The sequence below is a fragment of the Miscanthus floridulus genome, chromosome 7, assembly GCF_019320115.1.
Source record: "Miscanthus floridulus cultivar M001 chromosome 7, ASM1932011v1, whole genome shotgun sequence".
Lineage (NCBI taxonomy): Eukaryota > Viridiplantae > Streptophyta > Magnoliopsida > Poales > Poaceae > Miscanthus > Miscanthus floridulus.
This window is the reverse complement of record NC_089586.1, coordinates 7,225,463-7,297,551: the sequence shown is the minus strand read 5'-3', so window position 1 is coordinate 7,297,551 and position 72,089 is coordinate 7,225,463. Positions and strand designations below refer to the sequence as shown.

Genomic DNA, 72,089 nt, shown 5'->3' with positions numbered 1-72,089 from the left:
ATAGGCTACAAAGATTATATGCACATGAGGGCACAGCAAAACTCATGTGTTCACACAAACAAACTCCTCTAGCAAGGTCTAGTAAAATGTTGCATCCATATCATGGAGAGGCATGGAAGCAATTTGATGCCGATCACCCAGACTTTGAAGAAGATGCTAGGAATGTTAGACTTGGTTTTGCAACTGATGGATTTACACCATGTAAATTGAATGCAACCTCTTACTCTTGTTGGCTTGTATTTTGGGTTCCCTGTAATCTTCCACCTGGTGTTTGTATAAAGCCTGAGTATATATTCCTTGCTATGGTCATACCTGGACCAGAACACCCTGGAAAAAACCTAAGTATTTTGCTTCAACCTTTGGTAGATGAATTGTTACAGCTATGGGCTGGGGTAGAGACATGGGATGCTTCAGTGAAGCGAAAATTTACAATGAGAGCAGCATACTTATGGTCTATACATGATTTTCCTGCATATGGCATGTTTGCTAGATGGAGCAACCAGGGGATTTTTGCATGTCTACAATGCATGTGTGATTCTAATGCATCTCGGTTACGTAAAGGCCTTAAGGCTACCTGGTTTGACTGCCATAGGCGGTTTCTTCCTATAGATCATCCCTTTCGGAAGCAAGTAAATGCCTTTCGCAAAGGCAAGGTAGTGCGAGAAGGCCCCCCTAGGCAATTGACTGGAGAGGAGGTTAAGGCTCAGCTGTACAGACTGGTTGATAACAAAGAAAAATATGGTAAAGAACACAACTGGACATATATAAGTGGCTTTTGGCAGCTTCCTTACTTCACTAAATTACTGCTTCGTCACAACATAGATGTGATGCATAATGAAAAAATGTGGCTGAAGCTATTTGGAACACATGTTTTGATATTTCAGATAAGACTAAAGATAATGTGAAAGCTAGACAAGACCCAGAACTGCTTTGCAACCGCCCTTCTGATTTGTACCTAAAGAATGGCAAGTGGCAGAGACCAAAGGCACCATATTGCATAGATAAGGATGACAAACCAAAAATTCTAAATTGGTTCCAAGGGCTTAAGTTTCTAGATGGGTATGATGCTAATATTAGGCGTGGGGTTAATCTACTACAAAAGAAGATTTTTGGTTTGAAAAGTCATGACTTTCATATCTTTATTGAGCGCCTACTTCCTGTTGCATTCCGGGGGTTTCTACCTGATGATATTTGGACATGTTTGGCTGAGTTGAGTTATTTTTATAGACAGTTGTGTGCTAAACAAATCAGCAGAGAATCTATATTAGCATTGCAAGAGAACATAGCAGTCCTTATCTGCAAACTAGAAAAGATATTCCCCCCAGGCTTCTTCAATCCAATGCAACATCTAGTAATTCATCTTTCTAATGAGGCATTATTAGTAGGCCCTGTCCAGTATCGATGGATGTATCCATTTGAGAGGTGAACCCAAAACTCTATTGTTCATCTATTTAATAAGTACTTGCTGGATTTACTAAATGGAATTTAACATGTAGGTATATTCTGGGCATTAAAAAGAAAGTTCGAAATAAGGCTCAAGTTGAGGGATCCATTGTTGAGGCATACCTTGTAGAAGAGGCTACAAACTTCCTTTCGCTTTATTTTAGATCTAAAGTACATTCTATACGAAATAAAACAAGCAGATGTGATGATGGTGGCTCAACTTCTGTTAGAGGTTGTGGCATTGAATTGTTTGAGCAAACTGGTAGATGCTTCATCTCACAAGGCTTTCGTGACTTCACAACACAACAATGCATGGCAGCAGCCCTCTACATATTAACTAACATCCCAGAGATGATTTCTTCACGTATGCCTTCTTTTTATCTGGTTCAAAGTTATTTTCTGATTCGTAGTTGCACTATAACAATGTCAAATATGCCCTTGTAGAGAATTTGACAATGAACACTGGAAGGGTCGCTCATAGCCAACATACCAACAAATCAATAACTTAAGATTAGATGGTTGGAAAGGCACACGTGGCAGCAATAGAGGCCCCAATTTCTTTGATTGGTTCAAAAACATAGTAATGCCTCAAGCCCTCAACTCAATTGGAGCAAGTTTTCTTCCTTCTTTGTTTTAAATCACAAGCACTAATAAATATAATGCAACTCTTTGCAGTGCACAATCAGATCAAGTGTTCACAATGTGTTGCGTCAAATTGCATATGGGTTTCGCAAAAGAGTGTCCACCTATGGTTGCTATGATGTGAATGGATATAGATTTCGGTCGGAGAAATATGAGAATAACATGACAGGATTAGTTACAACCAATAGTGGTGTTTGTGTGACGTGTACTGATGGCAATGGCAATGTTCTTGAGTACTTTGGTGTTATTGAGGATATTTTTACAATTTCTTGGGAGGGCAGGGAACAACTTGAGCTAGTTTTATTTTATTGTCGCTAGTTTGATCCAACCTCTTGGGGTGCTAGGCGAACTGAAAATCTTGGTTTGGTGGAAGTGAAGTATAGCTTAAGGCTTCAAAACTTTGAACCAGTTGTGTCGGCAAGTCAAGTTACACAGGTGTATTATCTGTCATATGCTTGTGATAAACCTAATTTGAGGGATTGGTGGGTAGTGTACCATGTAGCACCACGAGATCGTTTGCCTCCAATTGACTTCAACAATGATTCCATTGAAACTGAAGAACCATCACATGACATCTCATTTTTTTCAAGAGGATGGACTGGGTGACTTTGAAATAGTTGCCTCATCAGCAGATGAAATAACTGATCCAAAAGAATTGGAAGAGCTGGAGAAGAAAACTGATGCTCCATACCAGGAAGAGATATTAGAAATTGATGAAGAAGGCGACGAAGATGATGCTGAATCCGATGATGAAGACTGTTATGAGGATGAGGATTTCTAAAAAATGCTTCTTGTTTTCTCTTCTGAAAATTATTGTCTTGTTTTTTCTTCTGAAAATTATTGTACTAATGTTTAAGTCTTAGTTCTATCCTAATCTGGACTCACTGCTATGTATCTTTTGTGTGCTGCTATGTATCCTAATCAGGACTCAGTGCTATGTATCTTTTGTGTGCTGCTATGCATCCTAATCTAGACTCAGTTTTATGTATGCAGCCTTTTTTTCTACTGCTGTACTATTATATATTTAACATATATATGCAGTCTTTTTTTTTCTACTGCTGTATTGTTATATTCAACTTTTGTATGCAGTCATTTTCTCTACTGCTTGTACTATTGCATTTAAAAGTCTGCTACTAACATTATGTTGCAACATGTTATGTGGCAGGAGATGCAGTCCTTCAATCATCGGACGGATAGGCGACCAAGATCAAGTGATGTCTCACGTGACATCAAGAGTCAGCCCCCTGCAGGAAAGAGGATAAGGGGCTGCAATAAACCGCATAAGCCTTGCAGTGGTCAGATAGCCATAATACCTGAGGGTGACAAGTATGTGCATGCTGATTTTTTTCTCTTCATGGACACTGCTAGTATTAGAACTTGCTAATCCTTTTATGGTGTACTTCATTTTCTTATTGAGTAGTCAATTCCACTATGCAAATTACTCAATTGATGATAAAATGAAGAAAGGCCCCATCCTTGGAGTGCTCTTAAAGCAAGAATATCCTCCGATCATTGAAGGGAAAACTAGAGATGGTCGTCCATTCAAATATCTGCAAGCAAGTGGGAACACTACTCGCACATTCTAAGGGATGATGCACAGACCCCAGCTGATCGTGTGAAACAAGAGTTCTGGGTGAGCATATAAGATATGTCATTGTATTTCTTTCAAATGTAGGCATGTATGAGCAGTTGTCAAGTTTTAGTTGTCAACTGTAGGCTTTGCACTAATCTAAGTAGGTGTATATACTTAATACAATACTTCAGCCCAAATTTCCTGCTTTAATATTAGAAGCATTAGCTGTTACTGTCAGCCTGTTCATTTGTTCTTGCAAAGGACCAGAGCAAAGTACATGTACTAGTAGGCAATTAAAAGTACTTATTAGACTTTTGTACTAGGAACATGTATAATCTGTTGCTCTTCATGTTCGTTCAGTAGGGTCCTGTCCTCTCTTCTTTCATTCAAGTTAGTTGTGTGTATATATATGCATGCTTGCTCAAAGTTTGTTCACAGAATATGTTAAATACATCAACAATTCACAGGATCCAGTTTGCTCATCTTTTAGCTGCTGCACTTTAATAAATGCAAGAATATGATGTACCTGAAGTACCTATTATTGTTTCTTTTCCAGAGCATATATTCAGTTCCTGAAGAACTTGAAGATGAAGCAGACCATGTATTTAAGAAATATGCACGCACCCAATGCAAGAATATGATGTACCAAGCTCGTCCAGATGCTGTCAAGCACTACTATCGCGAAATCATAAAGAGCCCAAAGACTGATGCATTTGCCTGTGCCATACTACTTACTTTTGAACAGTACATGCAATGCAAGCCTGAATGGTTCACTGAAGAAGCCTGGGAGTCCCTTTGTAAGTATTATGCTCTGCTGAATACTTGAAGAAAAGGACGCTTGGGCAAGAATCTCGGAAAAAAAATCCTGATGGCGCTCAAAACATGGGTGGTTCTAGGCCACTAGTTGAGACTCAACAATATCTGGTAATCTCCTTTATCACCATCCATTTCTGAATAACTTTAAAATTTTCGTACGCATTAACATTGGTCGCTTCTTTTATGCCTTGAAGGAAGCTAAGCATGGACCTAGGAAGGGCACTATAATAAATGCTTTTTCTTGCATGAAAGCTAGCCTTAAGAATTGTGATGCCAATGGGAATGCTGGCCCAATTCCAGAACGGGCAAAGAAACTTGTTGTATGTAGAAGAACTTTCTATCTAGTTTCATGCTTTTCCATTTGTAGTTTCTGACTAATAATTTCTGTTATTTCTAGGATAACTACAATGAAGCATTGCAAGAAAAGTATCCAGAGAACTGGCAAGAGCAACTTTTTGATGGTCAAATTGCATATAATATTGGTGGTGGCTTGCCGCATGGTCGTCTTGCAATAGGAAATGGTGCTGTCAACAAGGCTACAATAATTGATGCTGCCAAGGCAAGTGGAACAAGGCCAGCAACCTCAAGGGCTTTTCAAAATCTGTTGGCAAGATATGAGGAATCACTTGCCAACGCTGGTCGCTTAACTAAACTAAACAATGCCTTGGTTCAACAGAATGCTGCATTGACTCGAGATGTGAAGCGTAATAGTTGTGTACTTGAGGTACAATTCTGTTTTGGTGTACTATTTGTCTACAATTCAAGGTTCATAAACATTGATTATGTATCTTCACCTGCAGCTCATTATTAACAAAGTACAAATAGAGATACCACCAGACCTGCTTCAGGAAGAAGAAAATGACATGGTAAGATTAACATTATCTTCACCTGCAGCTGCTTGTGTACCAGCTGCCATCATACTTGTTCTCCTGGCGCATTTATATTTGTACTTGTTCTCCTGCAGCTGTTTGTGTACCAGCTGCTTTAGAAATAAGAAATTTATTATTTCTGTTCTATAATCAACACATGTTCTAGGATTTGTTTATGTTCTTGGTCTCAGCTGCCATCATACTTGTTCTCCTGGAGCATTTATATTTATATTTGGAGCATCTGAATAGCTCTTCTGCTACTGTGCTGGACAGGTCATTAACTGTGTATGCCTTGCTTGCTTGAGATTTAAGCTGCAGCTGCTGTAGCCTTTTTAGTTCAATCTACAGTACATTATAGGAGGTAAACCGCACTGCAGCTGAGGGCATGTGTGTGTTGCTGCTAGTAAGTCCTAGTTTTTTTGTGCTAAGGACCAATGGAGAAGCATAAGCTATGCTGCTTTGCATCGTTTCAGATTCGCCAAAGGAGTATCATATATCCTGTCCATTGATTGAAACTGTGCAGCTGCCGCCTCCTATTTTATTTATTCAAAGTGATTCAGTGGTTGTAAATAGATGCATGCTTGCCTCCTGTTAGGATTGGTGTCAGCAGTAGGCTGTTTTATTTATTTATGCTTGCCTCCTGGAATGATCCTATTTATTTGTTTTGGTTGTAGGGAGGGACTATAGATGGATCATCTCGTGCTTCAGCCAACATAGACAGGGACAACAGCGATGGCCATTGAGTTGTGCGATGGCAGGAAGTATTTTGTGAAGCCGTAGCCTTTTGTTTATCTACTATGGCTGATGGCAACAACCAGCAAGTTCGAAGGCCATGCATGTGTCATGCTGGGTATTTTGTGCAAGGGAGGTATTTTGGTTGTGCATGAACTGCTGCATATTTAGGTTGTGAAGCAACATATATGCGGATTCCATCGCTCTTCAAGGCATGCGTGCTAGTTGTGGAGTAGCAGCTACATGTTGCCTATTCACTGCACGCGTGCTTGTGCAGAAGTGGATGCATACTGACATCAAAGAGCAGCTTGCTACTTGTAGACTTCCTGGGTCAAGGAATGTCGATATTTTGGCTATCTTGTGCAGAAGTGGCTGCATATTGCCATGAGATAGCAGCTAGCTACCTGAAGTTGTGTTGGGAGGTAGATAGCACCTAGTTGTGAGTTAACTCTTTTAACTTGTGCTGCCTGTTAGGTACCTAACTAGAAGGCTGACTAGGAGGCACTAATTATTATATAGCTTTGTATTCATGAACAACTTGAATGATGTTCTAAGATTATTGAATATAATATTTATTACTTCAGTGTGGATGAATGGTTACATCAGTTGCTGTAATATTGTTTTTAATGTCTAATTACTTGCTGTGAACAGTGGTCTTATAATGGCTAAATAATCAGTGATTTTGGACAGCCAATTGACTAGAAATATTTTCCCGGACGGAGGTGAACCGTCAGGAATTATTTCAGGCCTGACGTTTGGGCAACCGATGGGAAAGTTATTTCATGCCTGACGGTTTGGCAACCGACGGGAAAGGTGAACCTATCCCTGACGGTTCAGGAACTGACAATGAAAGTTTCAAATTTCGCTGACAGTTCAGCAGCCGAAGGGAAAAGTTGAAAACTATCCCTGACGGTTCACGGCCGTCAGGAATAACTTCCCTGACAGGAGGCTTAGCAACCGACGCTGTTGATCTTTGCTGACGGCCGCAGCCGTCTGGAAACAGTCTGTGACGATTTTCCATCAAGGAAACTTAGACTTTCTATGTCGTTTCTTTCTTGACGGCTTATCCCTGAGCGTTATCGTCAGGGATGACCTTTCCTGACGGTTTTTCGGCACTTTTCCTGACGGAACTTGCCCTCAGGAAAAAACTTGCCTGGGATTGTGGTTGACTGGCACTTTTCCTGACGGAACTTGCCCTCAGGAAAAAACTTGGCTGGGATTGTGGTTGACTGGCGCTAAAAATAAACCCCTACAAGTACTCTTCTTGCTCCTCGCGTTGTAGCTGATCATGCACGACTATAGCTGTTCATGCCATTGTTGAGCTTACTTGGAGGCGAGAAATATGCAAAAAAAAGAGGGGAAGGTTTTGCCCTTTCAACGTTTGAAGGAGTTGGGTTTGAGAGGTGAGTTTGTGCCATCCCTAAAATCATTTTAAATTTTACCAATACATTTCTTTCTCTAATTTTTATTGTCATGTAGATCAAGATATAGAGCTAGAGACCTTATGTTTGATATTTTTTATTTTTGCAATCAATTTAGACTGATTTTTTACCCAACTTACCTGGTTCCCATTAACTCTAGTTCATTTGTATATTTACTTTGTCATTTTTTATTCATAGTTTTCTAGATCATTTTTTAAGCTCTAGGTCTAGGCCTTGGTCTAGAATAATATTTATACCAAAAAATAAGTCAATTCTTTCACCAGTTATATGCGAATAATATCTTGATATAAATATACTTTTTCTCTTCAAAGACCACATATGGATAGGTCATGGATGTACACAAAACGAAGACATGAAGCCTCCTACATACAAGATGGGAATTATTTTATTGAAGCCGCTAAAAGACACGATTTGATTAAGCAGACAACGGATATATATTATCCTTATTGTGACTGTCAGAACCATATAATATGGCAGGATTCAAATACGATAAGATCACATTTAGTAAGAAGGTGTTTCATGGAGAACTACACGATTTGGGATCATCATAGTGAGAGACGTATAGAAGCAAGCAACCAGGAAGGGATTGCACGAGAAGTAAAGGAAGATGACGCTATCTAGCTTATCATGATGCACGATGGTACGGGAGATGACGCTATAGAAGGTGGTGGTGGAGAAGGCTGTGGGGCGGAGGAAGATGGTGAAGACAACGAAAAAGAAAAAGAAGAAGACTTCCTAGAGGAAATGTTGCGCCAAGCAGAAGAGGAATTTCTTTTGAAGGCTGCGAAAGGGCTAAATAACTTGGAGACGTTACAAAAGGCGAGGAAATAACGTTTGTATGAGGAGGCAAAGTGTTGTGAGAAAAGGTGGCCTTTGCTACGCTTTGTGCTAGACATGCTGATCTTTAAGGCTAAATATGGCTGGTCCGATAGGAGCTTCAACAACCTATTGACTCTCTTGGCTGGTGTGCTTCCTAAATCAAACTTTGTGCCCGCCAACACATATCAACCGAAGAAGCTTATCAGTCCATTGACGAAATAATACATGCGTGTCCAAACCATTGTATCCTGTACTAGGGGTGTTTAAAGACCTAACAAAATGTCCAACCTGTGGTGCTAGTCGATACAAAAGGAATGACAATTATTGTGAGAAAGACAACGGTACTAAAACTGGTTACTAGAGAAGAAAGAAGGATGGTAAGAAAAATGTCGCTTCTCAGTCACTTGAGGAAAACACTACATTCGCAGTAGATGGTACTGACCAAAGAAGAATCCCCTCATTGGTTACGTGGTACCTATCATAGATCGATCGCTTGAGGTGTTTGTTCTCGAACCCAAGGGACTCAAAGCTCATGCGCTGGTGGGCTTTAGATGAGTGCAAGAAAGTCGATGGAGTGCTATGTCAGTACGTCACCCATCCGATGCAAAACAGTGGAAGGACTTTGATGCCAAGTATCCGAGAAACGTAAGGTTCACTTTGAGCACTGATGGAATGAATCCTTTTGGTGACATGACCAACACACACAGCACATGGCCAGTTATCCTATTGATTTACAACCTCCCTACATGGTTGTGTTAGAAGAAAAAGTATTTGTTGCTAACCATTCTAATATAAGGCCCGAAAGCACCGAGCATCGACATAGATATTTTTCTCGAGCCTTTGCTGCAAGAAATGGAGACACTATGGAAGCATGGAATTGATATGCATGGTATGAGCTTGTGCGGGGTGTCTTCACATGTAGAGCCATTATTTTTGTTACCATCAGTGACTACCCATCACAGTTTTCCCTGTCAGGATAGATCAAAGGCTTCCTTGGATGCTCAGAATGCTTGATTGACACTGCAGCTCACTTCTTAGAAGGATCTAGGAAGGTAGTGTACATGCGTCACCGACGCTTGTTAGTGGAAGGACATAGGTACCAAAGCAAGAGGATGTTAAGAGAGGCGGGATGGGCATTACGTGTATAACATGGTCAAGAACATCAAAGTCTCCTATGGTAAAAAGACAAGGGATGGAAAGATCAATAAGAGAGATACGGCTCTAATTGATGGAAAGATCAAAGTCTCCTATGTCAATCTTCTTTAAGTACCTGCCTTACTGGCCGGATTTGGCCATGCGCTATTCCATCGACAGCATGCACATCACAAAGAATGTGTTTGAGAGCATCATTGGGCTCTTGATGGACATTAATTACAAGACAAAGGATGGCCTAAAGTCATAGGAGGACCTGGTACATTTGAAATTGAGACCAGAGCTTCACCCAATTGATCAAGGGAACAGAAAATACTACCTTCCTGCAGCCAACTACAACTTGACAATTGATGAGAAACAATCAATGTGCCTTAGCTTAAGGGGCTTAAAAGTGCTGACCGATTTCTCCTCCAACATCAAGAGACTAGTATCGATGAAAGATCTATCAATAATCGGTTTCAATGCTCACGATTGCCATATGATGTTGACAGTGTTCCTTCCTATTGCTATTAGGGCTATAAAGCCCATATACGTAAGGATGGTCATCACCTGGATGTGCTACTTCTTCAACCAAACTGGGCGGAAGGAGATCTGCGAAGATGAATTAGGTGACTTAAAGCGACAAAGAAACTGGTGGCCAAAGCCTTGCTCCCAATGGTGAGCTCCATGGATGCAACTCCTTTAGTCAGGATGGGATCACCTCCTCCAACTCCGCTGATTGTCATGTAGTCTTGACCAGCTCATCATCTATGCCTCCAAGCTTCTTATAAAGCGAATATGGCATCAAGTTTACTATAGCCCCGCTATCCACCAACATGTTGTGCACTGGTGTGCCATTAATGGCCCTTCACATGCAATGGCTTGAGATGATTGATGGAATCTTCTGGTTTATGAAATATAGCACTTTGGGTAGCAAAGTTGAACTCAGCCACCATCAAATCATCTCCTACAACATAGTAATCAGTGGACAAATAGACCACATTGACCTCCGCTCTCTCCGGAGTGGCTTCATAGTCCACCATCTCCTTATCAGGGTCTTCAGAGACCTCTTTAACCCCTACATCAACATCAGCAACAATAGCGGAGGAGGAGTCAACTGGAGACATGTCGGTGACCACCAGGCCTAGAGAAATCGGCCTACCCGACTCTGGAATTGGCTTAGCCGATTCTGGGCCACCCAGACGCGCTGCAGAGGCGATGGTTAGTTTTGCTGACCAGGACTCGGGTTGGCCGACAGGGCAAGTCGGTTCAGCCGACTAGGTAATCGGCTTAGCCGACTTCTTGCTGGTAATAGCTCCATTTTTGCTTTCTTGAGGGACTATTGGGTGCATGGCATTGAATAGCTCTTCCCTCATCTTTTCCAATCTCTCCTTCTGCTTGTTGTGCTGAGGTCGCTATAACTTGTGTTGCTTAGTCTTAGACATCCTGCGAGGACACCACTTGGGTTGCATGTACTTGGGATCTTGCTCAGCACGCTTCTCCTTTTCAACATTAGCAACAACACTTGGAGATTCATCTTGAATTGCTACTGGAACCAGACCTTCAATCACAATCGGCTCAACATGATTAGTGATAGGTGCCTCCATAGAGCCATTTGTGATGGATGGAAGAGGATCAGGCTTTGGTATAGGAGCAATGGAAACTTCTTCGATCTTCTTAGGCACATAAATCTACATGGGTGCCTTTCCCATCTCTTGAGGAGTCAAAGTTCTAGATATAATCATCTGGCCTTGACTTGCACCGCTGGAGCTCGATTGCACATTACCCAATTGGCTGAATATGGAATATCGTGGATCATGACTAGCAGGCTCTCCCCACCTTTGTTGATGATGCATGGGTGCCGTGCGGAGGATATGGCACCCAAACTCCATAGGGCCCCCATTGTGCAGTAATAGGAGGTGGAATCAGAGGGCCCCAACGAGACACACGTGGAGCAACTCTCTGCTGCAATGAAGCTACTATTTGTGCCACCACCATCTGCTTGGCTTGATCATCTTGCTTGGGAGGAGTAGGCTCTCTTTTTTTTAATGGTTGATTTATAGAATCGGCCTTCTCTTGCTTATAATTGGCCATGAGGATATCAAAAGTGCACTGCCTCTTCATGAACCTCCCCTTGTTCTTATCTTCATTGGTCTTCTAGGTACCAATCTCGGGCCGGTTGGGTAGAAAAGTGTGCAAAACATGGACACCAGAATTTCCTGGACTGCTGGAGACAGGAGAATCGGCTAGACTGACTTCTGTAGTTGACTTAGCTGACTTGGCTTCACTAGGGAGGGTGGAATCAGCCAGACCAACTCACTGAGTCAGCTCAGTTGACTGGGCAGCTGTAGGAGAGGATGAATCTGCTTGGCCGACTCCAGGAGTCGGCCTAGCCGGCCTGCGCAATGCCGCCACTGTCTCATACTGCCTTTGCTTGCTCAAGTGCCTCACTGACCCAGTTGTAATCATGAGCTTGCTCTTGCCATCTTCATCCTTCTCAAGCACCACTTTGCGCCCCAAAATTTTCTCAACATTCGGTGCCTCTCGTGGTTCGCTGATAATAACATTCCTGCCTTTAGCTTTTTTGGCTTGCTCTGGACGAATTAGAACAGCAGGCTCTCCTTTCTCAGCCACATTGATTGGAAAAGGAACGTTGTCAATTTGCATTTTAGTAAGACTCATTCGTCCCTCATTAAGAGCCAATAGAACTTGCCAACGAAAAATAATACAATCATCATTGGCATGAGGAAAAGTGTTATGATACTTGCAATAAACCCTTCTCTTTAACTCTTCAAGCATTGACAATGTATGAGTAATTCTAATATAACCAAATTTAAGCAATTCATCAAAGATTTGGTCACATTTAGAAACATCAAATGTAAATTTCACTTCTTCATGCCAATTCTTGTGAATTGGCTTGAGGGAAGGACAAGTAACCAATTTGTTTTGTGCTAGCCACATAAATTAAGTGGCATAACATTCTTTACTTTCCTTGTCCGAGCTATATATTGAAATAGCTTTCTATGGCATGCACATTTGGACGATGTAACCTATGAACATCATGGGATTCTTTCAAATGAGATTCGACTGCAATGGCCTTTTTGCAACAACTGGTTGACATTAAGAAACTCATAATGCTCAAGTTTTTCTTTAATACTAGAACATAGACCAGCAAAACATAAATCAGTTAAGTCTCTTTCAGAAATCATCAAATGAAAGCATCAAATGAAAGCATTTAACAAAGTCAAGGACACACTCATCACACCCTTGACGAACCGATGTAAGGTGAGACAATCTAGTTTCATGGACTCCATTATAAAAGTGAGCATGGAATTTCTCTTCTAATTCAGCCCATGAACCAATAGAATAAGACGGTAATGAGTAAACCACGCAAAAGCTGTACCAGTAAGAGATAACGGAAAATGACAAACATTGATAAAATCCATAGTACTAGCTTCACCCATTTGAGCAAGAAACATACTAATATGCTCCATGGTTGATGTACTATCATCACCGCTGAATTTAAAAAAATCCGGTACCCTCCAACCATCGGGCACTATTACGCAAAGATTAATGGTGGCGGGCCAAATTGATTAATGGAGGTAGGCATTGCAACTGCCTCCAATCAAACGTCACCGTTAGTGGAGACCTACAGAGGCGGTTGCTTTGCCCGCCTCGGTTAATCGATAAAAAAATCTGGTACTTGTTGATAGTCACTAACGACAATTATAAACCGTCAACATAACCTGCATATATGCTTATTTCCATCACCGAACATAGGTATAGGTGTTTAAACTAATGAATTCTATGAGCTTTGGTAAATATTTGTATGCAGAAGGATTTATCCAGAAAACAGCCCCGGGACCACTATCGTACACTCCAATCAAGCAAACCGGCGATAACAAGTGATACAACCCGCAAAAATTACTAAAGACAACTCTAGAAGGTTCTAGAAGACACCACGCCGAAGCGTGGGCCAATTGGGCACCATAGTGGGCTGGCCGGCCCACTAGGGAGGCTGCCCAGCCTAGAGGGGGGCCCACTCGCCCTCCGCCGCCTCGTACTCCTTCCTACGATCTACACCATTGATTTAAGGCGGTTTTAGGTCGGTTTATCTAACGGTGGTCGAGAGAGGTGACACGAATAGATGACATGGCAATTCCTTGCCCTTTACTCCATCTCCCCTATATATACCAGCCCCTGCCCCCTCCTGGACCTATCCTAAAACCCTAATTCATATCCTCCTCATCGGGATCAGTTGTAGAATAGAAAATAGGGAGAGAGAAGAGGAGAGAGCTAAGGAGGAGCCGGATCTGTCGGATCTTCCTCGTCTTTGTACTTCTACAGATCTGATTCATCCTTGTGTAATCTTTAGGTGCTTCAATTACTATTCTTAAGTTCTTTATTTACTTAACTTTAGTATTTACTAGATTCCCGCTTGCATCAAGTGCTTTAATCTTTGCAACGCTAGAGTAGTAATCAATAGAATAGGCATGGTGCTTAGTCTTGTGATTACTTGGAATTGCACTCAGCCCTACGTATAGTTGTGGTAGCCCCAGGTGGTGGCAGCCCTGATGGCCAATGTAGTCCACCTCATTTGGGTTGGTGTTTGCAGGACCGTAGTCAGAACTTCCTAGCCCCTTTCTCATCCCTATCTGTGGCTAGTGTTTTGAAGTCCCGAAGTAGTAAACCTTGAAGTAACTTTGAGTCTTAGATCAGCTAGAGAAACCTTAGGTAATTCCTCTCTACCCACAAAAACACATCTATATTTATCCTTGGGTGATCTTGACCCTTAATTAGTACACTTCGCGTTCCTCATGGAAATCGATACCTTGGAATACTCCGAGGTGAAAGCTACAGCGGTATCCTTGCGCTTGCGGTTTTATCTGTTTGCATTAATAAATACCAACAAGCTTTCTGGTGCTAGTACCGGAGAACGGTAGCTATGCTAGATTCAAACCAAGTTCATCCGTGTATCCTTCTTTTTCATTTACCACCACCATATTCACCTTAACACCATCATCTTTACCATATGGATTCCACTCCTATCTATAAACTCTCCACTCCAAAGGGCAAATTGTTGGAGCCTCCATAATCATCACATCCTATACTTACAGATAGCTATGAGCTTTGCCTTGCTTTCATAGCCATGGTTCAGGAGCAAACCTTCTCTTGAGAAGAAGACAAAAATCCATATATCCACCTTTGGGAATTTGAGCAATTGTGTTCATGCTTGAATATTCCAGGCATGACACATGAGACCTTAAAATGGAAATTGTTTCCATTCTCCCTTTCTGAGAGGGCGAAATAATGGTATGCTCATACCGTTAGAAGTGTAAATGGAGACTGGGATGAACTTTGAGACAAATTTTGTCTTGCTTTCTTCCCTATTTCTAGGATCATCACTCTCCGTCCTGAAATTCTTACTTTTCAACAAAAAGAGAAGGAAACTTTAGGAGCTGCTTAGGCAAGGTTTTCAAGTTTAATCACATCTGGCCCAGATTTGTCTATGCCTAATCATGTTCTTCTACAACACTTCTAGTATAGCCTTAGCAAAGAAGCTGCCCTTTTTCTCGATATCTCTTCAGGAGGATCGTTTTCTCATAAAACCATTAGTGAGGGGAAAGCAATCCTTGACAAAATCCTTGAAAACACCCCTTACACTGGCGTCTATGATGAATTCCCCGAAGAAGAAGTTGAGCTAAGCCCCGAGCCAAAAGAGGAGGAACACACAACAGAATTGGAAATTCCAATTGATTCTTCTCATGATTTGGTTGTTCAAAAACCTTCCGTTGAGGGAACACAAAACCAACTAGAGGATGATGAAACATCTCCTTTAGAGTTTCCCTTAGAATTCGAGGAGGATATCTTTGAAGATTATGGAAATACCTTGAATTTTTTTGTCCAAGCGCGACCTCTAGCAAAAACCAGTTCATCTGACCTGCACGAAGAATCGGTCCACATAGAACACATCAAAAGCCTCTCATTAGTCATGAGATATGAATGCCTGACGAAAGTGGAGTTATCTCCTGAGGTAGCCCGAATCATCTCCCCTTCAACCATCCTTTTGTGCCAAGTTAGGGGATCCACTAGGAAAATCCACTACAACCCATCCGTCAGGATAAACTTCATTTCAAAGACATTAGCTGAAACACTTTACCCTGATGTATCCTTAACACCATCTCAAAAACTTTTACAAAGCCCGTCAGGATTTATTCTTGAAAGCCATGGGGTCTTAAGGATTGTTCCTGTCACAATTAACAACTTTGGGATATGTTTAGATTTTCATATCTTTGACATCTCGGATATTCCTCTCTTGATTGGTAGACCAATCATGAGACTTCTACAGGAAAAAACACTATGAGATCATTTAGGCTTCAAGGTTGGGAATTCCACTATTATCATTCCTCTTGCCCGATCAATTAACACGATAGTGGAACCCAAACCTAAACAAGAATCCATTGAGGAAGTTTTAATGGTGTCTCTAAAAGAGATGGCTCAACCAGTCCTTGATGATGAACACTTCATTCAAGAAGAGGAAGAGATGGCAGAGCCCATTGAGCTCAACAAAAATGAGCAGCCTTTATCTCCTTCAATTGAGCTAAAACATCTTCCTCTTGGCCAGAAATATATCTTTATTCACAATAATTAGGAAACCGTGGTGATCATCAGTGACAAGCTCTTTGAAGATGAAACACAAAAGCTTATCACCGTTTTAGAAAGATATAAATCGTCCATAGGCTACTCACTCCAAGACCTCATAGGGATCAGTCCTACTCTCTGCACTCATCGCATCCCTATCGAGCCTGACTGCACACCTTCAAGGGAGCCACAGTGGAGACTTAACAATGCTATGCAAGAGGCTATTAAGAAAGAGGTCCTTAAACTCCTACACGCTGGGATTATTTACCCCGTGCCTCATAGTGAGTGGGTTTGCCCTATCCAAGTTGTGCCAAAGAAAGGAGGAATGACTGTTGTTAGGAATGATAAGAATGAACTCATTCCTCAATGAACTATCACTGGGTGGTGGATGTGCATTGACTACTAGAAGCTAAACAAGACCACTAGGAAGGACCACTTCCCATTGCCATTCATCGACAAGATGTTAGAACGTCTCGCGAATCATTCCTTCTTTTGTTTCCTTGATGGGTACTCCGGGTATCATCAAATCCCAATCCACCCAAATGACCAAAGTAAGACTACTTTCACATGCCCATATGGAACTTATGCATATCGACGAATGCCGTTTAGGTTGTGTAATGCTCCAGCGTCTTTCCAACAGTGCATGATGTCTATTTTCTCTTACATGATCGAGAAAATCATGGAGGTGTTCATGGATGACTTTACCATCTATAGCAAGACCTTCAATGATTGTTTGGAGAATTTAGACAAAGTCTTACAACGGTGTAAAGAAAAGCACTTAGTCCTGAACTGGGAGAAATGCCATTTTATGGTTCGGGAAGGAATTGTGCTAGGACACAAAGTGTCCGAACGTGGGATAGAGGTGGATAGAGCAAAGATATAAGTTATTGGACAACTTCCACCTCCCACGAATGTGAAACCGTAGTTTTCTAGGACATGCGGGGTTCTACAGGCGCTTTATCAAAGACTTTTCTCAAATCACTAGAGCCCTGACTAGTCTCCTAGCTAAGGATGCACCTTTCATCTTTAATGACGAGTGCCATGAAGCCTTTCAAATCCTTAAAATGGCACTCATATCATCAATTATTCAACCACCTAATTGGAAGCTTCCTTTTGAGATCATGTGTGATGCTAGCGATTTTACGGTTGGTGCCGTTCTAGGCCAAACCAAGGATAAGAAGCATTATGCCATATCCTACGCTAGCAAAACCTTGGCTGGACCTCAGCTCAACTATGCTACAACTGAAAAAGAGCTGTTGGCTGTTGTCTTTGCTATAGACAAGTTTTGATCTTACTTAGTGGGGGCAAATGTAATTATTTATACAGATCATACCGCTCTTAAATATCTCCTCACTAAGAAAGATGCTAAACCTCGACTAATTTGATGGATCCTTCTACTCCAAGAGTTTGACATAGAAATTCGAGATAAAAAGGGAGTAGAAAACTCGGTAGCCGACCACTTGTCTAGGCTTCAGTACAAGGAAACACATGAGTTACCCATTAATGACTACCTAAGGGATGACACCCTGCTCAAGATAATAGACTCCGATCCATGGTATGCAAACATCGTGAACTTTATAGTGGTAGGCTATGTCCCACCTAGTGACAACAAAAGAAAGTTGATCCACGAGAGCCGTTTTCACCTGTGGGATGAGCCATACCTATTCTGAGTTTGCGCTTATGGATTGTTGAGAAGATGTGTCCCTATGGCTGAGGCTACCAAGATTATGGAGAGATGTCATGCCTCACCGTATGGAGGACATTATGGAGCATTCTGGACACACGCCAAGATCTGGCAAAGTGGCTTTTTCTGGCCAACGATGTATGAAGATACAAAGGAGTTTGTCAGGAGGCCACCGATGCCAAAAACAAGGGAACATCAACTCACGAGATGCAATGGCTCTCATGAACAATCTCCAAGTAGAACTCTTTGATGTGTGTGGGGGATTGATTTCATGGGCCCGTTCCCCAAGTCCAAGAACTGTGAGTACATTTTGGTGGCCGTGGACTATGTATCCAAATGGGTAGAAGCAATACCATGTCGAACTGCCAATTCAAAACATGCCAAGCGAATGTTCCACGAAGTCATATTTCCTTGCTTTGGTGTACCCCGAATGGTCATCAGCGATGGAGGATCCCACTTCATAGATAAAGTCTTCCGGAAGTACGTAGCGGAGCATGGAGTTTGTCACAACATCGCAACGCCATACCATCCCTAGACTAGCAGTCAAGCAGAAACATCAAACAAGCAAATCAAGAATATTCTACAAAAGACCGTCGATGAAATGGGTAAGGGATGGAAGGACAAACTCTCTGATGCACTTTGGGCATACCGAACTGCATACAAAACACCCATTGGCATGTCACCTTATCAACTTGTATATGGAAAAACATGTCATTTGCCTGTTGAATTGGAGTTCAAGGCTCATTGGGCAATCAAGAAATGGAACATGGATCTCCACTTAGCTGGCAAGAATCGTCAAATGTAACTATCTGAGCTTGAAGAATGGAGAGAAAAGGCTTATCACAACTCCAAGATTTGCAAAGAGAGAACAAAGAGATGGCATGATAAGAGAATCAAGCACAAGGACTTCAGCCTGGAGACAAGGTTCTACTATTCAATTCAAGAGTAAAGCTCTTTGGACATGGTAAACTGCGAAGTAAGTGGGATGGACCTTTCAAGGTCGTCGACACTTCAACTCATGGGGCCATCACCATCCAAGATGATTCAGGTAACACTTTTAAGGTAAATGGACAACGTTTGAAAATCTATTTTGAGCCACAAATCAACATGGTTGAGGAACTTGATGTAATTGAGTTCATAGAATTCTTACATTAGAACTCAACAATTTTTCACAATAAAAAAATGATGATGAGATAGAGATCCCATTGAAGAAAAATCATCATCAATCTCAAAAAGCTCTAGACAACTAATGCTCGAACACCTAACTCTTAATCCGTTCCACGAGTTTTGTTGTCTATTTGGGCATTACAGGATTTGGAAGATTAGTGAGAGCTGACATGCTGGTAGACGTTTTCATCTACTGTTGGAGCATAGCCTGAACAGTCATCATGAGCATCAATGTTCCATGGAAGGAAGTACATCTCCGCTGGCAGTCTGGCTCCCATCACACCGCAAGATCAAACGACTATGTCAACATCTAGCTTGGGGGAAGGGCATCCCCCGTGTATCTAGATAAGTATTTCTTTCCTTTTGTTTATTTTTTTTAATATCACTTTATATAATTGCCTTATTAGTATCTAAAAAAGATGCATAACTAAAAACAAAATAAAAATTTGTCTTGATAGTAAATTTTCTATAGTAAGTGTGTGATCTAGTTTATTTTTTGTTTTTGAAAATTGACCAATGACACTTTCCAAGTAGCCACGGGATAACAATCAGGGACCGCACTACCCAGGGACCACCTGACAGCCAGGACGCACCTTGGGCTCACTCTTCGTGTCCCCGTCATACCCCCTTCAGCACCAGTCTACCAATCCGAGTTTATCCCGGCTCGAATAGTGTCACTAGCTTCACGGTCGAAAGGTACTTTATTCGGCCAGCTAAATGTGAGGCATGTGTTCAACATGACAAGAGGGACGAGCAACAATCGGTCCTTAATCGACACAGACGGAAAACTAACAGCACCCCAGAACCCTGTCTGGTTGCCTCCAACTTTTTCCGTCCGGTCTCCAATTATCCATCACACATGGTTAATTCCAGGATATCATTCTTTCCATAGCTAAATTCTTCTAGTAACCACCTATAAATGTAGGTGACCAGAAATCATCGATCGCTACCGGTCTAAGCAAGGCTAAGCAGTTATTTGATCCTGACCTAATAGGGTAAAAAGGTAATAAGGTAGGCAAGGATAGTAATAAATGCATCAACAGTTTCAATCAACTCCTACAACTTAATGCAACAATATATAAACTCATATATAGAAAGAATTGCTTTTATAAAGTAGGAGACTTAGAATGCTCCAGGGCTTGCCTGGGATCCCACACTGAGTCAGTGTTAGTTAGACGACACTCGCTAAGTGAGCATCTCCCGTCCTAGCACTTGTCCAGTCCTTCCATCTTCGAGATAGGTCCACCATTCACCGTCCTCGGGTTCGGCTCCAACATCATGTCCTTCACATGGTTCATCTAGCGCACCTAGATGAGATGTAAGATGCAAGTGCATGAATATGAAGAATGGTAATACAAGAGGCATCACATAAACATTCAAGACACACACAAGATTATGCAAGACATAGACACCAATAGCTATTTAACTAACATCACACAACTAACTATAGAGAGCAAGCACATCAAGCATGACACAAGTTTAACAAGGTCAAAAGTATCATAACTTGACCATCAACAAGGGCATAAGCCACACTTAGCAACACATGGAGTAAACAACCACAACTAGCATATGTCTATTTCTGGACTGGAAACAATAGCTTCATGTTTGGATCATAACTAGAGTTATACAAATCCAATAGCCATGCAACAAGACATTATGAAAAGCTTATGAAATTTTATACAATTCATCTTTAATCATATTGGCATGATTCTCAAGTTAACTAAGTCAATTATACCCATTTATAGAAACTGGTCCACAATTGACAGAGAGCAGCCATTTCTGAAACCTAACTTTAAACAGACATAACTCACAAACTACTTGGCCAAATGACATCAAATTTTAACATAAGCTAGATACATGAATTATCTACAACTTTTGTATAAACAAGTTTCACAACAAAGCACATTATCATGAAGAACTTTGCTAAGTTCCCAGATCTATCCATAAGCCACATCGGCAAGAAAATAATTATTAACTTATGTTGCAAACACATAATTGGGCAAAACCAACTTTACCAACATTTCACACATGACTAAAGAACACCAGAAAGCATGATGCTTACCTCTAAATAAATTTTCCTAAAGCATTTCTTAATTTATTTAGACATCAAGGTGTATTTATGAACATATACAAAAAATGCACAATAAATTCTACAAAAATTACAGTAGCTCACATATCCTCGCAATAGTCTACTGTACAAACTTCATACTATTTGCATAAGTATAGCTGCCTCTACGAAAAACACAATTTGCTATTTCAAGAAATCATGTGAGAGCGAGATAAACCAATAACTCACTCATACTTCATCCAATACTCATGAAATTTTTACCACACATCAACTATCACATGCGTAGCATGCCACAAAAATTTCACTTCATTTGGAGCCCTAGATCTGCAGTTATGGAAAATAACAAATTCAACTAGCATTACAACCTTACTGCACAAATCTATTTTCACAACTAAAACTTTAAACTAAAACAAGAAATATTATAGATCTACTGCATAGACAATTCCACAAGGATTCCAAAAAGTCCTCATTTGCTATTTTACGAATTTCTTATGATTTTCCAAACTTTCAGCCGATTTAAAACAAATATGTCCAAAAGGCACTATTCATATGAGTCTATAACATTGCAGATAGGACCCTCCCTTTCTCCTAATTGTTGCGCGAAGCCCTCCACGTGAATCAAAGCAGAGGAGGCCATCGGAGGCTCATGGTGCCGGCCAGAGGAGGCTTCTTGGCGGCGGTGGAGTGGCACGGCGACAGGTCGTCCCAGCGGTGAAGCAAGGCCAGAGTGGGGTCGCTCCGCGTGCAGCACGGTGCAGCGAAGGTGGTGGTGGCTGCCATGCGGCCCAAGGAGGCGTGGAGGCACAAAAGCTAGCGGTGGCCGCGAAAGCTGGCACGGGCGGCCATGGATGTAGGGCAGCATGCGTAGCAGCGGCACGGCGAGGGCAGCGGCGTGGTCGGCAAAGTGGCGTGGGATGAGGGAGGAGGCGACGACGGAGCTTGGCTTGGGGCGAGCAGTGGCGCAGCAGGGGGCTTTGCTCTGTCTCGGCCATGGCGAGTGAGAGCATGAGAGACAGAGCAAGAGAAAGAGACTGAGGGAGCAGCGCTCAGCTTCCGTTTACTCGGACATGGGGGCGAGGTGGCACGCATACAGGTGCGAGGGCAGGCGAGGTGTCAAGCGAGGCGAGCCGAGGGAGCCACGTGGCGTTGAGCCCTTGCGCACTGTCGGCATGACGAGCTCTAGCTTGAAATCAACTACGAAGCTAACAATACCACTGCGAAAATACGCTAAAACCTCAATCTCCCTCCCTATTCTAATTCCCAAAACAAGCAATGAAAAGCTAAGCCAATCACACCGTGTGATAGAGCTATAAGAGTACTACAACATTGCTTAAAAGAGTTTGCCCAAATTCAAAATGGTTTGCAAACTAAAATTCGCCAAATATGGGTACATTGAAATTGAAATCAGCTCCAACACTTAGCCAAATTTGCGAAGTCCAAAAACAGCAGCGGATTCAAAGTTTGAACCTCGGTTTGACTTAGTTCCAAGTTGATCTGGCTCTTGTTCCAAAAACAAAGTTTGTTCTACTCCACTCAAACTTCAACTTTTATTTAAGGTGTAAGTCCATGCAAGCACCGTAAGCAATTGGTCAACATAGGTCAAAGTAGCATCGCGGTAAAACTTAAATCTAAGTTTTAGACTGATTGATGCATTTTCTTGATCTCCGCCCAACACGAACCTTTCATGACTTTTGTTGTAGAGTTCAATTAGAGTCATTTGGGCAAGGTTGCAAGGTTTGGTTGATGACCTATAATTCCCTTCACTTACTAGCGCAATTCAAGCAAGAATGTAACTCATCATTTCATGCGACTTCTTGATTCCGAACTTCATGAAACTTTTCCAATCATCCATGTGGGTGGAAATTGATGTGAGGCACATGAAAGAAGCACCTTCAACATTACTTAGGTATATATCTGAAAATGGCCAATATACAAGCAAAGGTGTGTTGCCCAAGTTTAAGTTGGAGCTCACTCTTGTAGATTTGATCTTGACACCTTCATCACCACTTAACAAGCCATGTTTGAGCTCAAACCCATTGCTTAACTGGTGACAAACACCTAGGGTGTTACAGCCTTGAGCTTGTCAAGCGCTTCCTGAGCGTCGAGGGTCCACTCAAAGCGGTTGGACTTTTTCAGTAACCTGTATAGGGGCAGCCCTTGTTCGTCGAGGCGTGAGATGAAGTGGCTTAGCGCCGCTAGGCATCCTGCGACCCTTTGTACCCCTTTGAGGTTCTGAATCGGGCCCATTTTGGTAATGGCCGTAATTTTTGCTGGGTTGGCCTCGATGCCACGCTAGGAGACGATGAACCCGAGCAACATACCCCTCAGAACCCCGAAAATGCATTTCTCGGGGTTGAGTTTGATGCCATTCTTTCTGAGCCTTTTGAAGGTTAGCTCGAGGTTATCTATGAGGTTTTCGATACATTTGGACCTGACTATGATGTCGTCCATGTAGGCCTCAATGGTTCGCCCGATAAAGTCACCGAAACACTTGAGCATACATCACTGGTATGTAGCCCTAGTGTTTTTTAGACCAAATGGCATGGAAGCATAGCAATACAATCCGAATGGAGTGATGAAGGAGGTCACGAGCTGGTCAAACTCCTTCATCGCAATCTGGTGGTAGCTGGAATACGTGTCAAGAAAGCATAGGGTTTCACACCCTTACATTGAGTTGACTACTTGATCTATGCGTGGTAAAGGAAACAGATCCTTAGGACACGCATTGTTAAGACTCGTGTAGTCAACACACATCCTCCATTTCCCTTTCTTTTTTCCTACAAGAATAGGGTTGGCCAACCACTCAGGGTGGTACACTTCCTTGATGAACCCGGCCACCAAAAGTTTCATCACCTCCTCGCCGATGGCCCTGCGCTTCTCCTCGTCGAAGTGGCGCAGTCGTTGCTTCACCAGCTTGGAGCCTGGCCTGATCCACAGGGCGTGCTCGATGACTTCCCTTGGTATGCCTAGCATGTCTGAGGGTTTCCACGTGAAGACATCTCTGTTCATGCGGAGGAAGTCAACGAGTGCGCTTTCCTATTTTAGGGTGAGGGTGGCGCCGATGCGCACCGTCTTCCCCTCCGAGCCGCTAGGGTCGAGAAGGATTTCCTTGGTGTCCTCGGTCAGTTGGAACAATCTAGAGGCTTTATTCACGTCAGGCACCTCCTCGTCATCCACTTGGTGGATGGTCGGAAGCTCCTCAGAGGCAATGACCACTGAGGCGAACTCACAGCATTCCACCTCGCACTCGTAAGCGCGCTGAACGGAAGTGCCAACGGTGATGATGCCCTTTAGCCCTGGCATCTTTAGCTTGAGGTACATGTAGTTGGGTACCGCCATGAACTTCACATAGCATGGGTGCCCTAACATGGTGTGGTAGGTTCCGTGGAATCTGACCACCTCAAAGGTGAGGGTCTCCGTCTTGAAGGTGGAAGGAGTCCCAAAAGTGATAGGTAGGTCGATCTACCCGAGTGGCATGGCCTACTTTCCAGGCATGATGTTGTGGAAGGGTGCCCCATTCGGCCGGATGCGTGAATGGCCGATGCCCATGGCATCGAGGGTGTCCGCGTAGATGATATTAAGGCCACTACCTCCATTCATCAGCACCTTGGAGAGCCGCTTTGTGTCGACGATGGGGTCGACCACCAGTGGGTACTGGTCTGGACACGACACATGTTCTGGATGGTCAGTCCGGTCAAACATGATGGGTGAGCCGAACCACTTGAGGAAGGTGGGCATGGCCAGCTCGATGTTGTAGACCTCACGGCGCTTGAGCTTCTGCTAGCGTCTTGAGGCATAGGAGTTAGATCCACCGAAGATCAAGAGACACGTAGTCTTGGTTGGGTAGACCGTGTCTTTGCCCTCGGCGTCGTCACCGCTGGGGTCGGGCTTCTTCGGCTCTCCCTTCTTGTAGCCCCTCACCAAGAACTTCCTCATGAGACCGCAGTCTTTGAGGGCGTGCTTGATGGAGTAGCCGTGGTTCGGGCACTGCCCCTTGAGCATTTTCTCGAAGTGGTCGAGGGTGCCCTCAGTGGGTGCCTTCTTGCCCTTTCGCTCGACAGCGGCCATGAGCGAGCCCTCGTGTCGCCACTTGTTCTTCTTCTTCTTGCTAGAGGGGTCGGAGGTACCTTCACTGGCCCCCTCATCCTCCTTGGCCTTGCCCTTGGAGCGGTTGAAGATAGCCCCCACCACGTCCTCGCCAGAGGCGTGACTGGTGGCGATGTCGAGGAGCTCCTTGGTGGTCCACAAGCTCTTCCACCCCAGCTTGTGGACTAGGGACTCATTTGAGGTTCTAGACAAGAATGCGCTAATGATGTCGACGTCGGCGATGTTAGGGAGCTCATTGCACTGCCATAAGAAGCATCGGATGTAGTCCCAAAGGGACTCTTTTGCTTTCTGGTGGCAGTTTTTGAGGTCTTAGGGTTTTCCTAGGCGCGTGTAGGCACCCTGGAAGTTCCCCATGAAGGTTTTGTGGAGGTCCGCCTAGCTTTGTATGCTGTTGGGCGGGAGATGCTCTAGCCATGTATGGGCCGAGTCGGCCAAGTACAAAGGGAGGTTGCGGATAATGAAGTCATCATTGTCCGCGCCCTCGGCTTGACATGCAAGCCGGTAGTCCTCAAGCCAGAGGCTGGGGTTTGACTCCTCGGAGTACTTGAGGACTTTGCTTGGTGCACGGTACCACTGGGGGAACGGTGCATGGAGTATGTGCCAGCCAAAAGCCTGAGGCCCCGGTGGAGGGGGGTTCAGACTCTGGTCTTCACTAGCGTCGTAGCACCCACCGCGGCAGGGTGATAGCCATGGTCGACACCCCGCCGCCTGTCCTCCCTTTCATACCTATGGGCGTCCAGGATGACGTGGGCGTCTCGGATGGAGCCGATGTGTTCCTGGACCGAGGGTAGGTCGGCGGGCCTTGCGCCTTGCGACGGCTGGTGAACGAACGCGTCAGCCGCGTCACGCCCGGTGGAAGTACACTAACCGACGTCAAGCCCGTGGCGTCGTGACCGCGAGCTTTCCGCCTGTTGCTCCGCCGTGCGCTCGAGCAACTCGTGGATATCCCGCTGAGTCTTGCGCTCTTTGGGGGTAGCGGGCACCGGGAGGCCACATAGCAAGATGGTTGCCATGGTGATGTTCTGGCTAGCTCGGGGGAACCATGGGAGGCCATCATCGTCCTCCACGATCTGCCGCTGCATGTCGAGGGCCATGGCCCGTGCGTGCCCTTGCTCATCGTGGTGGTGCTTGATCTCATGTTCGAGCCAGGAGTGTTCCCATTCCACTTCACGGCATGCCACATTGAGCTCTCACTGCCGGGCCTACAGCTGCTCTAGCCATAGTCTCTTGTGTAGGGGCAGGGCAGAGGCTACTGGAGCCAATGGATGTGGAACCACCATCCCATCTACTAGGATAGGGGCGGGGACTTCTCGTAGGTCACCCTCCGTACCACTAGTGCTCGAGACATGACTGTCGCTGACTTCTGCCATGAAGCACTCGTGCGAAGGGTGATGACTCCCATCGCTAGAGCGGGAAGTGGAGAGGGATTTGGAACCCGTCCCTAGGAGGTCGTAGACCAACTTCGAGGCATAGCCCGCCATCCCTACAAACTCATTATTCATGTAGGATGGGCACATCCATTGTGCCATGTAGCTGCTAACGACTTCCATAGAGTTGCAGAGGCCGAAGGGGTATGTGGTCAAGACATCTCTAGGGGAGTTCTTTTGAGAGAGTGATTCTCCTTCTCCGAGCTGCATCGTGATGTCAGGGAAGGAAGGACGTCTGTGGTTCCCTCAGGACGGCCTTGGTCCTAGGGGGGTGTTGAGGAGGTAGTCGTAGCTGCCGAGAAAATGTCGTAGAGCCTTTGGGTCAATGAGTCCAGAGAAGTCAGTGTCATCCTAGCTGCTGTCGTACTCGCTGGAGTCAAAGTCGGAGACCACCCTAGGGCCCTAAAGGAGCTCCGAGGTGGCCTGCAGGTGAAGGCCACTCATCAACTTGATGACCAAGTTGATGTTAGAAGGTGGGTCGGCAGACCTAGTGGGGTGGAGCGTGGTGCGCCCCTCCACCGTGCCAGCGATGTGGTCAACCGGCGTGGAGGGAGGGAGCAGGACCTAGTCGTGGCCCACCCCGATGCAAAGGAAGTCTAGGCTCCCCAACTGGATGTGGGAGTCTAGAGTGAAGTGGCTATGATGGTTGGCCATCCGAAAGCCAGGTTGTTAGGATCGTCGTGACGCGCAAAAAGCTCCTACCTGGCGTGCCAACTATCAGTGTTCGGATTCGCTAACTAGTGAATTTGTGTATCTGCGCGTCAAGGTTTTGGATGGCTGTGCTCAAAGGACATGAGGGGGTATACTAGTTTGGGCAGAATGTCCCTATATCCAGTTCATGGCTGCTCGTGTTATTGGCACCAAGTTTGTAGTAGGGGGTACAAACGGTCGAGAGAGGGAGCGGGTCCCAAGTCTCTAAGGGATCTAGGTTCAAGTGTCTCGTGTGGGATGTGGTTCTCTAGTTTGTTGGCTCATTAGTCTGATGGATTGGTCGATGGGCCGATCTTGTGTCAGGGGCGGCTCGGGAACCAAGTTGTACAGTACCGATCCACCTGACACTGTTGGGGGACGTGGGTTTGAGACGCAGTTTCCCAGAGGTCTCCGATCACATCGGAGCGTACCGGGGCCCCCTTGCATCAGGACACGATTTCGAACCTACTTCCTTCATTCGAGGTGGCTAGGCATGGCAGAGGGCTGGTGGCACAGTGCCAACCAGTCTGTGTGTCAAATTCATGTGTCTTGGGCATTTAATGCGGTACAGATCCTATCTTTTGGGTCTTATCTATCGCATGGGGTCGATCCGACCCTGGGGGTCGGGTGATGCAGAGCCCATGCTCTTGTGGACGGGGCCCGAGCCTTCGGGGTCGGTCGAGGTAGGACGTGGCCCGAGCCCTCAAGGTCGGGCGAGATGGGACTTGTGCCCTCAAGGTTGGGCGGGACAGAGTCGGCACCTCTAGGGTCGACCGAACTCAGGACCCGTGCCTTTGGTCGAGGCGGGTGCCCGGGTCCTCGGGGTCAGACGGGATGGGATCCATGCCCTTGAGGTCAGGCGTGCTGGGTCCCACACCCTGAGGGGTCGGTCGGGGCCATCCTATTATTCTTAACCCCTGGTAGGGTCAAGGTTAGCGGTAGTCGTCCCATATGTGTAGGACACCTTGATATTTATATCTAACACTTTGATTCATAAGCAAGGATTAGCCTTATTGGCAAGGTCGACCATGCACCGCTGGTTGATAACCAAAGGAGACATGGTGCTACAATTGCGGGGTTTAGGACATGTTGTTCAGAAGCCAGATCGACTTGTGACACGACTCCACCAAATTGATAGTTACTAGAACCTTTCGAAAGATTGGGAACCCTAGTTCACATCAACATTCTTCTCACTAGACTCATCTAGGTCAAGCTTCCCATCCATGCCCCCCTTTATAGTATAGCCAAAGGAAAAAAACAAAGTCCTATCACTAATCTAAGTGTCCTCAACTCCAATTGACACTTAGAATTAGTCTGTCCTTAACCTTGTCGTCCATCGTTTGAAAACCGAAACAAATTCTATCGATAGGGGCATGAAAACCATAGTTGCCCAATAGATCACCATTACCATGACCTAACTTATATTGCCTCTACAAAACACACGTTAGTTATAGTAATCTTGTGTTGTCCTTAATCATCGAAACCCAACTATGGGCCTAGATGCTTTCATCCAGCCTCATGGCGTGGCGCATGCATCCCCTTCCCGTGAACAATGAGTTTGTCAGGATGGCGGACTACGTCACGGACTCTGTCCTTGACCTCCACTGTCGACTAAATATGCTCGGCAGTCCACCGAGGGGGATCCCCACGATGGTAGATTGATCGGAGGGATGTGTGAGACCAAGAACAAGAAGGCAACAGAGACACAAGAGTTAGACAGGTTTAGGTCGTCAGCACGATGTAATACCCTACTCCTATGGTCTGTTGGTTTGTATTAGCTATCGTATGATATTGCGTGTATTTTGAGGGGGTCCCCTACCCACCTTATATAGTCCGGGGGTAGTATTACAAATCGGTTAGATCTAGGAGATAACCGAAAAGTAATAACAAAATACAGGAATCATAGGATCATACGTATCCTAACAGATCTCATAGTATCTTTAGGATATCTTCCAGATGTCTTGCAGGACACGCCGAGCAGCATCGTGCCCCATAAAGCTTTGTCTTATGGGCTGGGCTGCCCCTAGGAGCGTAGCCCATGTGGTTGGCTATGGGTATCCGGGGTCGTACCCCCCACAGCTAGTCCCCGAGCACCTTGTATCCGTTGTGCAATGCCGTCTTGACCTTGTCCAAGTAGGTGCAAACAAAGCCGAGCAGTCAAACTCATGGTCCGACCACCGTGATGAGTTGCCGAGTAGTTGTGAACCCTTGCCGAGCAGTTGCAAACCATCACCAAAAAGTTACAAATTGTTGCCGAGCAGCACATCCCAAGTAAGGCTTGCCATAAGGATGTAAGGAGCTCAAGTTCAAAATCAAAAAATTTACCCCGCAGTGGACCAAGTGTGCCCACTTAGGTTGGGGCCGAACCTACGACCTTTTGCATAGGAAACAATCTTCTTCAACTTCAGGAAGCAAGGAGTATTCCAGAAAAAAGCAAACACACTCACCGTGAGGTGAAGTGTGCCCACTTAGTCCTTGAGCCTGACAGTAGGTGACGTAGTCTCATGGTGCCAGGGTCCAAAATTGAAGAAAAAAATAGAAAACCAGCTGCGCATGTAACCAGTCTCTGAACATAAATCCGAAACGAGGAAAGCACATTCACCGCAAGGTGAAGTGTGCCCACTTAGTCCCCGAGCCTAACAGTAGGTGACGTAGTCATGTGGTGCCAGGGTCAGAAACAACCATGAAACAAAAATTTCGCATAATGTGATAAGGAACGTAGTCCCTGAGCCACAGATGAAAATCTTGGAGAAAACAAATCATGGAGAAAATTCTAGAGTAGCAGCTGTACAGTAGAAATTACTGAGCTGTAACAGATGACGGAGAAGTCGGTGAACATTTGGTGAGCAGTTACGAATCACAACGACAAATGAGCAAAATGGGTTGCAGTTGTGCAAAGGGCTAGGTAACAGCCCACCATGCTGTGTTGAAGAATCTGAAGAGGCGTCAATTATGGGGTGGTTTCCCAAAAACCCTAGAATGCGAAAGGTGGGGGAAGTGCTTTATAACTTGTGTCACCGCACCTCACGTTCCCACCTTTGCCACTCTGTCATTTCATCTTCCTCGTCATCCCTCACACATTTAGATTTACATTCTCTCACGCTTCCGCCACCAATCCCAAACTAGATCTGAGAGATGGCACCAAAGAAAGGAGCTGGAAATCCGAAGAAGGCGACCGTAGGAACCCGCCGTGACAACGAGTGGGTGGCGTCAAACATGGGGGAGGTGGCATAAAGAAGATGGTGGAGGCGGGCGTCCTCTCTGACCGTGTCACCGTTGGGTGGCGTCTAGTCAGCGGTGAGGCATACCCAATGCCACATACAGACGAAGTAGCTGTCTTTGAGGATTATTTTTGGCGCAGGTTAGGATTTCCTGTTCACCCTTTCTTGAGGGATTTGTTGGATTTCTGGAGAGTTAGTGTGTGCAACCTCATCCAAACACCATCCTTCACATCTCAATCTTTATCCATTTCTATGAGGCATATCTCAAAATTCTTCCCCACTTCAACCTATTCCATCATCTATTCTGGCTGAAGAAAAAAGGAGGTGGTGGTTCCAAGGTGGTCGGCGGTGTTTATCTCCAACTTCGTGATAGAATGGCAGGTGAGTATCTCACTGTACCATTGAATACCTCGCTAAAGGGATGGAATGCCAGGTGGTTCTACATGAAGCAGAGTCATCCCACCATCCGCTGTGACATGGACCATGTTCCGGAGAACTAGAAGAGCTGGTCAGAGAAACCAAGCATTGCTGACATGGAGCAGGTGAAGGAACTCCTCAACCTAATAAAGGGCGTGGAGATGAATGGTGAACTAGTGGTGGCGAGTTTCATAGTACGCCGCATGCAGCCCTGCAAAGAAAGGGCCCACGCAGGCTTTGACTTCAAAGGGGACACGGATGGTACCTGGGAGAGGGTGGAGAGGCTAACGAAAAATGAAGTAATAAGGTGAGCAACAGAGCTGTTCGCTCCAAGCGCCACTTTCAGTGTATCAAGGCAAACCAGAGCCTTCAACTATTTGAATCCCCCTCCTCAGGTAAAAACCTTGATTGTTTGTCCCTTGTTCAGTTCAACCTGTTGTGTTGCCGAGTAGTGAATTGATTGACTTGTGGAAAGATCCATTCGTAGGAACGAGCGGTGTACTTCTCGGACATGCCCAGGAGCGATTGGCCGAGGGCAGTGGACGCCCGACCAACAACACATCTTGAGGAGGATGCCACCAGTGTCTCGTTGGAGTCCGAAAGTGCGAAAGCTAGTAAGACCAATAGCCCCCCCATAACCAAGAAAGTCAGGGGAAAAAGGGCGGCGGTTGATGAGCCTGCCTAGAAAAGGAGGAGAACGGCGGACGTTGCCCCCCACAAACTAGGCAGCATATCACTTGGTGATGACCAAACCACTCGAACATAGAGTGCGGCGATGTCTAAGTGGTCAGACGATGACGATGCTCCAGTAGCTCCTCCACCGAGCACTAGAGCGCCTCCGCGCTATATGCGCGCGGAGACACAATCAAAAGGAATGGAATCAATACCTGAGTAGCAGGCGAAAGGAGTCCCCGAGCAATAGGCAAAGGGAGTCCCCAAGCCCCAAGAGAAGGGAAGCTCGGAACCATGGGTGGAGGAGAGGCCAACAGCAGAGACCGGGGGACCTCCACCCTAGGGTGTGGGAGTCGACCCTAGGGGCGCACCTAGATGTTCGGGTAGACAGCGTCGATTTAGAAAAGTATATTGGCAAGCTGACACATAAGTTCCCTTGCCTTGGAGTTACTGTGTTGTCGTATCCTTATCTTCTAGCGATTTGATGATCAAATATAATGCAGGACGAGAAGAGCTGAAGATTTGAATTCCCCCAGTCAAATTGGTGAGCAACCGAGTGTTAGCCATGGAACTGAGATAGAGCAGACAGACTCCATTCTACATTCTTTGAGTGCTTGGTACCGCGAGGGAGATCCGACCACCACTGGTGGCGAAGTAAGCGGTGACGACCAATCGGCGGCAACAATAGGCGAACATCGAAAACATCAGAGAAACTGCAAATACTGTCCAGTCGTCGAGTGTAAGGACGGATGCTGCCAGAGAAATACCAAGACCCACAGTACAGGAGCCAACAGTGTTAGAAGAACGACCGACCCACCCAAAATCTATAGATGGAGTGGTCGGCTGCTCGGTACAACCATCGAATCCCCAAGGAGAGCAGCCCCTCGAGGAGGAAGAAGACAAAGTCGAAGAAATCCATCGTGAGGAAACGCAACCTCAGGCTGTTCGAATCTTCCACAGACGTAGGGCTAAAGTAGTGGTCGTGGAGGAGGAAGACACCCCCTGAGAGGTGAAGAGACTGCGGTCCGTCCTTACCACTACCATGAACCAAATTGAGGTTAGCATCATGTCAGCACTGTCTATCTTCAGCTTTGAGGGATGTGGTCCCCTATAATCTTTGATGTTTGTGTAGAGCATTGCGCGGACTGCCGAACATCAGCAACATCTTATTCGAAGGATGGAGCCTCTTGCCGAGGAGAATGAAAAACTAAAAGAGGCAGTGAAACTCATGGAGAAAAACATCGAGAGGTATCGGCGCGAACGTAGTCTTGCCGAATCCAATGCGCAGGATCTAGAGTACCAAAAAGGCATCCTCTCTGAGCAGTTGAAAACCATCTCTGAACAACTAGGGCGCACATCCGAGCAGCTAAGAAATGCCTCCGAGCAGCTGAATAGCGTCACCGAGCAAAAGAAAGGTATCATCAATCAGTGTAGTTGATATATATTGCCAAACAACCCTAACCTTGTCGCGGCCTTTTATGATTGTAGAACAAGAAACTGAGCTCAAATAGTTATGTCAAAAAGTCAATCAGCTCCGAGCAGAGAAAAAGGAGGAGCTAGGGCGATCAGAGAAGCTGGCCAAAGAGCTGAAAGGTAAACTTATCATGGTCGGAATTATTATGGGAGGGTTGATTCCATGTAATGATTCCCTTTGGTGTTTGCAGAATATCGCCAGAGAACTAAAGGACAATTCGACACGTTGGAGCTCGAGCTTCAGATCCAAAGAGGCAAATTCGATGCCGTGGTGGTGGGAGTGAATCTAGTGCTAAACTATATAGATATGGAGGTAGTACCCGATGACCGGCCACCACATTTGAACGCCATCATTGACAGGTGTAAGGCGGCATGGTCAAACTTTAAAAGCTTCAATCACGATGCCACAGTCTCCGTCGCGACCCATGTATTGTCGGTGGTTTGATCCCATTATCCAGCGATCAACCTTGAAGCAATAGGTGCCAGATTTGCCAGAGGGACAAGCATGACGGAGGAAGAGCAGTTGAGCGATGTGGTGGAGGATGCGGCAAAAAAACTAGCTAGAGACATCGACCTGTTTGGCGAGATGAGCAATAATGGCCAAACCCCATAGCCAATACAGATAGACCTGTATGTAATATCCTGAACAAAGAATTAAATATACCATGGTCGGAGAAAACATTTATATTAGTTATATACATGTCGAAAGTAGACATCGTATGTGCGCATATGCGACTTGTTATCGGTGGTGGTAAAAAAATGTGTAGTTAACCATAACGCGTTTTATACATGGTATAAGTAACATCCGAGCAGCTAATTCAAAACTGCATACTTGGCCTCAGCTAGCCCATATTCCATAACGTTGGGCGTGGAGCCCGTGCACGTGTAGGAAGAACAGGTGTGACCGAGGAACCGCGGCTGACCCCCCACGTCGTAGAGCGCAAAGCTCGTAGCACGCGTAGAGGGATCAAAGACTTGGTCTTTTCCAAAGTACACAGAAAGGGATATGCTGCTTGGTGGTTGGCAACAAAATCTTGGAGATATACGTAGTATAAGTGGTGTCCAAGCAGTTGTTTCGCTAATACACTCCTGGCCTTGGCTAGCCCATAGCCCATAACGTCGAGCGCGGAGCCCGTGCACGTGTAGGAGAAACAGACATGACCAAAGAACCGCAGCCGACCACCCATAACACAGAGCTCTAGAGCTCATAGCATGTGTAGGGAGAGATCGAGGACAGGGTTTTCTCCAAGGAGCATAAAGTGAAATGCCGACTACTCGGCGATGGACGAAATATCGTAGAGATATTCAAATATGGAGAAACTAGGCGATATGTGTATGGAGATCACGTATACTTAATGGGGTTCGTGCCGGAGTAACTTGGAGCTAGTAGTCATAAATGGAGACTAAACTGGAGTGGAAAAGTAATGGAGTCAAATTATGGCAAAAAACACTTTATTCAATATGGAGTAAAATATACATATCTGGAGTGTTTCAGGGGTAGAAACGTATAAGGTGATCGATGTGCCATGAGTTGGGGATGTCAACTCCCTCCATGTCACACAACTGGTAAGACCCTAGTCGGGTAACCGCCTTGACCTCGTAAGGCCCCTCCCAGGGGGAGGAGAGCTTGTGCATTCCATCGGTTTTCTATTTTCAACGTAGAACGAGGTCACCAACCACAAACGAATGACCTTTGATGTTGTGATTGTAATATCAACACAGACCTTCTAGGTACTTGGCCATGTGGAGACAAGTGATCAGGCGTTCTTCTTTGGCTCTATCGACGTCTTCTGTCTGAGCAGCTACGGCTCACTCTTTGTTGTATTGCTCAACCCTGGGTGCTCGGAAGGCAATGTCCACAGGAAGCATGGCTTCTGATCCATAGACTAGAAAATACGGAGACACACCAGTGTTGCGACTAGCTTGAGTACGCAGTCCCTAGACCATGGCTAGAAGTTCTTTGATCCATCTGCCGGGATGCTTCTCTTCTTTCTGATATAATCTCTTTTTAAGGGCGTCGAGGATCATGCCGTTCACCCGCTCAACCTGGCCGTTGGCTCTAGGATAGGCGACGGAGACATATTTGACGGAGATGCATCGATCCTCACAGAAATCCCAAAAGTGGTGACCGGTGAAAGTAGTGCCGAGGTCGGTGATAATGGTGTTCGGCAGACCAAATCTATGGATGATATCCTCGAAGAGGTCAACTACTTTCTTTGCTGTAGCCGAAACAAGTGGCTTGTACTCGATCCACTTGGAGAACTTATCGATGGTGACATAGACATACCAAAAACCACCTGGTGCAGGCTTGAAAGGTCCAATCATGTCTAGTCCCTAGCATGCGAAAGGCCAGGAGGCTGGGATGGTCTGAAGTTCCTGTGCTGGCACGTGTATTTGCTTGGCGAAAAATTGACACCCTTCACAATGTTGTACGAGGTCTTCTGCGTTGGAGATGGCCGTGGGCCAATAAAAACCAGCTCAGAAAGTCTTGCTGACCAGTGTTTTGGAGGCCGCATGATTTCCATAGGAACCAGAGTGAATTTCAAGAAGTAGTTTCACTCCCTCTGCTTGGGTAATGCATTTTTGTAGTATCCCTTCCTTGGCGCTCTTTCTCATCAGCATTCCATCTACCAGTACATACAGCTTGCTGTGGTGGATAAGTTGCTCAGTTTTAGACTTGTCGGTAGGCACATCGGCGCTGGTAAGGTACTTGATGAACTGTTCCCTCCAATCGTCAACCGATGGGGGTACTGCCAGCACCAGTCGCCCGGCGGGGGGAACGTCTTGAACTTCCTTTTCCTCCTTGATAGATGGCGTAAAGAGGTCTTGAATGAAAACCCTTGGTGGGATCATAGCACATGAAGAGCCTATCTTGGATAGGTGGTCGGCGAGCTGATTTTCATCACGTACCACGTGGTGGTACTCGATACCGTAGAATTTTCCTTCAAGTTTTTGGATCTCGGTGCAGTATGCATCCATCTTGTTGCTAGAACAGGACCAATCTTTGTTGACTTGATTGATGACTAGCGCGGAGTCTCCATACATAATGAGACATTTGACATCGAGCTCGATAGCTATACGAAGTCCATGGAGACATGCTTCGTATTCAGCGGTGTTATTGGATGCTGGAAAATGTAGTCGGAGGACGTATTGAAGCTTATCCTTAGTCAGAGTAAGGAACAAAACACTAGCACCAGCGCCGTTGATATTAAGAGCGCCATCGAAATACATCATCTAGTGCTCAGGGCAAGCATCAGAGATGGGCTCTTGGATCTCGGTCCACTCGGCGACGAAGTCAACCAATGCCTACGACTTAATAGTTGGCCTACCCTTGAATTCTATGGAGTAAGGGCCAAGTTCAACTTCCCACTTGATGATGCGACCATTGGCTTCCTTGTTACGGAGAATGTCCCCCAAGGGAAACTCGGTGACCACGGCGATCTTGTAGTACTCGAAATAATGGTGGAGCTTGCGCGATGTGACCAGGATGGCGTATAACAGCTTCTGGACCTGAGGGTAACGAGTCTTGGACTTGTTCAAAACTTCACTAATGAAGTAAATCGGGCGTTGCACCATGTAGGCGTGTCCGACTTCCTCGCGTTCGACGATGATAGCAGTGCTAACGACGCGAGAAGTAGCGGCGATGTAAATCAAAAGGGTTTCACCAGCCTTAGGTGCCGTCATAATTGGAGGCTTTGTTAGGAACATCTTGAGCTGCTCAAAGGCTGTGTCGGCTTCCTCCGACCAAGAGAAACGCTTGGAGGCTTTGAGCAATTTAAAGAATGGGACTCCCTTTTCACCAAGGCGTGATATGAACCGGCTGAGAGCAGCCATGCACCCTGTGAGCTTCTAGATATCCTTCATGCTGGTCGGCCGCTTCATGTTAGTGATGGCAGATACCTTCTCGGGGTTAGGTTCAATGCTGCAAGTGCTGAATATGTAGCCCAGGAGTATACCGGATGGAACTCCAAAGATGCACTTTGAAGGGTTCAACTTCCATCGATATTTCTTCAGGTTGGCGAACGTTTCTTGGAGATCGAAGATTAGATTGCCAGTGGTTTTTGACTTGACGACCACGTCATCAATGTAAGCTTCAACATTGCGGCCTATTTGTTGGTTGAGGCATGCCTGGATGGCTCTCTGGTAGGTTGCCCTGGCATTTTTTAGTCCGAAGGACATGGTGGTGTAGCAGTATGCCCCAAAAGGCCTAATGAACGAAGTCTTGTTGTGGTCGTCCTTTTTAGGGATATCTAGTGATAGCTGAAGTAACAGTCGAGGAAGGAGAGAAGTTCACATCCGGCAGTGGAGTCTATGACCTCATCTATTCTAGGCAAACTAAAGGGGTCTTTAGGGTAGTGTTTGTTGAGATCAGTGTAATCAACGCACATTCTCCATTCTTTATTCTTTTTCTGGATGAGAACAAGATTTGCTAACCAATCAGGATGATACACTTCCTTAATAAAGCCAGCTACTAGGAGCCATTTTAGTTCTACCCTAATATCCTCCTTCTTGTCTGGCGCAAATCGGTGAAGCTTCTGTTTGGTTGGCTTGGCATTCGGCGAAACATTCAAGGAGTGCTCAATCTTCTCACGTGGTACCCCCGACATGTCTGTAGGTTTCCAAGCAAACACGTCAGCGTTGGCATGTAGGAAGGAGACAAGTGCGCCTTCCTATTTGGGGTCGAGATGAGCCCTGATCTTGATGGTCTTCGCGGGGTCGTCGAGGCCGAGGCTGACTTCCTTCATGTCCTTGGACTTGACGGAGGAGCGGGGAGGTTCTAGATCTAGGATCACCTGGTCATCGGTGGGCACCATCTTGCCATCGGCGATCATGCTTTTCATCTGAATGGAGAGGTCGGTGGCTTCGGCGAGAGAGAGACTCTCTGTCTCATAGGCATATGCAATGGAGAGATTAGCCCGCAAAGCCAAAACCCTAGTGGGAGCAGGCATCTTCAACACTAGGTAGGCGTAATGGGGTATAACCATAAACTTGGCCAGAGCTGGCTGACCAAGTATAGCATGGTAGGTGGTGTCGAAGTCAGTAACATAGAAGTTGATGTGTTCGACATGGAAATTACTAGCCGTGCGGAACTATACCGGGAGGGAGATCTCGCCAAGTGGTTGGGATGCCCTACCGGGTACCACGCCCTAGAAGGAGGAGTCGGTCAAAGTGAGATCTTGTATCCTGAAACCCAACTCCTTCAGGGCTCCGGTGAAGAGCAGGTTTAGGGCACTTCCTCCATCGATGAGAATCTTTCTGAAGAGTACTTTCTCGATGGTTGCATTGAGAACCAGGGGGAAACGCCCTGTGTAAGGGATGTCCGCCCACTGATCGGTCCTACTAAAAGTGATGGGGACCTCAGAGCAGGGGCGATAGCTAGGGTCAGCGATGGTGTCACTTGCATTGATGGTGAGCACCCGACAGGCAGTGAGCTTACGGTCCCTTCGACTTTTGGAGGTGGCGAGGCCCCCAAAAATGGTAGCGACCACTTTGTCATGGTTCTGGAAGGCGCTGTCGTTGTCCCTGGGTGGTCAGCGACCTCTGGCGCCCTTGTTGTTGTCATCTTCCTTTTTCTTTGTATGGAACTCCTTGGCCAAACCAAGGCAGTCCTTCATCTTATGCTTGCTATTCTTGTGGAGGGGGCAAGGTCCTTCGAGGATCTTCTTGTACTAATCGTCATAGTTTCACTTGGCGTGGGGCTCGTCGACTGTGGTGATGATGTTGTCTGGTCGACGATGGCAATACTGGGCAGCTCTAGATCCTTTCGGCCGATCCCGACCACTACCATGGTGGCGACCACGGTCGTCGTAGCGGCGGTCGTTATAGCATTGCTCGTCGGGGCGATCATCATTGCATTGGGTGGGGCGGTGAGTGCCCGCATCTTCGTTGAGATGGACTTTGGCCTCCTCGGCATCGGCGTACTGGTCAGCGGTGGTGATCATCTCGCTGATACCCTTCAACAGCTTGCGATTGAACTTGGAGAGGAGGTCACGGTGATTGAGTCCTTGGACGAAGGAGGTGATAACTTTAGCTTCCGTGATGTTTGGAATAGAATTCTACATCTCGGAAAAACGCCTGATGTAACTACGGAGGAGCTCGAATGGCTTTTGATAAATGTGATTCATATCGTGCTTGGTGCCTGGCCGATTACATGTAGCCATGTAGTTGTCGGTGAAAAACTTCTTTAGCTGTTCCTAGGATCTGATGGAATCTAGAGCGAGGCTTGTGAGCTAATTCATCACAGGCGAAGTGAGCATGATAGGAAGATAGTTCGCCATGATGCTGGTGTCTCCTCTAGTGGCATGTATGGCTATGGCATAAGCCTGAAGCCATTGGGTGGGATTCATCCACCCCTCATAGGGTTCGACCCCGGTGATTTTGAAACCACGGGGCCACTGAAGTGTTCGGAGCGCTCAAGTGAAAGCCTGGGGCCCCTCGGGATCATCGCCGTTAGGGTTGACAACATTACCGGCGTTGAGTGGCTAGAGGGCCGCATCCGGATTACCGAATTCTTGCTTGTACTCTTGATGCCGGCGTACTTCATCTTCATGTCAGGAGAAACGATGCCCATCAATACGACATTGTACATCTCAGAGATTGTCGAGGTGTCCTCGGACGTTTTGCTCGACTTCCTGGTCAGCTACGGCGTTGATGCAATGAGGAGGGTTGTTGACGATGTTCCCCCTAACTCCACCCTAGAGGAACTGTCCTCCATCGCAATGTTGGTCGGTGAAACGACTCCTACCAGGGTGGCGGTTGACTCTTGAGCTTGTCGAGTGGGAAGGTCCCTAATCTTGATGGATCTCATTGACTTGGCAGTGCACCGCTTTAAGCATCGCGGCGACCTTGGTGACCTCTAGTGTTTGTTCGAGCCAAGCAAGCTCATTGGCAGCCATGGCTAGGTTGGTGCTTGGAGTCTTGTACACGTTGTGGCCATTGACACAAACGAAATCATTGTCGAGGTTGCGCTGGAGAGGGCATGGTCGACCTTGCGAGTTGTGTTGTTCCCCATTGTGAACGGCTTTAGCAAGCGTGATGGCGGCCTCGTTCTCTCGGCGTTGAGCGTGGTTGGCGTTCCTATTGATGTGAGCCGTGCGGTCCTCCTCGTTTTCTCCATCCCATGAAGGACTATCGATGCTAACGTTGAAGATCATGCCTCCACGGAAAGGTGGGAAAGGAGATCAGACAGCGGTGATGTCGATGATAACTTTGGTAGAGCCTTAAGTCTCAAAGTCTAGACTATCCTCTAGGATTGTGCGGAGAGAACCTTCATGATGTTGACTGATCTACAGCATGTTGACAGCCAGCGAGTACTGGTTGGCGATGTGATCAGCAAGAGGATAGATATCCCTAAGCTAGTCAGCGAATTTGCTCCCTGGGGCATGTTGGTGAATGGCTGCCACATCCCCTAGGATTTCCTAGTTAGCTTCTGATAGATCAGAATCGAGAGGTGGTCGGCGATGAACCAAAGTGGACAGAGATGACTCCACGAGAGAAAAGCAAACGGCGGTGGTGCTGGTGATCCCAAAGGGTAAGGTTGTGGCCCCTAGATTCCTCTGCACAGCTCCCGATAGATCTAGATCAGTGGATGGTTGGCACTGGGCTAGAGTGTCTAGGGCCGATTCGGTGATGGAGAGGCAATTAGCGAGCTTCATACCAACCCAATCGATTGAATCGATTAGATCATCGTCGTTGATCTGCCTCCTCTGGTAGCGAGGAAGCGAGCGGTGAGTTGTTGATGAAGGCGACCTTGGAAGTGGTTCCAAGATCAGATCTGCTGCTGCAGGTGATGATGTGATTGGCGCAGAATCGATCTGCGCCAGCTCAATGATCTCCTCGTCTCCGACAGCGTTGATGATCCAAGAGATCGATCTGACCATGAAGATCTGGCTGGTCTTTGGAGAGGACGAAGAGCTTAGAAGATGTACTATCTTGTTTGCCATAGCAATCAGCACACACACCCCTACCTGGCGTGCTAACTGTCGACTAAATATGCTTGGTAGTCCATCGAGGGGGATCCCCACGATGGTAAATTGATCAGAGGGATGCGCGAGACCAAGAACAAGAAGGCAACAGAGACACAAGAGTTAGACAGGTTTGGGCCGTCAGCATGACGTAATACCCTACTCCTGTGGTCTATTGGTTTGTATTAGCTATCGTATGATATTGCATGTGTTTTGAGGGGGTCCCCTACCCACCTTATATAGTTTGGGGGTAGGGTTACAAATCGGTTAGATCTAGGAGATAACCAGAAAGTAATAACAAAATATAGGAATCATAGGATCATACATATCCTAATAGATCTCGTAGTATCTTCAGGATATCTTCTAGATGTCTTGTGGGACACGCCGAGCAGCATCGTACCCCATAAAGCTTCGTCTTGTGGGCTAGGCTACCCCTAGGAGCGTAGCCCATGTGGTCGGCCGTGGGTATCTGGGGTCATACCCCCCACATCCACCGACTCCAACTCCAGCATGGGGAGCTACCACCCCTCGCTCAATTGCTTCATGGTGGACGTGGAGCATAAGAGCGATCAGACCCCCGAGGGATACATCGAGGAGGCCTCGGATGACGAGGTCACCCCATCATTTGATGTTAGAAACAGAGCTAAGAACAACATAGAAGGCCCTGGGGACCACATGGAGGGCCCTAGAAGCAACGCGGAGGATCTGCCTCACCTCTGCGTGGAGCAAATACAGGCATGACAACAAGAGCTCAAAGATGCACAGCTAGCGCTAGAGCTAGAGCATGATCAGCTCAAAGAGGAGCTCGCACGCTGTAGGGAGGGGCCGTGCATGAGGCTCATGGCCAGAGACGTGCAATGGAGGATCATCGAGAACGACGATGGCCCTCCATGCTTCGCTCGAGCAAGCCAGAACATTGCTGCTGCCGCTGCCTTACTCCGAGAGCTCCCAGAACATGGGAATTCCAAGGAGCGCTAGATCTAGCATAACATCCATGCGCTACTCGACCATGTGGCAGTGCAGCAGGCCAAGAGCTCGATGTCTCAATGATGCAAGCCCAACGCCAGCCAGCAGACGCCCATGGCATGGCATGGCAGGGACGCATCAGACCACTAGTGCCCGCGCAACAGCGTGGGACGCCATGACAAAGATGTGTCTGTCCACCAGACCACGTGCGACAGTGACAGACGCATCATGGTCCTAGTATAGGGGTGCCTCGATCACAACCACGATGTGTGCGACACTCTAAATGCCCACTGGCACAGGAGAGAAGAGCGAAGGGGGAGTCAAGCAATCGCTACAACCCTTGCCAAGGTGAACGCTTCGATAGCGGGGAGGACTAGAGCAGGAGCCTCGCTCCTCTAGATTCCCAAGTGTTTAGCCAAGCCATCCTCCGCGCCGCAGTCCCAGCACAGTGCCACGTGCCAGCAAATGTCTAGAAGTACACTGGGGAAAAAAACCTCGGCCCATGGCTCGTGGACTACCAGCTCGCCTATCAAGCCGACGGCACAGACAACGATGAGTTCATCATCCGCAACCTCCCCTTGCACCTCACGAAATTAGCATGTACATGGCAAGAACACCTCCTGCCCGACAACATCAAAAGCTGGGAGGACCTGAAGGAGGTCTTCGTGGGCAACTTCTAGGGCACCTATACACGCCCTGGTAGCTCATGGGACCTAAAGAACTACTGGCAGAAGGCAAATGAATCCCTCTGGGAGTACATCCCATGCTTCTCTAGGCAATGCAACAAGCTGCCTAACATCAGCGATGTCGATGTCATCGGGGCCTTCCTCTTAGGGACCACCTATGAGTCTCTAGTCCACAAGCTAGGGCATAAGAGCCCATGGACCATGAAGGAGCTCCTCAACATTGCCACCAGCCATGCCTCGGGCGAGGAGGTGGTGGGGGCGATCTTTGACCGCTCTTGGGGCAAGGCAAAGCAGGAGGAGGACATCAATGAGGGTGGCTCCAACCACTCGAAAAAGAAGAAAAAGAATAGGCAGTGGTGTGAGGGCTCGCTCATTGCCACCATCGAGCGCAAGGTCAAGAGGGCGCCTGCCAAGGGCACCCCGGATCACTTCAAGAAATTGCTCAAAGGACCATGCCTGAACCACACCTACCCCGTTAAGCACATGTACAAGGACTGCAGCCTCATGAAGAAGTTCTTGGGGGGAAGCTCCAAGAAGGGGGAGCAGAAAAAGAAACCCGAGGCCTCGGCGGATGAGGCCGAGGAAAAAGATGATGATGGGTACCTAGTGGAGATTGGCTACCTCATGATCTTTTGTGGTCCAGCGGCATATGCCTCAAAGTGTACCCAGAAGCTCACACGTCGAGAGGTCTATGCCATTGAACTGGTGACTCCTACCTTCCTTCGATGGTCCGAACCCTCCATCACCTTCGACCACTCCGATCATCCAAAAAGCGTCCCACACCTAGGGCGCTACCCACTCGTTGTTGACCCCCTCATCGGCACCAAATGCCTCTCCAAGGTGCTGATGGATGGTGGCAATGGCCTCAACATCATGTATGCCAAGACACTCGATGCCATGGGCATCGACTGATCGTGGCTCCAGCCAACTGGTGTGCCTTTCCATGGCATCGTGCTAGGGAAATAGGCCAAACCCCTTGGGTAGATTGACCTACCTGTCACCTTTGGGACTATGGCCAACTACCACACGGAGACGCTCACCTTCGAGATGGTAGGGTTCCCTAGGACCTACCACGCCATTCTAGGACACCCATGCTATGCGAAGTTCATGGCCGTCCCCATCTACACCTACCTCAAGCTCAAAATGCTAGACCCGCACAGAGTTATCAATGTCAGTAGCTCCTCCCAGCACACCTACGAGTGCGAGGTTGAGTGTTGTGAGCTCATGGTGGCTACCATCACCTCTGAGGACCTCACCGACATCAAGACGGTCACCACCGAGGGACCTCCTGACACTAAGTGGTCAGCTAGCTCCTTTTAGCTAGTAGCCCAAGGCAATCTAGATTGACCCTAACAATGTCCTGGACAAGGTGGTGCGCATCGGCACCGCCCTGTCCGCTACATATCTAAGCGCGGTCGTCGACTTCCTCTGCGCAAAGAAAGACATCTTCGTGTGGAAACCCTTGGACATGCCAGGAATTCTAAAGGAAGTCACTGAGCATGCCTTGAGGATCAAGTCGGACTCTAGATCAGTGAAGCAACGACTGTGCTGCTTCGATAAGGAGAAGCGCAAGGCAATTGGTGAGGAGATAGGAAAGCTTTTGGTGGCCGGACTCATCAAGGAAGTGTATCACCCGAGTGGTTAGCTAATCTCATTCTTGTAAAAAAGAAAAATGGGAAATGGAGAATGTGTGTTGACTATATGAGTCTCAACAAAGCGTGTCCCAATGATCCTTTTCCCTTGCCGTGTTTAGATCAAGTAGTCGACTCAATCTCCGGGTGTGAAACCCTCTGCTTTCTTGATGCATATTATGCATACCACCAGATCATGATGAAGGAGTCTGACTAGCTCATGACCTCCATCATCACCCCTTTTGGATCATACTGCTACGTTATGATGCTGTTCGAATTAAAAAATGCAGGTGCAACGTACCAACGTTGCATGACCAAATGCTTCAGCGAGCTCATCAGAGAGACTGTCGAAGCATACATGGATGACATCGTAGTCAAGTCCAAACAAGCTTACTAGCTCATAGCGGACCTAGAGAAGACCTTCAAGCGGCTCCATGACAACAACATCAAGCTCATCCCTGAGAAGTGTGTCTTTGGGGTCCCGAGGGGCTTGCTACTTGGGTTTATCGTCTCCAAGCGTGGCATCAAAGCCAACCTAGAAAAAATCTTGGCCATCATGGAGATAGGACCGATCTAGAACTTGAAGGGAGTATAGTGAGTCATAGGGTGTCGAGTGGCCCTCAGTCGATTCATCTCATGTCTTGGCGAACGAGTTCTACCCCTTTACAAGCTTCTGAAGAAAACCGATGGCTTTGTGTGGACCTCGGAGGCTCAGGAGGCCCTCGATAAGGTCAAGCAGCTCTTGACTAAGGCCCCGATCCTAACCCCACCCACCCTGCATGAACCGCTCTTACTCTACATCATGGCCACTATGCAAGTGGTCAGTGCTATCCTGGTCGTAGAGCAAGAAGAAGAGGGGCACGCCCTCAAGGTGCAGCGCCCCATATACTTCATTAGTGAGGTTTTAGCCAATGCTAAAACACAATACCCCCAAATCCAGAAGCTCCTCTACGTTGTCTTGATTGCCAAGAGAAAGTTGCGCCACTATTTTGGGTCACATCCCGTAATGGTGGTGTCATCCTTTCCCCTTGGTGAGGTGATCCAGAACCATGATGCCATAGGAAAGATCACCAAGTGGGTGCTCGAGCTAATGGGGGAAGGCATCACCTATGCCCGGAGAACCTCCATCAAGTCCCAGGTACTCACAGGCTTCGTGGACAAATGGACCAAGGTCCAATTGCCGCCAGCGGCCATCGACTAAGAGTACTGGGTGATGTACTTCGACGGATCACTGATGAAGAAGGGAGCCGACATGGGAATGATCTTCATCTCCCCTCTTAGAGTACGCATGAGGTATATGGTTCACCTTCATTTTCTCATGTCTAATAATCTAGCTAAATATGAAGCATTGATCAATGGCCTACGCATCGCCATCGAGTTGGGGATCCGATGGCTCGACATTAGGGATGACTCTTAGCTCATTGTTGACCAGGTCATGAAGGAGTCAAGCTACCACAAGCCCAAGATGGTCATGTATTGCTAGGGAGTACGCAAGCTGGAGGACAAGTTCGATGGCCTTGAGCTTAACCAAGTCCCCCGACGACTCAATGAGGCTGCCGATGAGCTCGCAAAGATGGCGCCTGGCCGAGAGCCGACCTCGGCCAGTGTCTTTGTTTGCGACTAGCACAGACCCTCAATCCATGTCAAGGAACTAGGGGACAACAGTAGTAAGCCACCCACACCAGGCTCGGGGATTGGGGCTGGCAATGAGCCACCCACCTCGGGCTCGAGGGCTAGAAACGGTGGTAAACCGCCCACACTAGACTCAGGGGCTGGTCCACTGGTGGACCGGTGATACCCTAAGGTCATGGAGATTGACGAGGATGAGGAGGAGGATGCAGAGTCCGACAACGATCAGGCGACAGGGGCCTAATTGGAGAATACCTTTCCTCGATTGCCTCATCCATGAGGTCCTCCTGATAGATAAGGCAGAGGCCTAATGGCTTACACACCACACCAAGTCCTTCATCATTATTGAAGGAGAGTTCTACAAGAAGAGCCCCACCAAAATCCTACAGCGATGCATCCCCATTGAGCAAGGGAGGAAGATGCTAAGAGACATCCACACTGGAGCATGTGGACACCATGCTGGATCAAGGACCCTTGTTGGGAAGGCCTTCCAGCAAGGCTTCTACTGGCTGACCGCAGTGGTCGTCGCCCAGCAGATCATATGTGCCTATGAAGGATACCAGTATTACACCTGGTAAACTCATTTGCCAGCTTAGCCACTCCAAACAATCCCCATTATGTGGCCATTCATGGTCTAGGGACTTGATCTGGTTCTACCCCTCAAGAAGGTGCGTGGGGGCTACACCCATTTGCTTGTCGCCATCGATAAGTTCTCCAAGTGGATAGAGGCATGCTGATCACCAAGATCAAATCCGAGCAAGTCGTGCTCTTCTTCACAGATATCATCCATTGGTTTAGGGTACCAAACTCCATCATCACCGACAATGGCACATAGTTCATCGGAAAGAAATTCCTCAAGTTCTGCGATGACTACCACATCCACGTTGACTGGGTCGTCATGATGTACCCTGCACAAATGGGCTAGTCGAGCGCACCAATGACATGATCTTGCAAGGGATCAAGCCTAGAATCTTCAACAAGTTGAACAAGTTTGGCAGAAAGTGGGTCGCAAAACTCCCCATGGTGTTGTGGAGTCTAAGGATGACCCTAGCCAGGCTACCAGCCACACGCCCTTCTTCATGGTCTATGGTGCCGAGGTGGTTCTCCCAACAGACCTCGACTATGGGGCGCCTAGGGTCATGAAAAGTACAAGGATGTCAGGGACCAATGTTAAGGTACCCGGATAAAGGGTCTTGGAGAATCATTAGATTGCCCTGGCAAGCATAGATACGCCCTAGATTTAGCCATGGGCCTTTACGAAGAAGGTCTAGACTCATCCATGGAGGCCCAGACGCCTGCCTCACTTTGCCCGATGATCGGGACATAAGTTCCGACTCGCCCGACGCTTGGGGCATGGGCCCAACCTTGCCCAACCCCTAGGGTGCCAGCTCCATCTTGCCCAACAGTGGGGGTGCAAGCTTCACCTCGCTTGACCCCTAGGAACGCAGGGCGAGCCCTACCCAAGGGCCGGTGTAACACCTCGGGTGTTAGCCTTGCATAACTTGACTTGCATAGCATGAGCATGATCATAAAGCATTCATATATAAGCTTTGACACTTGAAACATTTGATTGAAACGTATGCAACATTCTTATTATTTCATGTTTCCATGTGTATGTGCATATGATCATGAGTGTAAACATGTAGATGATTGTGTGACCTTGCAAATAGCTTAAACATGTTTAGAATATCATCATGAACAACTTTGGTATTTATGGCTAGGGCTAATTAGGTAATTAAGTCATAGTTTAAGTATGTATCATCATTTGAATGTAGCTTGTTTGACCAAGTTTGAACTAGGTGTTAGAGACCTTGCATGGAGGAAATCACTAAAGCAAAGTTGTAGTATTTGACATAAGGAACAACTTTTATTTTTAGGTCATTGACTGATTCAGCTCCTAGCATGCTTGAATGGGTCCCACAAAAATCAGCAAAATCAAGATTTCAACACTTAAGAAATTTTTCTAAGTCATGTACCCTAACCGTGCTGACAGCCGATGTTTGGGATGATTTTACTCCGTTTCTGTTGCGAATTAGAACAAGTTCTTTGAACAAGATTTGTAGCTGGTACTTCGGGCTTCAACTTTGGTTTAGGAAGTTTTGGCTAGAAGTCCACGGATTAGGAGTTTGATTGACTCGAAAACGCGCTGTCAGGCTGCTACTCGCTCGACTGAATGAACTGAATCGCAATTCTTTAGTGGCCGACCGGTTCAGGCCTTGGCCGCTGCGTGGACGTGAGGCTGGCCATGCGTCGCTGGCGCTCTACCCAGCGCAGCCAAGGCAGGCAGACGCGCGCCTCCAACTCCCCAGCGTCCGCCCGCTCCCTCCCGTGCTCACCATTTTCATTTCCTCGGCCTCATTTCCTCGCCGCAGCAGCAGCCGAGCACCTCCTCGCCTCCACCGTCGCCATAGCCGCGCCAAGCCTCGCTGAGCCACCCATTTGTCACCACAGCAGCACCACCGTCTCCCCAGCAACTCCCGGCGTCCCCCATTGCCCGATGTTCCAGCTTGGTAAGCCACCGCAGCGCGCAACACCTTGCCGGAGCTCCGCCGCTAGTCCCGTCACCGTGGCCACGTCGCCTCCGTCCACCATTGGCCGTGATAGCTTGTGGTATAGGATCATCGTGGTCTAGAGATACTCATCCATGCCTTAGTTGGAGCCACCATAGCTTCCACCGGCACCTCACCGTCGTTCAGCGCCACCGCTCCGCCATGGCCGCCGCCGTCGTCACTAGCGTCGATGTTAGGGCCGGGCAAGTAGTGCAAACGATGCGCCTCATCGAGTAGAATGTCTGGTGAAGATGTCACCGCCGACGAACTCACCGCCGTCAAGTTCTAGCCATGCCCATAGAGTAGCGCCGCTGGCTCTGTTTCTGTCTCAATGACAGGTGGGGTCAACTGACCAGTGGGTCCCGCTTGTCAGCGACTCCATGTATTAAAGCTAGTTCATTTTGAATGTAGATTTCATATGTTTTGTAATTTTTGTATCTTTAGTTTGGTAGCTTCAAAAATTGTGAAATAAATTTGTTAGTTTTCCTTAGGAAGTGTAGTATTTAGGAAAAATATGTTCTTGACATTTACAGTAGAAATTTTTGGAGATTTAAATAGAGATTTGAAATGTGCTTTTGAATGCATTCAAATTTGTTTATTTTATATCTAGAGTTCCTGTGCTCCAGAAATTATGAAATTTTTGTGGTAAGCTAATCTTAGCATATATGAGCTCTGGTAAAAACTTGAATATGAGTGCATGTGTAGATTTGTAGTTATAGATTTTTCTTTTATAATTAGGAGATCCTTGTGTAAATTTTTATAAATTATTTAGGAATCCAATACTCATGAAATTTGTTGGAGGGTATACTAGTAGTATATGGATGCTAAGAAAAATAGGAAATCTGTTGCTTGACACTTTTCAATAGGGTTTTCTAATTATGCTATTTCAAGCATTGCTGCCTTGTCATTTTTGTATAGGATGTTCTACTTGGCAAAATGACATGAAATTTTTATAGTAGTCCTTTGATAGCATTAGTAAGGCACTGTAAATTTTTGAGAATTTATGAAATACATCTGGTATATGTTTATTATTTAACCTAAATATCTCAGTAAAATAATAAAGGCATTTAAATAAATAGTTTGGGCTTCACCATTATATTATCTTAAATGTATTTGGTATGCTTAAACTATTGGTATATTTTATGTTGTCAAATTTTGACTGATTACATGAAGTAGAAGTATTGTTACTTTGTATTACATATTGAATAGTTTCTAGACAGATTCGGGAGTTTGATGAGTTGCATGTTGAAAATGATGTGTACTATAAAAATGGTTAATAACAAAGTTGTAGAGAATTTGATAAGCTTTCTAGAAAGTCTAGGATCACTAGATTTGGATTAGTAGAACTCTAGTTATGAGTGAAACAAGTAGCTGCTATTTTGTGGTATAATCGATGCATTATGGAAGTAGATAATTAAATAATCGAGAAGAGATATGCACCTACTCAATAAACATGATGCACTTGTTAACATATATGCATTCGTAATACTTATGCCATATTCATGCATCTAGGATCGGAGGAAGAGATAACGTTGCTGGAATTCGAAGAAGCAGAGGAAGGGGACCAGCAGGAGAATCCGCAAGCCACAGCTCCCGAAGGCGTGGAGCAGAACCCTAAAGAGCTTTCGGAGTGTCCTGACCACCGCCCTACTTCCTTTCTACAAGGCAAGCCCCGGAGCATTCTAAGTCTCCCTGTAATTTACAACTGTTTACTTAAGTACTTATGATTGATGCATTAGGTTATAAGAGTTGAATGGAACCACTTGATGCATGTACATTCCTTGTCCAGATATTACACCTTTAACCGGTATAGGTCCAGGATCGAATATATGCTTAGCCATGCTTAGACCGGTAGAAGTCGAGTGATATCCTGTCACCTGTGAGATATAGGTGGATACCGGAGCACGGTTGGCTATATCTGCTATCGTGGAACAGAACCATGAGGTAAAAGTAAATCAAGACCGGACAGGAGGTCGATAGAGAAGCAACAAGACATGGAGGTCTTGGGTGTGTATCTATCCTCGTCTGTGTCGGTTAAGGACCATACTGTTGTTGGAACTTCTGACAAGATTGAACGCATGCCTCTCACTTAGCTGGCCAGATAACTCGTTCCGACCGTGAAGCCGAGTAATTCAACTCAGGCCGAGAACCGTTCTATTGTGCGCTCCTTCCGAGGAACGATCAGACTGAGCCCAAGGGTAGGTTGGGCCTAAACATCCTGGCATCTAGTGTTCCAGATTGTGCGGCGTGGTACAGACCCGTGAAATGTGTACCTGAGTTGTACCAAAGGTGACCTAAGGCTATCATGGCTGGTAGACCTGGGTTTGTGTTAGGAATAAATTCCCAGCTGGTTGAAATCGATTCGAATCACCGTCTCTCCCAGATAGTGAGAAACTTGACTAGCTCCAACATCGTAGTAACTGTGTTATGAAACATGATGGTTCGGATGAATATGGAATTACAATACCTGCTATGGTTACTATTGTATGCTTCTAAATGATATACCACATGTTTGGCACATGATAGTTGCAAATCTAGAAATGAATAGTTATAATTAACTTGATAAAGAAATCATAATTGTACAATGGGTCAATTGCCTTTTACGCAAAATGTTGTCAAGTGCGTCCACTTATACAGCCTTGCATAATCCTTGGAGTCACTTTATTTCTGGTTCATGACGGGTAAGTCTAGCTGAGTACCTTCTCGTACTCAGGGTTTTATTTCCCATTTTTGCAGTTGGCACTGTGTATCATGGTTATTGCAAAAGTTGCTTCTATCCCGCCGTGGATGAGGAGTAAGCCTTGGGCAGGCTTCTTTATTAATTCCTATCTTTGCTTTTGTGGACCGTGATCCGACTTGGCACTGTATCAAACTATGTTGGAAACTTTATTTTTGAACTTAATTGCTTCCGCTTTATTTATCAAACTCGGTTTGTAATAGCTTTTATTCGTACTCTGATGATGAAATGTATCTATGAACTTTATGTAATATGTGGCATGTATGTTGAATCCTGTATGATCTTGGTTGTTGTAAATCGTTTATCGAGACCCATCGTGGTACTCGACGGACTACCGGGTTTATATGGGTTCAAGTATGACAGTGCGACTGCTTGCGGGCTGCCCTTGTACTTGTACTCTTATAAATTGGTCGGTTCTACGACAGCTGGCATCAGAGCAAGATTCAACGTTAATTGTCACAAGTGTATTTAAAACAAAAGTTTTTGTTTTCCAAAAACCCTTCTCGAGCAACTAATAGTTTTATAATAGGTATTTGAAATCTAAAGTGTGCCAATGATCACTTTCCTTATGCCCAAATTAAGGACTGTTAGGTGGCTATTTAAGTACTAACATGGGGGTTTTTACTTCATCGTCCATACGGCGTGCTATTGTATAGATGCCATTCACTTGAGTGGTAATGTATGGATCAAATGCCTCTACGCCAAGGTAAGATGATGAGTGTATGACCGCAAGATGTGAGCATGCGGTCGGGAAGAGTTAGCTTTAGTACGACTATGTATGCATGCTTGCATGTGTATATGGTATGTATTTAATTATGGGTTTAAATTATTGTCGGGTAGATTGATACGAAAGTATATGTATGGGTATACATATATGGAAGTATTTACAATTACATTCTGCATATTTCATTATGGGTTTAGGGCTGAAATGGAATTTTATGCAGGTACACTGACAACGAAACGTGTAGCTCAACTAGTTACGCTATATATGAGAGAACGTACATATGCCACCGTGTCTACCGATTAGAAACAAATTTTTTCATAAGTTCGTGAGGACGTATGGCATGAGCATGCATCATGATAATCACCATTCACATAACTATATTGTTTCTTCCCTTATAAAAATTCTTACTCGGTTATGTAACTCTTATCCATTACGGCATTGTCTCACCAAGTGGTACATGTTAATGGTACAGATGGCACGCACAAAGTAGACCGCTCGCAAGTCCACTAGAGGTAGAGCTCCTAGCCGTCAGCTTGCTCCACATACCTATCAACATCACATGTTTCTTGGAGAGTTTGCGATGCCTACGCTCTTGTGGAGAGTGCTCAGCTATGTAGGCTATCCTGACGGAATGGAACCCCGCTACTTCTGGGCGAATGAGCAGTTGGGGAAAGGTCTCTTGGTTACTATGGAGGCCGTTGTTCATCCCCGAGGTGACGATTCTGAGTGGACAGGTTGGTGTTATGAGTCAACTAGCAGGACTGCTGAAGAAGCAGCTGGCAGGGCAGCCTTTGGGATCCTGAGGGATATCATGGATCATTTTCCTCAGGAGCTAGTAGCCGCTTTGGTTGGAGTCTTTCCAAGGGGCAACCCCTCCACTGACTCATGGCAGCAGGCAAGAGGAAGACCCTTGGAGATTAGTGCAGTAGAAGGGCAGAACAGTGATAACCCTGCCATGAGCGCCATGTTCGTAGTGATGAGAGTGTTAGATGGAGTAGAGGGTAGCCTCAGACGTGTCTAGTGCTCTTGGTCATGCCTAGGAGGATCGACATCAGCTTCAGAGGGAGCATGACACTGAGATTGAGAGGCTCAATGTAGAGATGGCTCGGTTAACTCACCAGAGGAATGCAGCCTGGTCTAGGGAAGATGTTCTGAGAGCTCGACAGTTTGAGCTGGGGCAGCAGCTAGCCAATGCAGAAGAATACAATGATAACCTACATGAGGAGGTTCATCTGCTGAACAATCAGCTCCACCCTTATGTCCCACCTAGAGCCACAGAGATGGATCTAGAGGAGGACGAGGAAGAAGAAGAAGTGGAGCCTGAAGAAGAAGTGGAGCCTGAGGAAGGAGATGATCCTATGTCTGACCTCGATAGTGATCATGATGAGGATTAGATCACTTAGTACTTAGTGGAAGGGACAATGTATCACCTTTATTCATGTAATGGACCTGTAGCTCGAATTTGGTAATAGTAATCTGACTATCATGTAATGTTGTTAATCGTACGACTATCGCACGTTGGGTTGAACATCAATGCAATTCTAGTCCTTTGTTGGTAATCACAATTTAAATTTGCATGCGTTGTGAGCGCGATAAGTGGTCAAATTGGTGATGTCATGTTGCGAGAATGAATTGTTATGCCTCTGTTTTTATTGTGATTTTGAGAAATTTTCCCCAGTAATTTTAGTTTGGCATGATTATGGTTCATCTGCAATCTCTTGGCATCAACCAATAATCGCTTATTATTGCAACTTCGCAGATGACGCGCACCCGTGCTGGAGCTAGTGGCAGCCAGGATGGCAACCATGATGACTTGCCACCTCCACTGCTGCCGTCTGCTCAGGAGTTCTTTACCCAGTTCCTAGGGAGCCAAAGGACAATGGAGGAAGCTTTGCGCCTCATCGCGCAAAACACTGCTCGGGGCCACCCACATCAACCAGGGGCCGAACCAAATCAGCATAGTACATTCAAGGAGTTTTTGGACACAAAGCCTCCAATCTTCAAGGTGGCTGAGGAACCACTGTAGGCTGATGAGTGGCTAAATACCATTGAGCAGAAATTTCGTCTGCTAAGGGTCACCGAGCATCTGAAAGCTGAGTATGCTTCTCATCAATTGCAAGGACCAGCAGGGATCTAGTGGACACATTTCCTGTCATCTTTGCCTACCAATGTGTGAGTTACTTGGGAATAGTTCAAGCTGGCTTTTAGGGGACATCATATTCCCTCGGGCCTGATGCGCATGAAAGCGGCCGAATTTATGAGGCTCACTCAAGGAACAAAGTCACTCACAGAATATATGCATGCATTCAACAACTTGTCCAGATATGCTCCAAGTTTTGTGGACACTAAAGAGAAAAAGATAGAGAGTTTCAAGCGAGGTCTGGATACTAAACTGATGAAAACTATGGCAAATTCTAGGTGTGCCACATACAATGAGTTTATTAGTGATGCCTTGACCCAAGAAAACCACAACAACATGCATGCAGTTGCCAAGGGTCGCAAGAGGGCATATGAGGCCGGTGCATGATCTTTCCAGTCAAAAGCACCTATCATAGCTAGGCCACAATTCCATCCACCTGCACCCAAGTTTAGGCCTCCACCACCTAAAGCTCAGAATAATAGGCCACAGAAACCATTCCGTAAGGCGTTCACAATTGCCTTACCAAAAGGAAATGGCAGTCAGGACAGCTCCACTGGATTCAGAAGTAATCAACCATGTTTCAACTGCAACCAACTGGGTCATTGGTCCAAGGAATGCCCCCACCCCAAGAAGAATGGCAACCAGAATTAGAACAATCAGAGGCAGGTGAATGCCAGGGCACGTCAGGGACACGTGCATTATACCGTTGTTGAAGAAGTGCCCACCGGAGAAGTTGTCACGGCTGGTATGTTTAATGGGCTAGTCGAGCGCACCAATGACATGATCTTGCAAGGGATCAAGCCTAGAATCTTCAACAAGTTGAACAAGTTTGGCAGAAAGTGGGTCGCAAAACTCCCCATGGTGTTGTGGAGTCTAAGGATGACCCTAGCCAGGCTACCAGCCACACGCCCTTCTTCATGGTCTATGGTGCCGAGGTGGTTCTCCCAACAGACCTCGATGGGGCGCCTAGGGTCATGAAAAGTACAAGGATGTCAGGGACCAATGTTAAGGTACCCGGATAAAGGGTCTTGGAGAATCATTAGATTGCCCTGGCAAGCATAGATACGCCCTAGATTTAGCCATGGGCCTTACGAAGAAGGTCTAGACTCATCCATGGAGGCCCAGACCGCCTGCCTCACTTTGCCCGATGATCGGGACATAAGTTCCGACTCGCCCGACGCTTGGGGCATGGGCCCAACCTTGCCCACCCCTAGGGTGCCAGCTCCATCTTGCCCAACAGTGGGGGTGCAAGCTTCACCTCGCTTGACCCCTAGGAACGCAGGGCGAGCCCTACCCAAGGGCCGGTTGTAACACCTCGGGTGTTAGCCTTGCATAACTTGACTTGCATAGCATGAGCATGATCATAAAGCATTCATATATAAGCTTTGACACTTGAAACATTTGATTGAAACGTATGCAACATTCTTATTATTTCATGTTTCCATGTGTATGTGCATATGATCATGAGTGTAAACATGTAGATGATTGTGTGACCTTGCAAATAGCTTAAACATGTTTAGAATATCATCATGAACAACTTTGGTATTTATGGCTAGGGCTAATTAGGTCATTAAGTCATAGTTTAAGTATGTATCATCATTTGAATGTAGCTTGTTTGACCAAGTTTGAACTAGGTGTTAGAGACCTTGCATGGAGGAAATCACTAAAGCAAAGTTGTAGTATTTGACATAAGGAACAACTTTTATTTTTAGGTCATTGACTGATTCAGCTCCTAGCATGCTTGAATGGGTCCCACAAAAATCAGCAAAATCAAGATTTCAACACTTAAGAAATTTTTCTAAGTCTTGTACCCTAACCGTGCTGACAGCCGATGTTTGGGATGATTTTACTCCGTTTCTGTTGCGAATTAGAACAAGTTCTTTGAACAAGATTTGTAGCTGGTACTTTGGGCTTCAACTTTGGTTTAGGAAGTTTTGGCTAGAAGTCCACGGATTAGGAGTTTGATCGACTCGAAAACTGCGCTGTCAGGCTGCTACTCGCTCGACTGAATGAACTGAATCGCAATTCTTCAGTGGCCGACCGGTTCAGGCCTTGGCCGCCGCGTGGACGCGAGGCTGGCCGCTGCGTCGCGGCGCTCTGCCCAGCGCAGGCCAAGGCAGGCAGACGCGCGCCTTCAACTCCCCAGCGTCCGCCCGCTCCCTCCCGTGCTCACCATTTTCATTTCCTCGGCCTCATTTCCTCGCCGCAGCAGCAGCCGAGCACCTCCTCGCCTCCGCCGTCGCCATAGCCGCGCCAAGCCTCGCTGAGCCGCCCATTCGTCACCACAGCAGCACCACTCGTCTCCCCAGCAACTCCCGGCAGTCCCCCATTGCCCGCTGTTCCAGCTTGGTAAGCCACCGCAGCGCGCAACACCTCGCCGGAGCTCCGCCGCTAGTCCCGTCACCGTGGCCACGTCGCCTCCGTCCACCATTGGCCGTGATAGCTTGTGGTATAGGATCGCCGTGGTCTAGAGATACTCGTCCATGCCTTAGTTGGAGCCGCCGATAGCTTCCACCGGCACCTCACCGTCGTTCAGCGCCACCGCTCCGCCATGGCCGCCGCCGTCGTCACTAGCGTCGATGTTAGGGCCGGGCAAGTAGTGCAAACGATGCGCCTCGTCGAGTAGAACGTCTGGTGAAGATGTCACCGCCGGCGAACTCGCCGCCGTCGAGTTCTAGCCGCGCCGTAGAGTAGCGCCGCCGGCTCTGTTTCCGTCTCAATGACAGGTGGGGTCAACTGACCAGTGGGTCCCGCTTGTCAGCGACTCCATGTATTAAAGCTAGTTCATTTTGAATGCAGATTTCATATGTTTTGTAATTTTTGTATCTTCAGTTTGGTAGCTTCAAAAATTGTGAAATAAATTTGTTAGTGTTCCTTAGGAAGTGTAGTATTTAGGAAAAATATGTTCTTGACATTTACAGTAGAAATTTTTGGAGATTTAAATAGAGATTTGAAATGTGCTTTTGAATGCATTCAAATTTGTTTATTTTATATCTAGAGTTCCTGTGCTCCAAAAATTATGAAATTTTTGTGGTAAGCTAGTCTTAGCATATATGAGCTCTGGTAAAAATTTGAAGATGAGTGCATGTGTAGATTTGTAGTTATAGATTTTTCTTTTATAATTAGGAGATCCTTGTGTAAATTTTTATAAATTATTTAGGAATCCAATACTCATGAAATTTGTTGGAGGGTATACTAGTAGCATATGGATGCTAAGAAAAATAGGAAATCTGTTGCTTGACACTTTTCAATAGGGTTTTCTAATTATGCTATTTCAAGCATTGCTGCCTTGTCATTTTTGTATAGGATGTTCTACTTGGTAAAATGACATGAAATTTTTATAGTAGTCCTTTGATAGCATTAGTAAGGCACTGTAAATTTTTGAGAATTTATGAAGTACATCTGGTATATGTTTATTATTTAACCTAAATATCTCAGTAAAATAATAAAGGCATTTAAATAAATAGTTTGGGCTTCACCATTATATTATCTTAAATGTATTTGGTATGCTTAAACTATTGGTAGATTTTATGTTGTCAAATTTTGACTGATTACATGAAGTAGAAGTATTGTTACTTTGTATTGCATATTGAATAGTTTCCGGATAGATTCTGGAGTTTGATGAGTTGCATGTTGAAAATGATGTGTACTGTAAAAATGGTTAATAACAAAGTTGTAGAGAATTTGATAAGCTTTCCAGAAAGTCTAGGATCACTGTATTTGGATTAGTAGAACTCCAGTTATGAGTGAAACAAGTAGCTGCTATTTTGTGGTATAATCGATGCATTATGGAAGTAGATAATTAAATAATCGAGAAGAGATATGCACCTACTCAATAAACATGATGCACTTGTTAACATATATGCATTCGTAATACTTATGCCATATTCATGCATCTAGGATCGGAGGAAGAGATAACGTTGCTGGAATTCGAAGAAGCAGAGGAAGGGGACCAGCAGGAGAATCCGCAAGCCGCAGCTCCGAAGGCGTGGAGCAGAACCCTGAAGAGCTTCCGGAGTGTCCTGACCACCGCCCTACTTCCTTTCTGCGAGGCAAGCCCCGGAGCATTCTAAGTCTCCCAGTAATTTACAACTGTTTACTTAAGTACTTATGATTGATGCATTAGGTTATAAGAGTTGAATGGAACCACTTGATGCATGTACATTCCTTGTCCAGATATTACACCTTTAACCGGTATAGGTCCAGGATCGAATATATGCTTAGCCATGCTTAGACCGGTAGAAGTCGGGTGATATCCTGTCACCTGCGAGATATAGGTGGATACCGGAGCACGGTTGGCTATATCTGCTATCGTGGAACAGAACCATGAGGTAAAAGTAAATCAAGACCGGACAGGGAGGTCGATAGAGAAGCAACAAGACATGGAGGTCTTGGGTGTGGATCTATCCCCGTCTATGTCGGTTAAGGACCAGTACCATTGTTGGAACTTCTGACAAGATTGAACGCATGCCTCTCACTTAGCTGGCCAGGATAACTCGTTCCGACCGCGAAGCCGAGTAATTCAACTCAGGCCGGGACCCGTTCTGTTGTGCGCTCCTTCCGGGGAACGATCAGACTGAGCCCAAGGGCAGGCTTGGCCTGAGCATCCTGGCATCTGGTGTTCCAGATTGTGCGGCGTGGTACGACCCGCGAAATGTGTACCTGAGTTGTACCAAAGGTGACCTAAGGCTATCGTGGCTGGTAGACCTGGGTTTGTGTTAGGAATAAATTCCCAGCTGGTTGAAATCGATTCGAATCGCCGTCTCTCCCGGATAGTGAGAAACTTGACTAGCTCCAACATCGTAGTAACTGTGTTATGAAACATGATGGTTCGGATGAATATGGAATTACAATACCTGCTATGGTTACTATTGTATGCTTCTAAATGATATACCACATGTTTGGCACATGATAGTTGCTAATCTAGAAATGGATAGTTATAATTAACTTGATAAAGGAATCATAATTGTACAATGGGTCAATTGCCTTTTACGCAAAATGTTGTCAAGTTACGTCCACTTATACAGCCTTGCATAATCCTTGGAGTCATTTTATTTCTGGTTCATGACGGGTAAGTCTAGCTGAGTACCTTCTCGTACTCAGGGTTTTATTTCCCATTGTTGCAGATGGCACTGTGTATCATGGTTATTGCAAGAGTTGCTTCTATCCCGCCGTGGATGAGGAGTAAGCCTTGGGCAGGCTTCTTTATTAATTCCTATCCTTGCTTTTGTGGACCGTGATCCGACTTGGCACTGTATCAAACTATGTTGGAAACTTTATTTTCGAACTTAATTGCTTCCGCTTTATTTATCAAACTCGGTTTGTAATAACTTTTATTCGTACTCTGATGATGAAATGTATCTGTGAACTTTATGTAATATGTGGCATGTATGTTGAATCCTGTACGATCTTGGTTGTTGTAAATCGTTTATCGAGACCCGTCGTGGTACTCGACGGACTACCGGGTTTATATGGGTTCAAGTATGACAGTGCGACCGCTTGCGGGCTGCCATTGTACTTGTACTCTTATAAATTGGTCGGTTCTGCGACAGCTGGCATCAGAGCAAGATTCAACGTTAATTGTCACAAGTGTATTTAAAACAAAAGTTTTTGTTTTCCAAAAACCCTTCTCGAGCAACTAATAGTTATATAATAGGTATTTGAAATCTAAAGTGTGCCAATGATCACTTTCCTTATGCCCAAATTAAGGACTATTAGGTGGCTATTTAAGTACTAACATGGGGGTTTTTACTTCGTCGTCCATACGGCGTGCTATTGTATGGATGCCATTCACTTGAGTGGTAATGTATGGATCAAATGCCTCTACGCCAAGGTAAGATGATGAGTGTATGACCGCAAGATGTGAGCGTGCGGTCGGGAAGAGTTAGCTTTGGTACGGCTATGTATGCATGCTTGCATGTGTATATGGTACGTATTTACTTGTGGGTTTAAATTATTGTCGGGTAGCTTGATACGGAAGTATATGTATGGGTATACATATATGAAAGTATTTACAACTACATTCTGCATATTTCATTATGGGTTTAGGGCTGAAATGGAATTTTATGCAGGTACAGCTAACAACGAAACGTGTAGCTCGACTAGTTACGCTATTATATGAGAGAACTGAATGTATGCCACCGTGTCTACCGTTAGAAACAAATTTTTCCTAAGTTTGTGAGGACGTACGGCACGAGCATGCATCATGATAATTACCATTCACATAACTACATTGTTCCTCCCCTTATAAAATTCTTACTCGGTTATGTAACTCTTATCCATTATGGCATTGTCTCACCAAGTGGTACATGTTAATGGTGCAGATGGCACGCACAAAGCAGACCGCTTGCAAGTCCACCGGAGGCAGAGCTCCCTAGCCGTCAGCTTGCTCCACATACCTATCAACGTCACACGTTTCTTGGAGAGTTTGGGATGCCTACACTCTTGTGGAGAGTGCTCAGCTATGTAGGCTATCCTGATGGAATGGAACCCCGCTACTTCTGGGCGAATGAGCAGTTGGGAGAAGGTCTCTTAGGTTACTGTGGAGGCCAGTTGTTCGTCCCCGAGGTGACGATTCTGAGTGGACAGGTTGGTGTTATGAGTCAACTGGCAGGACTGCTGAAGAAGCAGCTGGCAGGGCAGCCTTTGGGATCCTGAGGGATATCATGGATCGTTTTCCTCAGGAGCTGGCAGCCGCTTTGGTTGGAGTCTTTCCGAGGGGCAACCCCTCCACTGACTCATGGCAGCAGGCAAGAGGAAGATCTTTGGAGATTGGTGCAGCAGAAGGGTCAGAACAGTGATAACCCTTCCATGAGCGCCATGTTCGCAGTGATGAGAGTGTTAGATGGAGTAGAAGGGTAGCCTCAGACATGTGTCTAGGTGCTCTTGGTCATGCCTAGGAGGATCGACAGTCAGCTTCAGAGGGAGCACGACGCCGAGATTGAGAGGCTCAATGTAGAGATGGCTCGGTTAACTCACCAGAGGAATGCAGCCTGGTCCAGGGAAGATGTTCTGAGAGCTCGACAGTTTGAGCTGGGGCAGCAGCTGGCCAATGCAGAAGAATACAACGATAACCTACATGAGGAGGTTCATCTGCTGAACAATCAGCTCCACCCTTATGTCCCACCTAGAGCCACAGAGATGGATCTAGAGGAGGACGAGGAAGAAGAAGAAGTGGAGCCTGAAGAAGAAGTGGAGCCTGAGGAAGGAGATGATCCTACGTCTGACCTCGATAGTGATCATGATGAGGATTAGATCGCTTAGTACTTAGTGGAAGGGACTAATGTATCACCTTTATTCATGTAATGGACCTGTAGCTCGAATTTGGTAATAGTAATCCGACTATCATGTAATGTTGTTAATCGTACGACTATCGCACGTTGGGTTGAACATCAATGCAATTCTAGTCCTTTGTTGGTAATCACGATTTAAATTTGCATGCGTTGTGAGCGCGATAAGTGGTCAAATTGGTGATGTCATGTTGCGAGAATGAATTGTTATGCCTCTGTTTTTATTGTGATTTTGAGAAATTTTCCCCAGTAATTTCAGTTTGGCATGATTATGGTTCATCTGCAATCTCTTGGCATCAACCAATAATCGCTTATTGATTGCAACTTCGCAGATGACGCGCACCCAGTGCTGGAGCTAGTGGCAGCCAGGATGGCAACCATGATGACTTGCCACCCCCACTGCCTGCCGTCTGCTCAGGAGTTCTTTACCCAGTTCCTAGGGGAGCCAAAGGACAATGGAGGAAGCTTTGCGCCTCATCGCGCAAAACACTGCTCGGGGCCACCCACATCAACCAGGGGCCGAACCAAATCAGCATAGTACATTCAAGGAGTTTCTGGACACGAAGCCTCCAATCTTCAAGGTGGCTGAGGAACCACTGCAGGCTGACGAGTGGCTAAATACCATTGAGCAGAAATTTCGTCTGCTAAGGGTCACCGAGCATCTGAAAGCTGAGTATGCTTCTCATCAATTGCAAGGACCAGCAGGGATCTGGTGGACACATTTCCTGTCATCTTTGCCTACCAATGCTGCGAGTTACCTGGGAATAGTTCAAGCTGGCTTTTAGGGGACATCATATTCCCCGGGCCTGATGCGCATGAAAGCGGCCGAATTTATGAGGCTCACTCAAGGAACAAAGTCACTCACAGAATATATGCACGCATTCAACAACTTGTCCAGATATGCTCCAAGTTTCGTGGATACTGAAGAGAAAAAGATAGAGAGTTTCAAGCGAGGTCTGGGTACTAAACTGATGAAGACTATGGCAAATTCTAGGTGTGCCACGTACAATGAGTTTATTAGTGATGCCTTGACCCAAGAAAACCACAACAACATGCATGCAGTTGCCAAGGGTCGCAAGAGGGCATATGAGGCCGGTGCATCCGGATCTTTCCAGTCAAAAGCGCCTATCACAGCTAGGCCACAATTCCGTCCACCTGCACCCAAGTTTAGGCCTCCACCACCTAAAGCTCAGAATAATAGGCCACAGAAACCATTCCGTAAGGCGTTCACAATTGCCTTACCAAAAGGAAATGGCAGTCAGGACAGCTCCACCGGATTCAGAAGTAATCAACCATGTTTCAACTGCAACCAACTGGGTCATTGGTCCAAGGAATGCCCCCACCCCAAGAAGAATGGCAACCAGAATCAGAACAATCAGAGGCAGGTGAATGCCAGGGCACGTCAGGGACACGTGCATTATACCGCTGTTGAAGAAGTGCCCACCGGAGAAGTTGTCACGGCTGGTATGTTTCTCGTCAACAAGCATCCCGTGTTGTTTTATTTGATTCGAGAGCTTCTCATTCATTTATGAGTCAAGCATTTGCATCTAGACATGATCAAGAAATAATTGAAGTAAGAAAGGGGGTTATAACATAAGTTCAGCAGGGGGTACTGTTACTACCAAAAAGATAGTCAAAAATGTACTCATCTCTATACAAGGGAGGGAGTACACAACAGATTTGATAATATTGCCCGGGTTATCGATAAGTGTAATCTTAGGCATGAATTGGATGAAGGATCATGGTGTTCTTATTGACACTAGCACCCGCACTATTATGTTGAGGGAACCCATGGGAGGGAATGCTTTTCTAAGTACCACTCTCCCTGCAATTTTGAACCCCAACATTTAGCTTGTGCTATCCAAACCACCACACTTTGTGATATCCCAGTGGTTTATGAGTTTCCGGATGTATTTCCTGAGGAGTTACCTAGGTCTACCACCGGATAAGGGACGTGGAATTTAAGATCGAAGTTAGTGCTAGGTACGGCACCCATATCAAGAAGAACCTATAGAATGCCACCCAATGAGTTAGCAGGAACTTAAAGTTCAATTGCAAGATCTATTGGACAAGGGTCTTATCCAACCTAGCTCATCTCCGTGGGGATGTCCAGCCTTGTTTGTGAAAAAGAAGGACAAGTCACTGAGAATGTGTGTAGATTACAAACCACTCAATGCTGTGACCATCAAGAACAAATATCCATTGCCCCGCATCGACATCTTGTTTCGATCAGCTAGCGAAGGCAAAGGTATTCTCCAAAATTGACTTGAGATCAGGCTACCATCAGATAAAGATCAGACCTAGAGGATATACCTAAAACTGCTTTCTCTACTAGGTACGGCTTATACGAGTATTTGGTTATGTCTTTCGGACTAACAAATGCTCCAGCCTACTTCATGTATCCTGATGAACTCGGTATTCATGCCTCGAACTCGACAAGTTCAGTGGTCGTGTTTATCGATGATATATTGATTTATTCAGAAAATGAGTTCAGATCATGAAGAGCATCTGAGGATTATCCTATCCTAGATTGAGGGAGCATAAGCTATATGCCAAGTTTAGCAAATGTGAATTTTGGTTGAGCAAAGTACCTTTCTTAGGTCACATTTTATCAAGAGATGGAATCTCTATAGACCCATCAAAAGTACAAGAAGTCATGGATTGGAAAGCCCCAACTTCGGTTCATGAAGTTCGGAGTTTTCTAGGGTTAGCAGGATATTATCGTCGTTTCATTCTAGATTTCTCAAAGATAGCTAAGCCTATGACCTGACTACTTCAGAAAGATGAGAAGTACAATTGGACACCAGAATGTGAAGCAGCTTTTCACACCCTCAGAACTTTGTTGACTACAGCACCTATGCTAGCACAACCAGACATTGAAAAGCCTTTTGATGTATTTTGTGATGCATCGGGAATAGGTTTGGGATGTGTGCTTATGCAAGAAGGAAGGGTTATTGCATATGCTTCTCGGCAATTGAGAAAACATGAAGTCAACTACCCTACACACGATTTGGAACTTGCAGCTGTTGTTCATGCATTAAAGATATGGAGACATTACTTGTTGGGCAATGTATGTCATATCTATACTGACCACTAAAAGTCTCAAGTATATCTTTACCCAGCCAGAACTGAACATGAGACAACGAAGATGGTTGGAATTGATTAAGGACTATAATTTAGAAGTGCATTACCATCCGGGTAAAGCTAATGTAGTAGCCGATGCACTCAGTCGGAAGTCTCATTGCAACACTGTGGAAGCATTGTTGGAAGATGGATTCAACTTGTTACATCCTGCTTGTACTACACAATATCATGATCAGTTGTTCACTTGAGAGCAAAATCATAGAGCTACAGCAGACAGATGTAGGAATAAGTCACATCAAGAGAAAAATGCAAGAGCAAGAAACCAAACATTTTAGATTGGACGAAAGAGGTGTATTATGGTTTGAGGACCGACTAGTGGTACCAAAAGACCGTGAGCTAAGGAATCAAATTTTAGCTGAAGCTCACTCGTCCAAATTGTCCATCCATCCGGGTAGTAGTAAAATGTATCAAGATTTAAAAACCCATTTTTGGTGGACTAAGATGAAGAAAGAGATCGCAGCCTATGTTGCTAGGTGTGATAACTGCAGTAGAGTAAAAGCTGTCCATATGAAAACTGTGGGACTACTTCCAGCCATTGCCTATTCCAGGATGGAAATGGGAGGAAATCAGCATGGACTTTATCATAGGCCTTCCAATGATGCCACAAGGTCACGATTCAATATGGGTAATTGTTGATAGTCTCACCAAGTCAGCACATTTTGTACCAGTTCACACAACATATCACGTGGGGAAATACTCTGAGTTATATGTTTCCCAGATCGTGAGACTGCATGGAGTACCCAGGACTATAATCTCAGATCAAGGACCACAGTTCATAGCTCATTTCTGGGAGCACTTACACCAGGCTTTGGGAACCAAGCTAATCAAAAGTTCGGCATATCATCCGCAAACTTCAGGACAGACAGAGTGAGTGAACCAAATCCTAGAAGATTTACTTAGAGCTTGTGTTATATCTTCAAAAGGTTCATGGGAGAAATGGTTACCTTTAGCTGAATTCTCCTATAACAACAGTTATCAAGCGAGTATCAAGATGGCTCCATTTGAAGCCTTGTATGGCAGAAAATGCAGAACTCCATTGAATTGGATTGAGCCCAGTGAAAGGAGATACTTTGGTATTGACTTTGTCAATGAAGCCAAAGAGCAAGTACGTATCATCCAACAACATATGAAGGCAGCTCAATCAAGACAAAAGAGTTATGCCGACAAAAGAAGAAGACCACTGACTTTTGAAGTGGGTGACTATGTATACTTAAGAGTATCACCCATGAAAGGTGTGAAAAGATTTGGGATGAAAAAGAAGCTTTCACCAAGATATGTAGGGCCATACAAAATTTTGGAACAAAAAGGAAATGTTGCGTATAAGTCACAACTTCCACCAGAGATGAGTGCAATATTTAATGTGTTCCATGTGTCTCAGTTGAAGAAATGTCTTCGAGTACCTGAAGAAGCTATTGCACCCACCAACGTGCAGCTTCAATCGGATTTGACCTATAAAGAAAAGCCAATTCGAGTATTAGAGGAGATGGAGAGAGTGACAAGGAGTAAGATTATTAAGTTCTATAAGGTGGTGTAGAACAATCATAGTGAACAAGATGCTACGTGGGAGAGAAGATTATTTACAAGAAGTTTATCCCGCCTTTTTCCAAGAATGGTAGGTCTCGCAAATCTTGGGACAAGATTTTTATAAGGGGGAGGAGCTATAACACCTCGGGTGTTAGCCTTGCATAGCATGAGCATGATCATAAAGCATTCATATATAAGCTTTGACACTTGAAACATTTGATTGAAACGTATGCAACATTCTTATTATTTCATGTTTCCATGTGTATGTGCATATGATCATGAGTGTAAACATGTAGATGATTGTGTGACCTTGCAAATAGCTTAAACATGTTTAGAATATCATCATGAACAACTTTGGTATTTATGGCTAGGGCTAATTAGGTCATTAAATCATAGTTTAAGTATGTATCATCATTTGAATGTAGCTTGTTTGACCAAGTTTGAACTAGGTGTTAGAGACCTTGCATGGAGGAAATCACTAAAGCAAAGTTGTAGTATTTGACATAAGGAACAACTTTTATTTTTAGGTCATTGACTGATTCAGCTCCTAGCATGCTTGAATGGGTCCCACAAAAATCAGCAAAATCAAGATGTCAACACTTAAGAAATTTTTCTAAGTCATGTACCCTAACCGTGCTGACAGCCGATGTTTGGGATGATTTTACTCCGTTTCTGTTGTGAATTAGAACAAGTTCTTTGAACAAGATTTGTAGCTGGTACTTCGGGCTTCAACTTTGGTTTAGGAAGTTTTGGCTAGAAGTCCACGGATTAGGAGTTTGATCGACTCGAAAACGCGCTGTCAGGCTGCTACTCGCTCGACTGAATGAACTGAATCGTAATTCTTCAGTGGCCGACCGGTTCAGGCCTTGGCCGCCGCGTGGACGCAAGGCTGGCCACACGTCGCTAGCGCTCTGCCCAGCATGGCCAAGGTAGGCAGACGTGCGCCTTCAACTCCCCAGCATCCGCCCGCTCCCTCCTGTGCTCACCATTTTCATTTCCTCGGCCTCATTTCCTCGCCGCAGCAGCAGCTGAGCACCTCCTCGCCTCCGCCATCGCCATAGCCACGCCAAGCCTCGTTGAGCCGCCCATTTGTCACCACAGTAGCACCATCGTCTCCCTAGCAACTCCCGGCGTCCCCCATTGCCCGCTGTTCTAGCTTGGTAAGCCACCGCAGTGCGCAACACCTCGCCGGAGCTCCGCCGCTAGTCCTGTCACCGTGGCCACGTCGCCTCCGTCCACCATTGGCTGTGATAGCTTGTGGTATAGGATCGCCGTGGTCTAGAGATACTCGTCCACGCCTTAGTTGGGGCTGCCGTAGCTTCCACCGGTACCTCACCGTCGTTCAGCGCCACCGCTCCGCCATGGCCACCGCCGTCGTCACTAGCATCGATGTTAGGGCCGGGCAAGTAGTGCAAACGATGCGCCTTGTCGAGTAGAACGTCTGGTGAAGATGTCACCGCCGGCGAACTCGCCGCTTGCGCCCGTAGAGTAGCGCCGCCGGCTCTGTTTCCGTCTCAATGATAGGTGGGGTCAACTGACCAGTGGGTCCCGCTTGTCAGCGACTCCATGTATTAAAGCTAGTTCATTTTGAATGCAAATTTCATATGTTTTGTAATTTTCATATCTTCAGTTTGGTAGCTTCAAAAATTGTGAAATAAATTTGTTAGTGTTCCTTAGGAAGTGTAGTATTTAGGAAAAATATGTTCTTGACATTTACAGTAGAAATTTTTGGAGATTTAAATAGAGATTTGAAATGTGCTTTTGAATACATTCAAATTTGTTTATTTTATATCTAGAGTTCCTGTGCTCCAAAAATTATGAAATTTTTGTGGTAAGCTAGTCTTAGCATATATGAGCTCTGGTAAAAATCTGAAGATGAGTGCATGTGCAGATTTGTAGTTATAGATTTTTCTTTTATAATTAGGAGATCCTTGTGTAAATTTTTATAAATTATTTAGGAATCCAATACTCATGAAATTTGTTGGAGGGTATACTAGTAGTATATGGATGCTAAGAAAAATAGGAAATCTGTTGGTTGACATTTTTCAATAGGGTTTTCTAATTATGCTATTTCAAGCATTGCTGCCTTGTCATTTTTTTATAGGATGTTCTACTTGGCAAAATGACATGAAAATTTTATAGTAGTCCTTTGATAGCATTAGTAAGACACTGTAAATTTTTGAGAATTTATGAAATACATCTAGTATATGTTTATTATTTAACCTAAATATCTCAGTAAAATAATAAAGGCATTTAAATAAATAGTTTGGGCTTCACCATTATATTATCTTAAATGTATTTGGTATGCTTAAACTGTTGGTTGATTTTATGTTATCAAATTTTGACTGATTACATGAAGTAGAAGTATTGTTACTTTGTATTGCATATTGAATAGTTTCCAGATAGATTCGGGAGTTTGATGAGTTGCATGTTGAAAATGATGTGTACTGTAAAAATGGTAAATAAGAAAGTTGTAGAGAATTTGATAAGCTTTCTAGAAAGTCCAGGATCACTGGATTTGGATTAGTAGAACTCTAGTTATGAGTGAAACAAGTAGCTGCTATTTTGTGGTATCATCGATGCATTATGGAAGTAGCCTTGCATAGCATGAGCATGATCATAAAGCATTCATATATAAGCTTTGACACTTGAAACATTTGATTGAAACGTATGCAACATTCTTATTATTTCATGTTTCCATGTGTATGTGCATATGATCATGAGTGTAAACATGTAGATGATTGTGTGACCTTGCAAATAGCTTAAACATGTTTAGAATATCATCATGAACAACTTTGGTATTTATGGCTAGGGCTAATTAGGTCATTAAATCATAGTTTAAGTATGTATCATCATTTGAATGTAGCTTGTTTGACCAAGTTTGAACTAGGTGTTAGAGACCTTACATGGAGGAAATCACTAAAGCAAAGTTGTAGTATTTGACATAAGGAACAACTTTTATTTTTAGGTCATTGACTGATTCAGCTCCTAGCATGCTTGAATGGGTCCCACAAAAATCAGCAAAATCAAGATTTCAACACTTAAGAAATTTTTCTAAGTCATGTACCCTAACCGTGCTGACAGCCGATGTTTGGGATGATTTTACTCCGTTTCTGTTGTGAATTAGAACAAGTTCTTTGAACAAGATTTGTAGCTGGTACTTCGGGCTTCAACTTTGGTTTAGGAAGTTTTGGCTAGAAGTCCACGGATTAGGAGTTTGATCGACTTGAAAACGCGCTGTCAGGCTGCTACTCGCTCGACTGAATGAACTGAATCGTAATTCTTCAGTGGCCGACCGGTTCAGGCCTTGGCTGCCGCGTGGACGCGAGGCTGGCCACGCGTCGCTGGCGCTCTGCCCAGCATGGCCAAGGTAGGCAGACGTGCGCCTTCAACTCCCCAGCATCCACCCGCTCCCTCCCGTGCTCACCATTTTCATTTCCTCGGCCTCATTTCCTCGCCGCAGCAGCAGCCGAGCACCTCCTCGCCTCCGCCATCGCCATAGCCACGCCAAGCCTCGTTGAGCCGCCCATTTGTCACCACAGTAGCACCATCGTCTCCCTAGCAACTCCCGGCGTCCCCCATTGCCCGCTGTTCCAGCTTGGTAAGCCACCGCAGTGCGCAACACCTCGCCGGAGCTCCGCCGCTAGTCCTGTCACCGTGGCCACGTCGCCTCCGTCCACCATTGGCTGTGATAGCTTGTGGTATAGGATCGCCGTGGTCTAGAGATACTCGTCCACGCCTTAGTTGGGGCTGTCGTAGCTTCCACCGGTACCTCACCGTCGTTCAGCGCCACCGCTCCGCCATGGCCACCGCCGTCGTCACTAGCGTCGATGTTAGGGCCGGGCAAGTAGTGCAAACGATGCGCCTCGTCGAGTAGAACGTCTGGTGAAGATGTCACCGCCGGCGAACTCGCCGCTTGCGCCCATAGAGTAGCGCCGCTGGCTCTGTTTCTGTCTCAATGATAGGTGGGGTCAACTGACCAGTGGGTCCCGCTTGTCAGCGACTCCATGTATTAAAGCTAGTTCATTTTGAATGCAGATTTCATATGTTTTGTAATTTTCATATCTTTAGTTTGGTAGCTTCAAAAATTGTGAAATAAATTTGTTAGTGTTCCTTAGGAAGTGTAGTATTTAGGAAAAATATGTTCTTGACATTTACAGTAGAAATTTTTGGAGATTTAAATAGAGATTTGAATGTGCTTTTGAATGCATTCAAATTTGTTTATTTTATATCTAGAGTTCCTGTGCTCCAAAAAATTATGAAATTTTTGTGGTAAGCTAGTCTTAGCATATATGAGCTCTGGCAAAAATCTGAAGATGAGTGCATGTGTAGATTTGTAGTTATAGATTTTTTCTTTTATAATTAGGAGATCCTTGTGTAAATTTTTATAAATTATTTAGGAATCCAATACTCATGAAATTTGTTGGAGGGTATACTAGTAGTATATGGATGCTAAGAAAAATAGGAAATCTGTTGCTTGACATTTTTCAATAGGGTTTTCTAATTATGCTATTTCAAGCATTGCTGCCTTGTCATTTTTGTATAGGATGTTCTACTTGGCAAAATGACATGAAATTTTTATAGTAGTCCTTTGATAGCATTAGTAAGGCACTGTAAATTTTTGAGAATTTATGAAATACATCTGGTATATGTTTATTATTTAACCTAAATATCTCAGTAAAATAATAAAGGCATTTAAATAAATAGTTTGGGCTTCACCATTATATTATCTTAAATGTATTTGGTATGCTTAAACTGTTGGTAGATTTTATGTTGTCAAATTTTGACTGATTACATGAAGTAGAAGTATTGTTACTTTGTATTGCATATTGAATAGTTTCCAGATAGATTCGGGAGTTTGATGAGTTGCATGTTGAAAATGATGTGTACTGTAAAAATGGTTAATAACAAAGTTGTAGAGAATTTGATAAGCTTTCTAGAAAGTCTAGGATCACTGGATTTGGATTAGTAGAACTCTAGTTATGAGTGAAATAAGTAGCTGCTATTTTGTGGTATAATCGATGCATTATGGAAGTAGATAATTAAATAATCGAGAAGAGATATGCACCTACTCAATAAACATGATGCACTTGTTAACATATATGCATTCGTAATACTTATGCCATATTCATGCATCTAGGATCGGAGGAAGAGATAACATTGCTGGAATTCGAAGAAGCAGAGGAAGGGGACCAGCAGGAGAATCCGCAAGCCGTAGCTCCCGAAGGCGTGGAGCAGAACCCTGAAGAGCTTCCGGAGTGTCCTGACCACTGCCCTACTTCCTTTCTGCGAGGCAAGCCCCGAAGCATTCTAAGTCTCCTAGTAATTTACAACTGTTTACTTAAGTACTTATGATTGATGCATTAGGTTATAAGAGTTGAATGGAACCACTTGATGCATGTACATTCCTTGTCCAGATATTACACCTTTAACCGGTATAGGTCCAGGATCGAATATATGCTTAGCCATGCTTAGACCGGTAGAAGTCGGGTGATATCCTATCACCTGCGAGATATAGGTGGATACCGGAGCATGGTTGGCTATATCTGCTATCGTGGAATAGAACCATGAGGTAAAAGTAAATCAAGACCGGACGGGAGGTCGATAGAGAAGCAGCAAGACATGGAGGTCTTGGGTGTGGATCTATCCCCATCTGTGTCGGTTAAGGACCGTACTATTGTTGGAACTTCTGACAAGATTGAACGCATGCCTCTCACTTAGCTGGCCAGATAACTCGTTACGACCGTGAAGCCAAGTAATTCAACTCAGGCCAGGAACCGTTCTATTGTGCGCTCCTTCTGAGGAACAATCAGACTGAGCCCAAGGGCAGGCTGGGCCTGAACATCCTGGCATTTGGTGTTCCAGATTGTGCGGCGCGGTACAGACCCGCGAAATGTGTACCTGAGTTGTACCAAAGGTGACCTAAGGCTATCGTGGCTGGTAGACCTGGGTTTGTGTTAGGAATAAATTCCCAGCTGGTTGAAATCGATTCGAATCGCCGTCTCTCCAGGATAGTGAGAAACTTGACTAGCTCCAACATCGTAGTAACTGTGTTATGAAACATGATGGTT

At 45.5% G+C, this 72,089-nt stretch overlaps 3 protein-coding genes across 6 annotated transcripts in view; 1 reads left to right on the top strand and 2 right to left on the bottom strand.

Moving 5' to 3' along the window:
• Nucleotides 1–6,675, top strand: part of LOC136466480 (uncharacterized) — an 11,963-nt gene extending 5,288 nt beyond the window's left edge. For 3 of the 4 annotated variants that reach the window (XM_066464905.1, XM_066464907.1, XM_066464909.1), the window contains 7 exons: nt 3,251–3,411; nt 3,506–3,718; nt 4,215–4,582; nt 4,669–4,794; nt 4,872–5,198; nt 5,275–5,340; nt 6,018–6,675. In XM_066464905.1, the coding sequence (XP_066321002.1) occupies nt 4,541–4,582; nt 4,669–4,794; nt 4,872–5,198; nt 5,275–5,340; nt 6,018–6,086 (630 nt within the window). In that variant the 5' untranslated portion in view covers nt 3,251–3,411; nt 3,506–3,718; nt 4,215–4,540 and the 3' untranslated portion in view covers nt 6,087–6,675. The remainder of the gene's footprint in view (nt 1–3,250; nt 3,412–3,505; nt 3,719–4,214; nt 4,583–4,668; nt 4,795–4,871; nt 5,199–5,274; nt 5,341–6,017) is intronic. The other variant, XM_066464908.1, reaches the window with a different exon arrangement.
• Nucleotides 6,676–24,064: 17,389 nt separating this feature from the next.
• Nucleotides 24,065–24,367, bottom strand: LOC136464988 (uncharacterized). Its single transcript, XM_066463904.1, has one exon. It carries the CDS (start codon nt 24,365–24,367, stop codon nt 24,065–24,067), a length of 303 nt encoding a protein of 100 aa, XP_066320001.1.
• Nucleotides 24,368–34,973: 10,606 nt separating this feature from the next.
• On the bottom strand, nt 34,974–36,014 carry LOC136464987 (uncharacterized). The gene is made up of 2 exons (XM_066463903.1): nt 35,532–36,014; nt 34,974–35,369 (listed from the first exon to the last, which is right to left on the bottom strand). Exons 1-2 carry the CDS (start codon nt 36,012–36,014, stop codon nt 34,974–34,976), a joined length of 879 nt encoding a protein of 292 aa, XP_066320000.1.
• Nucleotides 36,015–72,089: the final 36,075 nt, after the last annotated feature.

Bases quoted from the DNA above. Each gene is read 5' to 3' on its own strand.
- LOC136464988 (XM_066463904.1), bottom strand. From the start codon at position 24,367: ATGGCGGTACCCAACTACATGTACCTCAAGCTAAAGATGCCAGGGCTA.
- LOC136464987 (XM_066463903.1), bottom strand. From the start codon at position 36,014: ATGGATGCATACTGCACCGAGATCCAAAAACTTGAAGGAAAATTCTAC. The intron at 35,370-35,531 runs GTCAGCAAGACT...TTCGCATGCTAG, and splicing joins ATGCGGCCTCCAAAACACTG to GGACTAGACATGATTGGACC.